Source organism: Benincasa hispida, chromosome 1 (assembly GCF_027475165.1).
Source record: "Benincasa hispida cultivar pf3 chromosome 1, pf3_genome.v1.1, whole genome shotgun sequence".
Classification (NCBI taxonomy): domain Eukaryota; kingdom Viridiplantae; phylum Streptophyta; class Magnoliopsida; order Cucurbitales; family Cucurbitaceae; genus Benincasa; species Benincasa hispida.
The window spans coordinates 17874360-17946448 of NC_143478.1; the positions used below are offsets into that span (position 1 = coordinate 17874360).

A 72089-nucleotide genomic window follows, 5' to 3' on the forward strand; every position below is an offset into this window, starting at 1 on the left:
ACATTCGAACTCAAAAAGAAAAAAAAAGGTTAACAAATGACAAAAAAGCTACATAATTGCTCTATGATGTCCAGAATATGTTATTGTATTTCTAAATGAGAATTTAATTCAATATCAACATTTTTATAATTTTACAATTATCATTATTGGTCAACTTATACCATCAATCCATAAATCAATAATTTGGAGATGTGAGCGTAATTCAATGGCTATGAAGTTACGCTCTTTAAAGTCAAGTGTTCACATTTCTATCATCGCTTCTTTCTTATTAAGAAAACATCAATAATTTTTGTATTTAAAAGTAGGAAGTGACAAACCATAGTTACTCAATTAAGTGAAAGTGTTCGTCGTAACTTCAAATGCCATGTTCATGATACTTGTTTAAGATAATTTGAAATTTTATTAGTCATCAATTAGAATATGTCATTAATAAATAAGGATGTAATTATAAAATATACAACCAGTGATCTATAAGTATATGATTAGGATTGTTATGTTAAGTAAAAGTATTAGAATCTCCATCGTTAAAAAAGTTTACATCTTAACTGATATCGAAGTGTGAGTAGCCACAAGATTTGTGGTAAGAATCTCCTGACCAAAAGGTCATGGATCTCTGATAAGTTTTTAAGAAGAGACCACGTTACTCTTTTTTTTTTTTTTCAAAATATATGGAATTACAACAAAGAGAAGGGACTCACACCTGAATTGATAATGTATTTGCGATGATTTTTTAAAAAAAAAATTATAAAAATACATGTTAACGTATATATTAAAAAGAAAATAAATGTAATAAACAAAATTGAGAATAAATTTCAAATTTCCGCAATGCGACATAATTAGATTAACTCCAAAAGAGATGTTTCGAGTGAATAATTGGGCTAAGCTCGGCCCGGCCCACAATGGATTAACTCTTCCACTCCACGGTCCACCCAATTTCACAGCCCAAAGCTCCACAATTTTGTTTTTTGTTTTTTCTAGAAAATTTTGGTTTACTCTTTCTTTTTTTAAGCATATCAAAATCAAAATTGTCATTTCTATTTCAATTTATCCTATGAAATCTTCCATGAATTTCAAATGAATTCCTTTATTTATTAATGAAGATATTTTCTAACTAAAATGTTAGATTTTGCAGGATTTAATATCATTTAGAGGTAAATTACTCCTTTATCATTTTTCATATTCTAGTTTTCAATTAACAAGTAATAATTAAAAGTCTATATCAATAAACTTCTTTAACTTTCTTTTCTTTGTTAAGTTACTATCAAAACCCAGGATTTTGTACACATTAATTCATGCCAGCTACGGGATTAAATTTCTGACTTTTCATTATCAAAATAGTAATAATAATCAGCAATTTCAGATTGTGGTCCTCAAAAGAAAAGTAAAAAAAAAAAAAAAAAAAGGGAACTTTTTGGACTTTGACTTAACATGACCATCCCTAATAAACACATGCTTGCCACTAATATAATTTGTTATTATTATTATTACTATAGTTATAATATATTATGGGATGACTGCATGCACCTAGCTCTATGTTTAAAAAATTCGTCATATCCAAATATCTTAAATGAGAAAGGGAATATCTTGTAGGTCGCGACCATCAAGTTGAAAAAAAAAAAAAAAAATTACTATTACAATTAGTTAATAATACACATAAACTTACGTAGGTATGTTACATTACTTTTTAATGAATTGACAAATTTTTTGAGAAATAGCATCTTCCAAGAGATGAGAGTTTTAATTCTCCCCCGGATTAAAAAAAATAATAATAAAATAAAATTTTTGAATTCTATGTCAAATTTATTGATTATTATATAATGTAATCTTATCATCAACTACTTTAAAAATGTATCAAAGATGAGAAATTAAACCAAAAAGATTATTTTTAAGTTAGAAAAAAATGTTAAAATACACGAGGTTAAATTGAAAATTGATATAATATATAAAAACTTGAGTCAGGTTGAATTAAAAAAAATAAATAATAAAAAATTTGACCCATCTTCTTATTAATTGCCCTGTGGTACGGTCAAGGATATAGGATACCGGTACGGAAGGTAACCGGTTGAAAGTTAAAGATGAAGGAGGTCCGTACAATTATTTTGATGCGTTGCATTTGGAGCTCCCATTTATTTCTAAAAATGGTCCTTCAAATTTCAGAGCCTTACAATGTCGGCATCTTTCTTTTTAAAGTTCAATCCTTCGATTTTTTGTGTTTGATATGTACGTAATATGTCATTAAAAGAGTTGTTTGGTTTAAGATTTTATAAATATCTAAAAATAAAGGATACTTCAAAATATGATATTCGAGAATAGGATATCTGAAAATTTAAAATAACTGTGTGTTTAGTTGTGCATGAAAAATTCTATCAAAATTTTATGAATAAAGATTTTGTTTGTATTTAATTTATGAAATTAAGTATGAAAATATTATACAATTTTAATTGATTAATTAATTAAGCAATAAATATCAGTCAATATATTGATAAAAATTAATCAATTAAGAATTAATAATAATTTTAATTATAAATATTTAAAATTTGAGTAATTTATAATTTAAATTAATCAATTAATATATTTAATGAATGCCATATTACTTATAATCTAATACTTAATCATTTTTATAATTAATTAAATTTAACATTAATAATTTCAAATTTAATTAGATAATATAAGAAAATATATTTTATTTAATAAACAATATATTGTATGAAAAATTTTGTATTTAGTAGGATATTGAACTCTCCATCTTGCACCAACTAATTCATGAATATTTAAAAATGTTGAATAGGTCTAGCAATTATAAGACAAAATTTTTTAAAATTCGAAGACTTTTGAAAAGTGTAGAAATTTATTAGTCACTTTTTAAAGTCTAGGAGGGTGTTTGGGGCAATGAGTTAATTATTATAGTTGGGTTGTGATAGTTTGCATTGCGTTTGAGTGTATATTATTTTAGTTTAGGTTATAATAGTATGTGTTTGAAGTGTAAACTATTTTAGTTTGAGAAGGAAATAGTAAATACTGTAGCCAATAATAAAAAATGATGAATGTAAAATAATAAAAACTGTGATAAATATTAAATACGGTAGCAAATGAGAGTTTTAAAATAGTGTTGACGGTGGCTAATTGGAGGTTTGCTTAAAGAATTATTTGACACAAATATTTATAGTTTTTTTTAGGTTTGCTGTTTATTTTATTTTAAATTTTATTTGTCGTGATTTAATAAAATTAATAAAGCCTAAGTTTTTCAATTTAATATCTATATTTGTTTTTTAAGATAACCCTCAATTTATTAGTTTCTGTTGGGCTAGTTCATACACTTAAAAAGATATCTCAATGGGAGCTTCAATCTTGTGTTTAATTGATACTAATAGTACTTAGGTTAGCTCTCTTGTCCAATGTCACCAACACAATAAATTTATTTGAAATAAATAGAACTAATGATTCCTAAACTTTTTTTTTTGGTAATTATTTTGTTTTTGATTTTTGTATTGAAAAATTAAGCTTATTTTCTCTTCGTTTCCTACAAAAATCCACATCTTTTTGAAGTACTAGAGTTGAATTTTTAACTAATTTTAAAAATAATAACGAGCTTTTAAAAACTAAACTCGTTTTTATTTTTGAAAACATTGGTAAAGAATAAAAAACAAAGAAAGAAAGTTGGAGGTGGAATGAACGTTATAGATTTTATTTTAAAAAAATAAAAACTAAAAACTAAAAACTAAATGATTACTAAACGGGATTAAATAATACAATCTTCACATATCATAAGGGCTAAATTGACGAAATTATTAATTATACCATTTTTAAATATTAGGAGGAAATATACACGATTTTAAAAGTTTAACCCATGATCAAATAGAAAATTGATATGATTTATTTATTTATTATTATTTTTGTAGTTGTCCCCAAATATTGGGCCAAACAGATCAATTTATACTAACTTCGTATAAAAAAACTTAATTATCGCACTAAGTTTCAAGACACTTCAAAATAATATTTTTGAAATAGAAACTCATCTGTTTTATTGTCTTTGGTATAAAAAAAAGTGGTGGGTTTTGAATTTTGATGTCGAATTTTCCCAACAGATTTACGTTATTGTTAAACTAATACAAGAAAAATTAACGATAAATATTGTGACATTTCTTTTTAGTACAAAGTTTATAGAACTAAGATATAATATTTAAAATTTGATTGATCAAAATCGAATATTTTAAAATTTATAAATGAAAACATAATACTGATAAAAATAGGGGAGTCCATTAACAAAATATTATTTAAGTTCAAAACAAAAAGTACATCTTATCGATAAGGATATTAAAAAGAAAATTATTAATTGGTACAATTTTCGTTATTGTTTTAAAATTTTACCATACCTTATAGATAAATCTAATCTAATTTAAAAAAACTATCATATTCTAATCTTAATCCTAAGAGGAAACGAGAAACTCTAAATTATTCCACCTATATATATATATCAATACAATTTCACGAGTGCTAAATTCATTCCAATTCCATAAGTTGTTGCTAAAATTCAAATAAGAATATTTGTGACAAGTCTCGTATCGGTGTGCAATTTTCTCTTAGTTTATTATCGAGGTATGTTGTAGTTAAACAATTTATTTTGTCAATAAATAAATAAATAATAATGGCATGAAACTAAACTGAATTACATTATTGGAATTAGGTAAAAAAGGAGGAAGCTTGGCTCATCCATCCGTTGGATACATACATACAGGTAATTCAGTTGAAAAGAATTTAATGTCCAGGCTCTGTGTTTATCTTTCTCTAATTTTAGTATAAACCTTTTTTCAATGAATTTGAAAGAGTCAGTATCGATTCCGAAGCCTATGATATAGTAAACTCCCCGCGCTTTTCTCTTCATCGTTCCCAAAATTCTGTGGTGTTACGATTCCCATTCGCTTGTTTCTTCTTTTTTAGAAAATTTGGTTTTCGATTTTTCGTTGCCTTGCGATTCTCTGTTCTTCCATGACCCTTTTCGCGTCCAGTGGGTTTGCCGCAGCGAACCCATTTGGACGAGAACAATTAGAATCGTATTTTTATTTTTATTTTTTTTAAAATTCTCTGATTTTCCATGATAGCGCCAATGGCGCTTCAGTGATTTTCGTTGTTCTTTGTATCTCTTTCTTCTACATTTGAATTCTAAAAGTATAATAATACCCCACTTGCCATCTCTTTCATGGTCGTCTTTCATATTCATTCGCTGTCTTAAGTCAACATTACGGTCTTCTTCTTTCTGGCGAGGGCTCCTTTTAGGGTCTGCGGGTCCGATTTTGCTGAGGTAATTACTGTTATTGAATTGTCTTCTTCCCTTTTTTTTGGCCCTTTTCGTGTTTTACCTTGATTTTTAGGGTTATGGGTGCCTGGTATTGGCCTTTGGGTAGTCATAATTTGGGTCGTTTTCTGGAGGTTTTTACTATTGTATTTTTTTACAAATTGGATTTTGAACTCCAACGTCAACTGGGGTTTTCAAGAATACTCTTTTTATTAGCTTTTTATATTCTCTGACTATTGTTATTTCTGATAGCGGCCTTTTATGTTCCAGGAGGTTAATTATTTATTTACTTTTATTGGGGCATTGGTCAACATTGGAGGTAGTTCCTGTTTTTAATGGGTGGTTGTGTTGGAAATTTTGGTTCTCTTTCTCTTTTTGAAAGATTTAGCTGCCTATTATTTCGAGTTGAGTTTTGTTGGTGAAGTAGATTCAAATTTGGGAGAAGGCTGAATTTGATCATTTATTGGTTTCTTTTTTCTTTTTTTCTTTTTTTTACTTCTTAACAGGTTGAAGGATTATCTATGATAATGGGAATTACAACAGACAACAACATTCTGTACACTTCTTACTTTACCGGACTGCATTCTTAACCCTGTTTGATCTCTCAGGTCTAGAATTCCTTGAACGCAAGGTGTACTATTTGAGTTATCTGTGTTGATCTTAGCGATGGATTCAAAAGGAAATGATATGGGGGGTATTACGATCCCAAAGGAGACACAGGGTCAGGATAGAACTATGAACTCAAAGGTGGCTGGTATGGGAAGCATTAGCAGCAAAGATATGATATTCAGAGCAGATATGATTGATTTGAAAACCCTAGATATGCAGCTAGAAAAGCACTTGAGCCGTGTTTGGTCAAAGAGCATTGAGAATCAAAGGCCTAAGGAGGCGTGGGAGATTGATTTGTCTAAACTTGAGATTGAAAAGGTAGTTGCGCAAGGGACATACGGAACAGTATACAAGGGTACATATGACAATCAAGATGTTGCAGGTAAACATCCTTTATGTTTCCATCTTTTCGCTTTTGATTTTAATTCTGTTTAGTTTCAGAGATGTGAAGGAACTTATTGGAAAGTGGCTGCCATTGATATTTCTTTTTGTTGATGCCAAAACATCTTTTCTATTTTCCTACACAAGAATTACTGTATGTACATTGAAAAATAATGTGAGAATCTTGGAATTCTATATGTATACTATAAAGCTTTGGTGAATTTAGGATCTTTATATGAGTTGTTTAGACTTTAGTTTGATAAACGTGATACACATTCTTCTTTATCCATGAAAAGTTGAAAAATCCCTTTGGAGCCTTAAAATCATGAAGACTCTTTTCAATGAGTTGACCAATTGTGGGGAACGATGTTGAAGTATGGAGTAAGCTTCAAGCTAGGTGTTTGTATGACCTTTTACATTGTTGCTTTATGAGGGGGGAACACTTAAATTCTGAATGCTGTTCCTTTTTATTTATGAAGACATTGGCCTAGAAACTTTTGTTGATGTCAAATGGTAGCTGAACTGTACTTTTCTATATTACAGTGAAGGTATTGGACTGGGGGGAGGAGGGTCTAGCCACATTGGCTGAAACTGCTGCTTTGCGGGCATCATTCCGGCAAGAGGTTGCTGTTTGGCACAAGCTTGATCATCCTAATGTTACAAAAGTACAAACTTCTTCTTCAAGTTCCTATAGTGAATGGTTGATGTTCATGGGGACATTGAAATACGTGACAATTTTTTTTGGCTATGTTTTTCTGTATATGATTTTTGCCTTTTTCTTTTACTATGGCCTTGAGGTGGGTACTGATCATCCTTTTTTTTTTTTAATCTTTTATAACAGTTTGTCGGAGCTTCAATGGGAGCTACAAATCTTAAAATTCCAATGGATGGTCAAAATTTGTTTCCATCTAGGGCCTGTTGTGTTGTTGTTGAGTTTGTTCCCGGTGGGACATTAAAAGAATACTTGATTAGATCCTGTAAAAAGAAACTGGAATTTAGGAAAGTGATTAAATTAGCTTTGGATCTCTCTAGAGGGTAACTCTCTCTCTCTCTCTCTCAATGCTTGACATCATCTTCTCTAAAGTAGAAGATTTGCTGAATAGGATTATAACTAATTTTACAGGCTCAGCTATCTACACTCCATGAAGATTGTACATCGTGATGTCAAAACTGAAAATATGTTGATGGATTCTGACGACAATGTCAAAATTGCTGATTTTGGAGTTGCCCGTGTTGAAGCTCAGAATCCAAGAGACATGACTGGGGAAACTGGTACTCTTGGATACATGGCCCCAGAGGTAACTTTCTCATTCTGCTCTTAATACACGTGATCATTTGGCATTAGATATGTTGTTTTATCGTGTCATATATATTAGAACCGCCTGTAGATATTCACAAATTAAAAATGTATTTGGAAAAAAGGATACTCATTTGAAATATTATGTTCTGCTTCTTTTGCTTTTGTTTTTTCTTATGAACGTGGATCCTTTTGCATGAAACTTGTCTCGCCTTGGAGGTCCAAATTCAATTTTCTCGCTATAACTGGATTTGCTTTCTTCTTGCTGGCTTGTTCTTTAGACCTACCTTGAACGATTTTCAAAATAATTTTAGTGGTTGTTTTTGCTCAAACATGTTGTTCAATGTGAATAATTATGGATGGTAATCATATCTCGTGCCTAGCTGTATAGTAGGCGTTAACATGCCAATATTCTACCATACTTGCAGGTTCTTGAAGGGAAGCCGTACAATAGAAGATGTGATGTCTATAGTTTTGGCATCTGCTTATGGGAAATTTACTGCTGTGATATGCCATACGCGGATCTTAGTTTCGCTGACGTGTCCTCCGCAGTTGTTCGACATGTATGGTACTTTGGACCTTAGATATAAAACATGTCTCTTTTTAGTCTCTTGTTCATTGCCATTATTTCTTATGTTTGTTGACACCAGTAGGAGTAGAGCTTGAAAATAATATCTATACAGTACACTCTTCCCATTTATTTAGTAGTGTTATGAATTCTTTGTTTATGCATATAGTCCATTAAGAAGATTTGAAGCATAAGCAATTTTGTTTTTGCCAGAATCTGCGGCCGGGTATCCCGAGATGCTGTCCAAGTTCTCTGGCAAATGTGATGAAGAAATGCTGGGATGCCAATCCAGCCAAACGCCCTGAAATGCACGAGGTTGTCAAAATGTTAGAAGCCATTGATACAAGCAGAGGAGGGGGGATGATTTCTCCTGATAGCTCTAGATGTTTCTGTTTTGGGCCTTTCCGCAAGATCCGTGGTCCATAATTCATTTATACTCTCATCCCTTGATGATGTAGAAATAAAGAGTCAAAACTATGCTGGTTTCCTTGCTTTGTGCGCCCTGTTATTTGATATTATGATATTTGCTTGTAACTGCTGAAATTTTGCTCTCATATTGTCACTACTACAGTTACCAATCTGTCTTTACTTCAGAAACTCTCAATGAAGCGTTTCACTTTTGTGCCTTTTAAGAATTTGGTGGTTGTTTGAATTTTATTATGGTAAAGATTGTATATGAATGTATACACATTCCATTTGGGTTTACACTGTTTGACATCTTCCCTATTTAAATTTCCTCTGTTATTATTATTAATTTGTGATTGATTATAATATGTATGTTTTCCTTTATTTACTAATGGATGGCTTTTCTAGGTTAAATTATCAAATATATGTATAAACTATGGATTGGTTTCCTTTATATTATTAATCTTGAAAACTTTCATTTTAACCCTTAAAACTCATAGTTTGTTTCAAAATAAAATTCAAGACTTTTTTTGCCATCAAATTTATGGACAAAAAAGTATGTCCACTTATGTGTTGCTAAGGTTCACATATGCTATTGTGTTTGTATTATCATATAACATAAACAAACTTTTATATCTATGAATCTAACCCAAAAAAACTATAAGAGTTATTTTGATACAAACTCATTGAAGTAAAACTTTTCAAAGTATGTTAGAGTATTTAGTATTCAAATGTAATAGCTTAACATTATATATTATATCGATATTATTTAGTTAGTTTATTGTATATGTAAAAGTTCATTGGACCTTACGTTCTCTTGTATTTAAACTAGCTTTTATTTCACTTGTAATTGTTGAGAAATCCAAATCAAATTGGAATTGGACCATATGGTAAATTTTAGGGTTTGGTTTTGAAAAATGACAAAATGACAAATAATAAGATTTATGGAAACTCATGTTACATACAAATTCAAATCCTTGTTTTACTTCATAACTTTTGTTATTGAAGAAACTACAAATACATAGTAAGTGTAGAATCATAAATAATGATGGGTTTCGTATACAAATAATTGCCGACTCCTTAATTCTCCACTTTCTCTCGATTCATTTGAAAAAAATAAAAAAAACCTGGAAAATAACTAACCCTTACTCATTTTCCTTGTTAACATTTCAATACAAATTTTATTATTAGTTTAGATTCAATTTAACTATACTTCAAATTAATCTCACTTAAATTAAATATCTAGATTTCTCTAATAAATTTATATTGTAAATATCCATATATCAAATTTCATTTTATCAAATCACTTTTTTTCAAATGTTTGAATTGTTTTTCATTATTTTATACATATTCTTAATAAACTAACATAATATTTTTCATATTTTTTAAGGTTTAAATTATTTTATATATGTTATTAGATTCAACTATACATATTATATATTTAGTCACTATTTTTATTTCATTGTATCACATTATATTATTATATTACCATTGTTAATGTTTTGAAATACATTTTTGGTTATTTTGCATTTCATTATCTAAAAATCATGTATTTGTTATTGACGCATGATTAAGATTGAATTTACAATTTTGTTTTTTTCTTCTTAATTTCAAATTTTTTTCATCCATGTCTTTTGATTTTACCAAACGATTCTATCCATTGATCCATCGATTTTCCTATTTTCCTCTTCATCGGTTCTTGTATGATGATTCAATCTTCTTTTACTTCATTATTATAATCAGCTTTCTTCATTTTTTGGTAAAAGAAGATGTAATATTATTCATCGAAGAAAATCGGAGTTAGACACTACAATAAGTTGGAACTCCTATATCTGTATTGGACGCTAGAAAATCGGAGTTATGATTTTTGTGTGGTGGTTGACTACTCTCTAGTGTGTCCGTGAATCTTTCAAATACACTATATTTAAATAATATTTCAGTAGAAACATATCCTTCTCTTTGAACATTATTATCAAATTTCATTTATCTAACTCTTTAAATTGGTTTAACTTTTTGTTATCAAATTTAGTTTTATCTAAATCTTTTTTATTTGTTTAAACATGTTGTCATCAAATTCAAAATATAATATGAAGTTAAATGTACTCCTAGTTTCAGAGGGCTCCGGAAATTAACTATTATACATTTTTACGTAAGTGTAATTGTAACATGAAATTATGAGATTAATTAACCTACATCTACACATACACAGTATAATTGTAATATGAAGTTATGTGATTTTAATATCACTTTTCGTGTTTTCTGATTTAATTTAGAGAATCCCTAATTTTTCTCCAACAATTTCCATTTGAACCTATCTTTTGTTATTAGATTCTATTTTATCTTTTTTTTTTAAAAAAAAAAAAATTGTTTATACGGTTTGTTAGCATATTCATATATATATTTTTATATTATTACTATTTATATAGTTTATACTTTTAAAAATATAATATAGTGATATAACAATATATAATTGGTATATAAAACATATTTATATACGTATTTGTTATTTTAATAAGATTTGTTCTCCATTGTTTCGTTAAAAAAAAAAAAACTTAACCCTCATTTTCAAGTTCTAATGTATTTATAATTTTTGTGATTTAAAAAAAAAAAAATCTAAGCACTCTCCTCCTTACATATTTATAAATACATTTTTTGAAAAACACTAATTTTACTTTACTCCCTCTCATCCCACCATTTTTTTTCTCTCTTTCTTATTTCCCATTCGCAACAAGCCTGTCATAACATCTCCACAACCTCTCTCGCATCTTGATTCACTTTCTTTAGAACCTTCCATTCTTTCTTCTTTCACCATCACCCTCTCTGGTTCTCTAAGCAGTCACATGCCACCATCTGTGGCTATCGTACTGTAGGCACACTATTGTGGTCGTCCATTGAAGAAACAACCTCCAATTGGTTATCGGTGAGGACCATATTGGCTGGTTTTGAATTTTGGAACCTTTTTTAGGATTTTGGCCATGTCATTTATTTTTTTAGCTAGCTTTTGATTGAAATTGTATTTTTTTTTTCTTCTAGAATATTTAGACTTGTGTATTTGCGGTTTTCAAGTTTTGTTGAAGCTTGAAGCATAGTCTATTTGTATTCATTTTGTTAGTCTTTGGGATAGTTTGGTCCTTTACTAATTAATATTTCCTATTATTTAAATTCATTTTACTATTTTTATAAATTTGAAACATTTTTCTAAATGAAACTTTAAAATTTGTTATTTTTCTCGTTAACCAAATCTAATTCTTCAATGTCTCTCCATCTCTTTCTAAAATCTTCACATGAAACCAAGCGGATAGTTTTAAGAGTATTTTTGATAATTTAATTGTTAAGTTTGCTAATTCAATATTAAAAACCTTCTTCAGTCTATCTTATTCAATTTGAAAATCCACAAAAATAAAATGTTATCTTGGAATGGGAAACCTATCTTAATAAGTGGACGATTAGGGCACGGATTTGACATCTTAATTAGAATTTACTAAGCCTAAAATTTAAATCGAGAGTTTGAAAAATCATTAAAGAAAGTTGTCTTTTGAATTTAAGTTTAATATTTTAATAAGTTGAATTATATTGAATGGAATTGAAGATCATGACAATACTAGATAAATTTGAGATAAAATCGAAACAAAAAAGGGCAAAATGAAGCTTGCTGTTGCTGCCGAGTTAAAATTGCTCCGAGTTGTAATCGTTCATTCAAAGCAAAGTGGATAGCCGCACAGTGCAACAAACAACTCCATTAATGGCGGCAAATCTTTATCCAACCATCTCCATCACGCCGAATTTCATCATACCCACCACTCGGAATGACTCAAAGCATACCCCTCCCCACCAGTTGTTCAAAAATTGCAAAACCATGGATGAACTTGAACAATTACACTGTTACGCGTTGAAGCTGGGTCTCATTCGCAAACAATCGATTGTAAGTAAGCTTATTTCCACTTGCGTGGAAATGGGCACTTCAGAAAGCTTGGATTATGCTCGAAAGGCGTTCGAGCTCTTCCAGGAAGACGGGGAAGCAAATGCCACTGTTTTCATGTACAATTCGTTAATCAGAGGATACTCTGCTGCAGGGCTTTGTGATGAAGCTATTTCGCTGTATGTTCAGATGATCGAGGTTGGGTTTATGCCAGACAACTTCACGTTTCCATTTGTATTAAGTGTATGTGCTAAGACTGGTGCGTTTGTGGAAGGGGTTCAGCTCCATGGAGCTCTAATGAAGATTGGTTTAGAGAGAGATATGTTTGTTGCTAATTCTCTGATACATCTATATGCGGAAGGGGGAGACTTTTTGTTTGCTCGAAAGGTGTTTGATGAAATGCTTGAGAGAAATGTTGTTTCATGGACCAGCTTGATTTGTGGTTATGCTAGGACAGATTCTTCTAGAGAGGCTGTGGCTTTGTTTTTCCAAATGATCGAGGCAGGTGTTAGACCCAATTCTGTCACAATGGTGTGTGTGATATCAGCTTGTGCCAAGTTGAAAGATCTTGAACTAGCCAAGAGAATTCATGCTTACATTGAAGAGTCAGGAATGGAGCTTAATACTCATATGGTGAATGCACTTGTGGATATGTACATGAAATGTGGAGAAACTGGTGGTGCAAAGCGACTATATGACGGATGTGTTGATAAGAATTTGGTTTTATGTAACACAATCATGTCGAATTATTCACATCATGGTATGCCGAACGAGGTACTTACTGTCTTGGTAGATATGTTCCGAGTTGATCTTCAGCCGGATAGAATTTCGTTGTTATCGGCTATCTCGGCATGTGGGCAGATGGGTGACTATCTACTTGGAAAGTGCTGCCACAATTATTCTCTAAGAAATGGGTACGAAGGTTGGGATAACATTCGCAATGCAATAATTGACATGTATATGAAGTGTGGAAAACAAGAAATTGCCTACAGAGTTTTTGACAGTATGTCAAATAAGTCCATTGTATCGTGGAACTCGTTACTCGTTGGTTACATTAGAAACAAAGATTTAGAGTCAGCTAGGAAGATATTCAATGAGATGCCTGAGAAGGATATAGTGTCTTGGAACACAATGATTAATGCTTTGGTTCAAGAGAGTATGTTTGATGAAGCAATTGAATTGTTCCGAGAGATGCAACTAAAGGAAATGAAAGCAGACAGGGTGACAATGGTAGAAGTTGCATCGGCATGTGGATATCTTGGAGATCTCGAACTCGCGAAGTGGATATATGCGTATATTGTAAAGAACAGTATCTACTGTGATATGTTGCTTGAGACAGCAGTAGTTGATATGTTTGCTAGGTGTGGTGACACTTATAGCGCGATGAAAGTGTTCAACAATATGGATAAAAAAGACATCTCAGCGTGGACAACAGCCATTGGAGCAATGGCTGTGGATGGGAATGGCAAACGAGCTATAGAACTTTATAGTGAGATGCTAAAGCAAGGGGTGAAACCAGATCAAGTAGTTTTTGTAAACATATTAACAGCTTGTAGCCATGGTGGTTTTGTGGAACAAGGGCAGCGCATATTTGAGTCAATGAAGCAACATGGAATCTCTCCACAAATTGTACATTATGGTTGCATGGTTGATCTATTAGGTCGAGCAGGTAAGTTAGAAGAAGCTCTAGATATTATAAAGAGCATGCCAATGAAACCCAATGGGATTATATGGGGATCTCTATTGGCTGCATGCCGTACTCACAAAAATATTGATATGGCGACATTCGCAGCTGAAAGGTTAGCAAAAGTGGCTCCAGAAAGGACTGGGACTCATGTGCTTCTATCAAACATATATGCTTCAGCTAAAAAGTGGGCTGATGTTGCCAATGTGAGGCTACAATTGAAGGAGAAAGGAGTTCAAAAAATGCCTGGTTCAAGCTCGATACAAGTTGATGGAGTTATTCATGAGTTTACTTCAGGTGACAGATCACACCCAGAAAACTATGGGATTGACATGATGTTAAAAGAAATTAACATCAAGCTTGGGGTTGCCGGCTATGTTCCTGATACAACTAATGTTCTTCTTGACGTAAATGAGCAGGAAAAACAATATCTACTCAATCGGCATAGCGAGAAGCTGGCCATGGCTTACGGGCTTATAAGTACAGAAAAGTATGTACCAATTCGAGTTATAAAGAATCTCCGAATGTGCTCTGACTGTCACGCATTTGCCAAATACATTTCAGAAGTGTATGAAAGGGAAATAACAGTACGAGACAATAATAGGTTTCACTTCTTTCGGCAAGGGTCTTGTTCATGTGGTGATTATTGGTAATATATTTCACAGATAGGAAAGAACTGTAAGATAAAATATGCATCTTCAATATTGATTTACATTCATTCTTTGCTAAAAAGGTAAATCTAGTCAACTAGTGAACAGACAGATGGCAACAATGGACTAAGCAATGCTGGAGCTTCTTCCCTGTCAGTTGATAAGAAACCTACACATTGAAGTGCAATGTAACAAAAGACCTATGCTGTTTCTATTACAATTCACATTATCACCGACATGTTAGCCTTTTAGAGATATGTTATAGTATCAACAAATAGCAGAACATAACTGAAAGCAGCCTTCATAGTTGGGGAAAAATGGAGTCGACATACGCTTCGTGCATTGGGTCTGATAACCAGAGTTTAGCAACATGATGATGTGATGAGGTGCGCCTATGAATCTCTTCAACCAGCCATACAGTTGCTTCAGCTTTACTCGGATGAATTACGGTATCCAATGGCTTATATTCATCCACACTTCCAAACCTTAATTGATCCCACTGTTTGAGTAGAATGTTAGTTAAGTAGTGCAAAGGCTGACCATAAAGCTGCTTTATAGATTTGCCTAAACCCATCCAAGTTGTAAAAGGTATTACAGAACCACGTTGTGCTGGGATCTGAATCTGTTTCATGTATTCTTGATACATTTCCGCCCTTTTAATCAACATACCTGCATTATTAGAAGACATTTCAAAGATCATCTTTTTCAAAGCTTATGAATTTGAAAATTATATAAACAGCAGCATTGATTATTAGAGACTTTGAATTGATCTCGTGCAAGGCAAAAATACCTTCAGATGTCATTTCTTTGGCAGGAATTTTGAAATCATCCAGGGAAGGCTTGAACTCAAATCCATCATTTTGTACTCCTGTTTCTGAATCAGAGGAAGAAGATTCACCTGATGATATAACATCTACTTGTTCATTCCAGGGCATTGGCCTCTTCATTTTGTAAATTATTTAATTCTGGACAAAAAGAGATCATAGGTTTGTAACCAAGCCAATCAACACAAAACATCTTACAAAATACCAACACCAACACGTTTAAAAATCCATGTGATCATACAAAGAGTTAGAAATATGAGATGCCAACCAAACTAAACAGATCCACCAGATACAAAACATTACTACTTTCTTTTATCAACTATTTGGGAAGGGGGATTTGACATTTTAACCTCGAGATCGATAGTGTATGTCTTATGACAGTTGAGCTATGCTTAGATTTAACAAAAGATTACTATTGAAAGGGAAAAAAGAGCAAAAGAGCTTTTAGTTACAACAAAACAAAATGTACTTCAAATATTCAATCTCATGTTCATAGCATACCTTAATCACAGACTTTGAAAATAATCAACCAATTCAAGTCTGGTTTCTGGGTCCTCCACAGAAACAATTTCAGCCTATCAGGCCATCACAATCTTACTGTGTCTAATTGTCTATTACATATCTCCATTTGCAAAGACCACCTCACACATGCAACTAATGAAGCAATGTACTCAGTTTCTGCTAGGGAACACGCTCAGATTATTTACAATGCACTCAATAACAATCGCAATCTAGTGCAGTTTCTAAGAACTTGCAGCAAACGATGGATGTTCATACCTCTAAGCAACACTCTAGCAAGCCCATCAACAGGATGATAGACAATTACAATAGACATCTCAAACAAACAAATAAACAAGAAATTTTCAAACAAATGTACCGACCAACTCATCGAATCCCGTAAGAAGCTCTTGCAAACCCACCAACGAGATACGATAAGAAGAAATAAAGAACATGGGTTTTGATTATCGGACAAGAAGAAACAGTAAACCAAGTGAATTTTCTACATATGAACCTGAGGATAATGGATCGATGGGAGAGAGATTGACGGTGAGTACCTTAGAATTTCGAAAAGAAAGAGAGAGCGTCGAATCGTAAAGCTGAAGCTGTTCTTCGATGTGGGTTTCGGGACGGATAGCCAGTAGAGCTCAGTAATTCAACAAGCTCGAATTTTGAGAGACCAGTTTTTGAGTTTTGCGGCGTTTCGCTTTTGCGCGATGGGAGATCAGAGATGTTTAGGATTGGTTCAAAAGGCCGGTTCAATAATTTCAATGGTTATTTCCAGAGGCCAGAACCGCCGGTTCACAAAATCTTTCATTTCCAATTCTTCATTGATGATGTTTGCTAAAATACATCCATGAAATTAGTTGGTGAACTACATAAATTTGAGAATATCTACTTTATTAAAGAAGTAATTTCGTTCATTTCTTATCCTTGTCAGTTTCATTCACATTCATTCATATTCTTTAATCAGACTTCACTATCTATTCAGTAATTATTTTACATCTTTGTCATATCTCTTGTCTACAAATGAGACTCGCAACTTAAATATTAAGGGAGAAAATCAATCTAGACTCCTTGATAACTTATAGAAATACAAGTTATTGTTCTCTCAAAGTTAGAATAGTTAGAATCTTTAGTGAAATAAACACATTCATTATAAAGAAAAAACGCAAGAAATTCCATACATGTAGTAAACCCATACAAAAGTATCATTTTAAGTAAAAAAAACTATTTCACTAATGCATTTCAATGCAGAAGTCAAAGAAATTTACTAAGTGTTGCAGCCAAGGCCAACGCAAGAGGTATGCATCTAAGAATGTTCGACGCATGAAGGATACATTGACTCGTGCATTTCATGTCAAATCACCACTTACAGGTATGGGCATCTGACTGGCGGTGTCTGAACATTTCAGAAGTGGCAGGCGACTATTCCAGGGTATGAAATTTAATGCAATCTAATCACCAAGTTGTTGAGATTTTTCTTTAAAAGAATTAGTCAACTTTAGAATCAGAAGTTAGACACCTTATAGCTCAAGCAGTTAGAAATTTTCTTTAGTGGAAAAACTATGTCGTTTGCAAGCAAGAAGTAGGAGGGAAGACAATTTCACCGTTGATCAAGAGGTGCCGTTGGAGAGATGCTTGAGAGAGATACCTTCTTTAACTCATCTACCACGTTAGTTGTAGCAAGCATTAAAAACAAGCCAAAGAGGACAAGAAATTGAACCCTGTGGCTTGACTTCTTCTTTTTACATTTCACTTCCATCCGTCATTTCATTTCATTAAGTTGAGATTGTTTATATAAACACTTGTTATCTTTAATTCAATCTTATCTTTGGCTATTTATCACTTCTCCATCTGTTTACCTTCAAAATTATGTGTGTTCATGAATTTTCTGATTTAATGAGAGCATGAAATCTATAGCTTAAATCTCCCTGATCAGTTGATTAAAGTGATTAAGTAGTTATGTCACTTGAGAGAGCAATTTAACTATGAACGCATTAAGTCAGGGCGTGAAGTAAGTCTAGAGATAGAGTTGCTCGCGTCTTTTGCCTGTTCTTTATGACCAACACATGCACCATAGGGATAGGATTACATGTGATTTCGCATCGAGAGATACTGAACTTAGCATAAACTAAAGAATAGAATTTTCAACGCATAGCACATACATTTAGATTGTAAACAAGCATACGTATCATCTTTATCTCATCTTCATTATGCTCACATAGACTTGCTAAACTTGCTAGAAAATCAATACATACTACTTACACTTAAAACCATTTATCCATAAATCCATTTATCCCTCTGAACTTCTATTTCTTCTTGCATGCGTGTCATTAACTAGGTGTAAATAATCAACATTTCTCAAGTTAATTAGGAAACATCTGCATTAGATCCAAAAACAAGGTCTGCGTTAGAACATTCTGCAGTTCCTGCGTTCGACCCTAGACTTACCAGGAAACTTAAGTTAGATTTATACTTGGGTTTGACTTGAGAGAACTTGTACGCGTTCACAAGGTGTGCTCGCATCCATTGCCAATGCATTGCCTGATTTTCTTATCAAGAGAGAAATCACTCCATCATCTATCTCCATTCATCACCATTCTCCCTCATTATTTTATGTACTTTTAGAATTAAAACGTGGGGCGAACACTACTAATCTTATCAAGTTAAACAACTTTTCACCGTAAACTTTTAATTTCATAAATAACACTTCAAGGAATGCGTATTGCAATCTTGGCCTTCAATTTATAAAAGTGTAGCGCTTGCCATCTATCAAGTTTTTCTTCAAACATTGTTGAAAAAGAGATTTTCTAATGTGTTTAATAAAATATAAAACACCATGCACAATATGATGTTGATAAGATTTTAAAGAAAACGACATTAAAACTTTTATTTTTTTAATATATGAATTATGAAAAGTTTATTCAATTTATAACAAGTGATTCGGTTAACCTTATTTTTGTGCAAAAATGTATTTTATTGAAACTAATGGATTTTTGAAAAAATTTACACATTTTTTAAAATTAAAATTAGCATGTGCATTAGCATAAATTAAACTTAAGATTAAAATTACAATATTCATTCAAATTTAGGATCCAATTTCATGATTCGAAAGATTATGGTTCAAATTGATACCACTTACAAATTTTAGGAGTTACGATAATATCAAGGTTGTAAATAGAAATGTCAAGGTCAATAAATTTATCAATAAAATGGCAAAGTCAAAAAATACATTTAGAAAAATTATATAAAAAAAAAGATTCCAAAAAAGACATTTAAATTAATTGATGGAAATATCCGACACAATTAAAAAATCTAACACCTTACATAGTACTTGTACAAAAAAAAATAAAAAAGGAAAATTTACCATACTTTGTTCGTAATCACAATAACATTTTGTTGTCATAAATATTTTCTTAAAAAAAAAAACTTTATTCTTTTTAATGTTGTGAACCCCGCAGTATTTTGGGAATTTTGAATAGATTGGTCAAATTTTGAAGCCCACTCAAAATTTGGCCAATCTTTCATAAATACTCGAATTTTGACCATCTAATGACGTTAGCCGCGTGTGAAATGTCCGTTTAGTCCACGAAATGCTCGAAGTCGTGCATGCATCGCATATTCTCGCTCGTTCATCTCGTTTCGGACTCATTCCTCTCGTTCATTCCTCTATTTGGAATGCCCATTCAAGCCCTCGACTCGGATTCTTGCACGTTCCTCTCGTTTTTTACTTCTTCTTCTCGTTCCTTCCTCTCGGTCATCTTCGGACAAAAATCGAACGTTTTAAATCTCAATTTTCAGTCTGATTCCCTCATTCCTCTCGCTTCATCTTCTTTCCTCTCGTTTCTACATCTTGTTCTTTATCAATTTTTCAACAATTTTCATGTAATTAATAGTCGTACGAATTTCCAAATACTTTGAAAAACCCACAACTCTTTCAAATTAATTTAATGAAAAGTGTTGTGCACGCTAAGTCCTACTAAGATAACAAAACGTTTTGGTAAATCGAGTATCATCCGTTCTCATAACACGTTCTCTCTAAAAAAACCCATAACATTTAGCTGCAAAGTTTTCCAAAAATACAAATTTGTAACGTTCTAATTGTTGTTGAATCAACACATATAAGCAATTTCATACTCCAAGTAAGTATAAACATGCACTGTGTTGTTTCTCATTTACTTAAATCCTACGAGTCGTGTTTGAGACATTTTGTTTGTGAGTTGTTATTATGCTGCTACAGATAGTCGAGAGAAGAAACGAGAGTGAGGCTAGTCCAACGTGAGAAAGAAAATACCGTGTCAGATATATAAACGAGAAAAATGAATGAGAGCGATAGTTAACGAGAGGAAGAAATGATAGGAAGAAACGAGAGTTTAACATAATCTAAAATTTTAATTTTACTTGTTATCTATTGAAGGATTAACGAGAAGCAGTTGTTTGTTCGATATGGAGGGTTATGGGATGAAAAGGAACAATACTATAATGGAGGATGTTTGAAGGGTATCCTAGTGCCAATGACATTGAAGTATAGTGAATTGAGAGATTGGTTGTTTGACTTTATGGAAATTGATTCTTCAGAGTTCAACTTGATAATGAGGGTGAAATATAAATTGGATTGTGAATGTCCTCCTGTATTTTTTATGAACGACCACGATGTTAAATTTCTGCTTTTGGAGTTGGATTGTGACAGACTGCCAATATTCATAGTGTTGAGAAAATTCATCAAGTGGCAGAATTCGATGACATAGAGGCAGAATGTGAACAATGCATGTAGGTGATATTAATAATGAACCAGATACTTTTCCATCGGTGGTGTCGATGGGAGATGACAACATGAATTCATGAGATTTGTATACTCATGGCCAGAAGAGGGTCATAATGAGAATGTTGTGAATGAGAACATTGTGAATGAGAATGTTATGAATGAGAATGTTGTAAATGAGACTCCGACTATTGAAAGGGGTGGTTCTATCCTTACTCCGACCCTGGTTCTCCATAATGACTTTGGTCATCTTATTGGTAATGTGCATTGGAGGACTAAGGCAGTAGAAGAGAGTTGTCCTCCTGAAGTTCGACCATCTGTGAGTACTATAAGAACTGGAGACCTGATCATGCAACCATAGTCTTCATCTGGATTGGATATTGAGGAAGGCCAAATTTTATTTTGCAAGAACGATGTCAAAATGAGGTAATGTTGGCCATAAAGATAATTTCGAGTTGCGGGTTAGGAAATAAAAAAAAAACGATATAGTATACGATGCATCCACGAGACATGTAAGTGGGGAGTACATGCAGTTAGAATGGATGGTTGTGACATTTTCAATACCAACAAATATACAGCTGCCCACACATGCTCGACTCAAGTCCTTAATCACGACCATAAGCAAGCTAGTGCATTTGTAATTGGCCAGTTAATCAAAGAGAAGTTCGGTGTTGGTCATGTTGAATTCCCGTGCCATATCATTGAGGATATGAAGTTGGAATATGGTGTGAACATAAGTTACGACAAGGCATGTGTGCAAAAGAAACTATTTTCGCTCTTGCAAGGGATACCTCCGAGGAATCTCACGCCCTGTTACATGCTTATGGTGAAGCTTTAAAGATTGAAAATCTGGGGACCGTTTTTTAGATTGAACTTGAAGAATCTGAATACTTCAAATATATGTTCATGACACTAGGTTCGTGCTTAAGAGGGTTTAAGAGTTGTCATCCAGTAATCTTTGTTGATGGCACTCATTTGAAGGGTAAGTACAAAGACACAATATTGGTTGGTGTGGCAATGGATGGTAATAACCAGGTGTACCCTCTGGCATATGCTATCGTTGACAATGAGACTGATCGATCATGGAAGTGGTTTATGATGATACTGAAAGCTACAATTGGAGAATACCCTAATCTTGTACTTATTTCAGATCGACACCAGACTATCACCAATGCAGTTGATGCTATATTCCCAACAACATTTTATAGACTTTGTACATTCCACTTAAATAGAAATATCAATAAAAACTTCAAGCATGAGGCTGTGGGCAAATTGTTCGATTGTGCAGCAAGAGCGTATCGGGAGTTCGCTTTTAAAAGATATTGGGACCAAATATTCGAGTTCAAGAATGGTAGCCTTGGAAGGTATTTGGAGGATGTGGGTGTCAAGCGCTGGGCACGATGTTATTAATATGTGAATCGATATGATAACATGACGAACAATAGTGCCGAATGTTTCAATTCAGTGACGAAAGAAGTAAGGAAATTGCCAATAACAACACTACTGGAATACATAAGGTGTTTGATACAGCAATGGTTCTATGAGCGTCGAAATATTTGGTTAGTTAGCATATCGACACATTCAAAATATATGGAGGAAATTATATCATTAGAGTGTGAGAAAGCCAGACGATACCTAGTCAACCCAATCGATTGTTATACGTTCCATGTGAAAGATGGTAGGTTAGACGGTATTGTTAGCCTTAACACATTTGAGTGTAGTTGTAGATAGTTTCAATGTTTGGAGATTCCGTGTTCACACGCTACTGCTGCAGTTAGAGAGTGGAACATCAACCCATTCACCATATGTTGCAGGTTTTATTCTGTGGAGTCGTTTGTCCTTGCATATACAGTATCGATATTTCCACTTGGTCATGTGATTGAATGGAAGAAATCGTCGGAGTACTTTGACGTTAAGATCCTTCCACCAAAAAAGGTCATTCGAGTAGGACGAAGGCGGGTATAGAGGATCCCCTCTGCTGGAGAACATCGACCCTCGAGAAAATGCAAACGATGTGGTGGTGTCGGCCACAATAGACAAACCTGTAATGAGCCACTTGTCAATATAGACAACCATGATAGACAGATAGACTTGTAGTAAAATTTGTTAAGGCTGGTAGGAAAAAAAACTTGTACTGTAATCATACTGTCATATAACATTCACAAGTTATACTAACTTTTACATTCACAAGCTGTACTGTTTTTTTACATTCACAAGTTGTACTATTTTTTACATTCACAAGTTGTACTGTTTTTTAGATTCACATGTATTTTTTTTTTTACATCACAATTTGCACAAACAAGCTCATAACTTGAAAAATACAATCCAATAAATGAATGTATTAGCCCATAGCTCACAATCATACTATAATCTAAAGTCCGACATCTTCTCTTGAACCAACAATCCTTTCATCAAAAAATTTTAAACAGAAGATACCACAATCTAATGTATTGCGACCTTATATGTCTCCTATTTTTGCACGATAAACTTACCATGGGTCATGATGTAAGTTTAGTTTCTTCTGATAGAGCTTACAGAAGTAAGCCAATGACAGCAATATATGTGTCAAAGGCGTCAACTTTAGTGCAATATCATTCATCGAGATGTACGATGGCATGGAGTCTTATAACAATATTCGTCCTCTGTTCACGTCAATCACGACCAAGATCCAATGTTCACGTACGTTGATTGCACTATAAACGTAGTCTACATCAGCCCATCATGGTTAGTGATTCGGCTCCAAACCAAACACAAGGTCAGTTACACTATTTTCTTTCTCTCATACAACCGTGGCTTTTTCCTCGAATCTATCATATATGGCTCTGAATAAGCTTTCGGGTATGAAAAAGTTCAAATGGCGTTGTTGGCAATGAATGAATTAATTATTAATGAACTAAGTATACAAAATGAATTAATTGAAGAGGCATATACATACCAATATTCCCAGTGGGAACGTCGTGAACTTATGGACGCATATCGCGGGTTGAGCAAACAACTTTCTCCTTAAAAACATGAATATGCTCTCAAGCACCTACAAATGAAAGTCGAACACATTACTAACCAAAATATAGTACAGGTAACGATGTAAAGCTTGTATAAAAAAATTAGTCCGTACATCATACTCGATCCATTCATTTCCTTCATTAACTCACAAACAGTTCTTTTGTGCTTCTGTCTATCCTAAACAAAGCCCTCGTGTCGAGTACGTAAGGCTCCACATCATCACTCATGAGCCATTATAAGATGGTGTTGAACATTTCCTCTAGGACTGGATGGGCTAGATCATATCTAACCATATCAACCATACCAGAAGAACAAACACCTAGACCGTAGTACTTCTTCTTCAACTTTGGTCGTTTCACTTCAATCGGAAGGGTATAAGGCTTAATCTCTTTCCTCTTCCTACCCGTACGTCTTGGAACCTCATTGACCTTTTTCGGGTTATTTCTCCAACTTAATCTTCAAATTCTTTTTTGGAGGCCAGATCAGGCGTAGCTGGATATCATCATCGGTAGAGGATGAATCTGACATCGGTGGCTCAATGGCAGTGGTGGTGGTGAATGTGGCGTCAGTGGTAATCGACTCAACGAGGGTGAGCATGCGGTGGTTATAGGCACAATGGAAGTGGTGAGGAGGGAAGGGGGTGGCATGAGTGATATGGTCGATGGGAGTGGTGGTGGTCAGTGTGAGAGATGTGGTGGTTATAGACACAATGCCAGTGGTGGTGATCAACTTAGAGGTATGCTCGAGGATAGTGTCGATAGGAGTGTTGTTGGAGAAGGTAGGATCAGTGATAGGGTCGATAGGAGTGGTGCTCAAGAGGGTGGGATCGGAGATAGGATCGATAGGAGTGGTGTCGAGAGAATGGGATCAGTAATAGGGTCGATAAGATTCCTCTCGACATGTTGTTCGTCTACACCATCATGGTCACGTGACTTTTCCTTACCATCATGGTCACGTGATTCGTCTTTTCCATTGTTTTACACAATTGTACCATATCATTAGTACATAATGCACGAAACACACCAACTCATCCGCAAATCAAGAAATATACATACCCGACATAATGTTTGCAATATCTCAGTGATTACCTGCAGTTGTACCTTCACCTCCCCCAAATTAGACTTCACCTCCACCAAATCAGATTTCACCTCCCCCAATGTAGTCTCCACTCTCAAGACTCGTTCGTCTAAGATTTGCAAGTAGTTTCTACTTTGCATACTCATCCTGTTTGAGTTGACATTAGGCTCTGGTACACGATGATCTGACTAACGGATCTCAAATTCCTCTTCGTGACAAGACTTATGCTCGAATTGGAAAGGCATATGATCCCCCTCATGAGGTTCATATCTACTAGATACCTCCTCTTGGTCAATGTCTGATAGTTCTTCTTCTGAGCATCTTGACATTAACAACATCAGATCCTCCTCCTGAAGCACCAAATAAATTGGGCATTCGTCAACTCGAGTGTCCCTAAATTGCCTTTCGGCATCAGAAATCGTTAACGGCCTGATCACCAACTACATGAAAACATATTGTAGACAATGATAAATAATGTTAAATACTAAAATAATGTGAGGTAGTGCTTGTTACTCACCGAAGAGGAGTTGAAGACGTCTTTCTACAATAGCTTGTTGGATAATGAATGAGAGCATGACCACCTTAGAAATCAAGACACAACATTATTGTTAAGTTGAACTGCAGCTTTCCCTGCAATACTGGATATAATCTCATATGCCTAAACGTATAAGACCATTTTAGTTTATAAGAAAGTAATGACAATTCATTACACATTTTATGATAAAGAAAATGTAAGAATTGATGCCTGGAACGCGTGAAGAAATCCAGGTAGATTGTAATCCAGCATGTAACTTTTATTTGTTTTCACCTTCTCTTTGTACAAGGTGACCTTGTTCTTTAACGCTTACTTTAGACCATTGAAGGTTTTCTCCCATAAAACATGTCCTCAATTTAAGTTGTTAAGGTATTTGAGGTCTTCCACATCATCCAACAACAATTTACCAATGCTACTTTTTGTCTTGTCTTTTCCTATCAATCATCCAAGTCAATTAAATTCTTGTCATAATAATATACAAGAGTAACTTTCACGCATCCAAGTCATTTTTGAACTCTAGCGCTTTATAACATTCTTCAAACTTGGTGGGATACATTTCCATTTCAATTAAATTCTTGAAATACTTCAATCGTAGTGATCCCATCACTTCAACACTACGAACCAGTTTAGTAGGTGACCACCACAATCCCGTCACCAATAGGAAAACCTCCTTCGAAAGTTCAACAATTGTCTCATCAAAGTCAAGGGTCATGGAATCAGACCTGCTACTTTCCACCTCCCTTAATAATTTATGGTAAACTAGTGGGCTATTAAAGACTATGTCCATATCCACATCACGAATTTTCCAAACACAGTCCTCCTAAACGTTTGAAGCTACCTCTCTGTAAGTTTCCCTTTGATGATCTTATTTGCGATCCCAATGTGAGAGGAAAGGTTTGTAGCCTGTCCAGGAAAACGAACCTTTATAGCAATCTTCAGATTAGCCATTACAATTGCAGGTAAAAGAAAAAAAGAGAATTAGAGAAAAAAAGGAACAAAAATCACATTATCGAGCATTCTGAAAAAGTATCGTTTCAAGATCTCGCTCGTTGCTCTTGTTCTTTTTCTGGTGCTTTCCTCTCGTTCTTTTTCTCATTCTTTCTCTCGTCACAGAAATTTGTATAGAAATCGAATCGTATGCAAGGAATGAAAAACGTAAACCACAATTTGTATCAATGTTAACTTAACTTTTGGAGGCGTAGAAAGGAGCAAACGAGACAATTCACCAGTGGAAGAAGACAGTCGATAATTTCTTGGCATTTTACGGTACAGAAATGGAATCGCATGCAAGTTGTGGCATTCGATTTCGATGATACTAAAAGAGATAAAAATATTGTACTGAGGTCGAGGAAAGAAGTTTTAGCGAGAAGAATGAGAAAGTCTAAAATTTAAAATTTAAAACGTTCAATTTCAGTCCGATGAAGAACGAGATGAACGAGTGAGAATATGCGATGCGTGCGCAACTTCGAATGTTTTGGAGACTAAATGAACATTTCACACGTGACTGACGTTATCAAAAGGCCAAAATTCGAATATTTATGAAAGATGAGCCAAATTTCGAGTGAGCCTCAAAATTTGATCCACCCGTACGGAATTCCCCAATATTTTTGGCAAGGCCGGCAACACTAAAAAGATGGGGAAAATGCTTTGTCTCGGATCGAACCAACCGGTAGGGTTTGAGTTTTAAAAATTGTGGGAATGTCTCGTCTCCGTTCTGCTGAGAGCCTGAGATGGGCGGCGCTCCTCCAAATTTCCGTGACTAAACCCTCTCGCCTCCACTGAACTCATGTATGATATATATATATTTATACACATGTACTCTATTCTTGATTAAGCCAGAGTTGTTCAAAAATGGCATTCAAATCACAAATTCGCATCATTTTTGCCTTGCGGAGCTCGACTCGTGCCTGTTACTCAGCCAAACCTCTCTGCACCATAACCGGATCGACCCAGGTCTCTGAATCCCCCGACCTTCCGAACTGGGTAAAGTTCTTCGATACTAAAAGCTCTTCACATTCAGACTCTGAAGACGATGTCTTTGTTATTCCTCCATTGGCGCATTGGCTCGAAGACAACAGTAGAGTTGTCAAGCAGAAACTCCGCGAGACGAGCGATGACGAAGTGGACAAAGTAAGTATGATGCTTAAGAATCAACACCCATCACCGGAAAACGTTGCAGAAGCTTTGAAAGGAAAGACTTACAGGGTTTCGAACACTTTCGTTGCACAGCTACTGAAGAGATTTGGGAATGATTGGATCCCAGCTTATGGGATTTTCAAGTGGGCGAAAGACCAAACGCCTTATTGTCATTCACCCGAATCATATAACTCCATGGTTGATATCTTGGGGAGGGCTAAAAAGTTTAAACTGATGTGGGAGTTGGTGGATGAGATGAATCTTTTAACTGGGTATGTGAGTTTGGAGACGATGAGTAAGGTTATGAGGAGGCTTGCGAGGGCTGGTAGGTATCAGGAGGCAATTGAGGCATTCCGGAGGATAGAGAAATATGGAGTCAGTACAGACACAACAGCCATGAACGTGTTGATGGATGCATTAGTCAAGGCAGGCAGTGTTGAAGATGCACACAATGTGTTTGAAGAGTTGAAGGGTTCAATAGCTTTCAATTTGACCTCTTTCAATGTTCTAATACATGGGTACTGCAAAGCTAAGAAGCTAGATGAGGCATGGAAGATTATGGAGGAAGTTGAGAAAAATGGACTTGAACCTGATGTCATTTCCTACACTGCTTTCATCGAAGCTCATTGCCGAGACAAGGACTTCCGGAATGTGGATAAGATTCTGATGCAAATGGAACAAAAGGGCTGCAGGCCTAATGCAGTAACTTTCACCATTATAATGCATGCTCTAGGGAGGGCAAAACAGATAAATGAAGCTCTAAAAATATACGACAAGATGAAGAAAGAGGGTTGTGTGCCTGATAGTTCATTCTACAGCTCCCTGATATTCATTCTTGGTAAAGCTGGTAGGCTCACAGATGTTAATGAGATAGTAGAGGACATGACAAAGCAGGGGGTTAATCCAGATGTGTTGACATATAACACTATGATATCTTGTGCTTGTGCGAATTTGCAGGAAGAGACAGCTCTAAGATTGCTACGGAAAATGGGGGAGGTTTCGTGCAAGCCAGATCTCAAGACTTACCACCCTTTATTGAAGATCTTCTGTAAAAAGAAGAGAATGAAGGTGCTTAAGTTTTTGTTAGATCATATGTTCAAGAATGATGTAAGTATTGAAGCTGGGACTTACTCGATTTTGGTGCGTGGGATGTGCGAGAACGGGAAACTCCATCTTTCTTGTTCGTTCTTCGGGGAAATGGTGTCCAAGGGGATGGTTCCTAAAGACTCCACATTCAAGATGTTGAAGGAAGAACTTGAGAAGAAAAGTATGTTAGAAGAAATGAAAATCATTGAGAAGTTGATGTCGTATGCAACAAATCAAGATAGTTAAAGAATGATATTCATACTAGAGCAACCAGCTGTCTAAAGTTTGTGTTTATTCGAGCAATATCTTCAAAATAGGGGCTCTTACCTTGGAAAATCGTACAGTTGAGATGTTTTATCTATTTACAGTGTTTTTAGAGAAGGGACTAATGCATACAAGCGATGATTAACAATGACTTGCAAAAACACAAATTTAAATACAAACATATATACTCACCATTTATACTCGAATGGTGTAACAGGTTGAAATCAACATTATATAGACCATTTTAGGATATCATGAATATAATATACAATCATGTAGTATAAAAATGAATTCATAATTATACAAGATCGTTTATAACTTTAAAATGATCATCTCGCCAGTCACTATGAATGGGCGTGACAATCAATGTTCACGAACTGAAGATAATGAAATACTGTTAGGAAGGAGTATACAAAAATGTTCCTTTTTATTTATCTGCAATGGAGCTTAACTAATGGTAAAAAGTTTCCCTCATGTAACCAGATTTACCGGAAAGATTTATAGAGTAACTAAATAAGATAACCTATGTCTAATTGGAAGGGTCAAAATGTAGAAAGGAGCAGCCTTTTTGCTTGAAGAAGCTCTTTTCAATGTAAATACATTTAGTGGGATAAAGAAACCGTTCGAACTTCTCAGCTTTTCAAGCTACTATTATGTAATTAGTGTCTCAGAGATGTCGTTTAACACTAGAGGACAGCAAGGATCTTGAGCGGATATTCGACTTCAATTGCCTTGTTCTTGGTCTTTGCCATCCGCTTCCCAGAAACTCCTCAATTAACCTGCATACCAATATGCAGCAATTAGAAATCCCACAATGTTGAGACAAGATAAAACTAAATGTTACTGGAGGACTACAGGTGTCATACATGCTGCAGACTGACTTCTGTGAAACTGCCAATTCGCGGTCCGGGAACGATTCCTCCAGTCGGAAACTCAACCAAACATAGAGTTCCAACACCTTCAAATTTAATTGCAAAAGATATAGACTTCTAGCTTGAATATAATGAAATAGAAAACCAGTAAAACTAAAAGCAAAAAAACAAGTTAATGAACTTCGGCCACTCTTTGGCAAACAAGAATGCCTGACGATCAAGCATGGAAAAGCTGGAAAGAAAGCAAGAAATACCATCATTATTATTATATAGTTTATGAAAATTCCTGCCACTGTTTTATTTATGTACTTATTTACTTTTTTGGGGTGCCTAAACATTTATAACATCATAGTTTCGCAATTTTTGAACCATTCAATAAGTTCAATTTCCAAATTCCATCAATATTCCAGAATCTTGAGAGAGAGAGAGAGCTTAGAATTATATGTTCACCTTGTGAATGGATTCGAGCTCCTTCAGTGCAGCTTGTGTTTGTGGCACTTGAAGCATTCCTGCTGTGAATATTTCTCGTAGCCGAACAATGCCTTTATTCGCATAATTTTGAGCAAACTGTTCCATCATGCATGATGCATGCAATCATATAAGCTTCCAATTAATGAAAATAAAATATAACAATAACCACGGATTAATTAGACCTGTGTAAGACCTTGGGATGTAATGTCATCGGCCATGTCCACAGGGCTGCAAAAAAATGGGGCACCAACCAACTGATATCAAGTACAAACCGGTACAGAAAAGGAACTCAACCAACCAAAAAAAAATTCTGTTAATAAATTAAAACTAGTATACTTTGCCAAACTAAAACTTTCATCTGTGAAAAGCTCTCAAATCTACAATGACTGAAAACAAGATGCGCTTCTCCTTTTACCTGATACAGAAAAGGTACTTATCATGCAAACTGAGAGGCATCTCATCAAGGACGGCAGCAACTTTCTGATTCCAAGACATTACATTGTAAAATATTAAAGAGGCATCGAAGAGGGGAAATTTAGCAAAATTGAATATAATTCCAGCTTTTCAACAAGACATCATCCAGTAGACGAACATACCAATATTTCTTCACAGTCAGCAATGAAATAATTTTCAGATAATTTAGCATTCTCAACAAAGTGCTCCTGCATAAAATATTAAAATTACGAAACAATGTCGGTCATAAATCTATACTATACATATAAAATGGGATACGAGGAGAGGAACTTTCTCTATCCATTGTAACCCTCCTGGACTAGTACTGTGAAACGGAGAAAACCCATAATCTTTCAACATGTTCTGCTCTTGTAACAAATGCATATCATGTGCAGAATAAAACCAGGCTACCAGGTTGAAGGAGCAGAAAGTCGATAATTTTCGGACTTCCCTGTGTTGAGGTGCAAGGAAGTAGACCAAATCAAATACTTGCAACTTTGGTTATTTACTTAAATGTTCCGATACAAATAACTAACCAAACTATGTTAAAAACCGCTGGGAAGTTGATCAAATCATGTCCTGTCAGAACCTATATGAAGCTTCTTATCTCATGGGTGCATGAGATACATAGGCATCGATGGTCAAATATTAGGTAACCGTGATTAATTACAAGACAGAACGATTCGTATATATATATTAACAATTAATAGAAGAACATCAAGCAGCAAACTACCAGTATCTGCTGCAGGCCATTTTCAGGGTGCAGACGGGAATATAAATACATGAGTTCAAAAGTTGGAAATAGCCCAGCTCTCTGCAATATTGAGTTTTCAAAACACGATAAAAATATTATATAAATATTAACCAAATATTTTAGATGATTTAAAAGAATTACATCAAGCCAAGAAGCAAAATTTGGATACATTTCTATATAAAAGATCACCTCTATAGTGGGAGAAGCGGACTTGAGCGATAAATGAAGTAAGGGTAAATCAGCTCCATTTATACAAGTTACTTCACCAATGGGAAATTTGGATCCGTACCTGCCAGCTCTACCTATTTACAACACAAGAAATAAAACCCCAATTTTTTTAACAATACAGCAGGTATATGACATTATGGAACAGTTGAAAGCAAATTGTTGATGTATTGTTGATGTTTGGAAAATTTGATGGAAGTATTACGATAAATAGTGCAAGAAAATGATATAAGCATCCTACTAACAAAAGATGGGCCTATCTTTAGGACCCCAAAATTGTTCAGACTTTGATCTAATATAATAGCCTACATCTTCCATTCGCAAACATGGAGACTATAAAGTGTATGCCAATTCATCTAGAGCAGATCATTGAGATCAGCTGTGTTAAACATGAAGAGATGTTAAGACCTACTCAAGGACGGAAAGAGTATGGCTAACTACTTGAAAAGAAAACCAATATGGTTATTGGTATATTAGAACTTTGAATAAGGTTAGAAGTCAGAACTTGGTCAAGAAAATCCGAAAGAAATACATTATTAACCAGCAAGGACTATGAGATATTATCAATTGACGTCATCATATTAAATAGACTTTTGTAAGTAAAGCTGAGGAATCGAATTGTCTTAGTAGGTATTAGTGTGCTTTTAGAAACAGTTCAATAGACCAGCAACAGTCTCTTAAGACTCTTGACAAAATTCCAAGTTTTCAGGTACTGAATTGGCCACCGCTTTGACAAAATTCCAAGTAGTTGGTATTAGTGTGTTACAATTATTCAAACTCATTTACACGCCCTTAGCACACATAGCTTCCAGTTACCTGACTCATGAAATCATCATAAGATTCGTAGAATGATTCATATTCCATGATGCAGGGATCGGAAGAGTCACAGAGTAGCTAAGAATGGAAATAGCCATGGATCTGACAACCCACTGATTACTACTGCATTTGATGACAGACTGATAGTACCCATCGGCACTTCAAGGTTTCTTATTAAAAGAGTAAATAAAAAAGAAGTGTTCGATCAAATTCTAAAGAATATTTTCTCATAAATCATAAATTAATGCCAGTTTAATTTACCTGCAATCTGTTTGATCTCTGGTACAGTAAGCTCCCGCATCTCAAAACCATCAAATTTCTCCATAGTCGAAAATATGATCCTCGAGATGTTCAAATTAAGACCCATCCCAATGGCATCACTAGCCACCAGCACATCAAACTCACTGGTTGTATCATTGAACATCATTGCCTGCAGTTCTAAAAGGCATCTCAACTCAGCAAATTCAGGGTTGCCAATTTTTTTTTTTTTTTTTTTTTTTTTTAGAGAAGAGAAACGAATTTCATTGATGAATGAAATGAAAAAACCCAAAACATCTATAGGTAGATTACATAAAGCATTTCCAATTGGAAATCCAAAAAGAAAGGCTAAAATCCGAAGGGAGATAATGTGGAAAGCACACTTATAAGTAATAACCAATGCAAATCAAAGTTTTATCAGAATCAGGCAGATTCTAATACCTGCCTCGTTCGAGTTTCTGGTGGTAGTGAACCATAAACTATAGAGCAAAGATGTCTACCCTTGCTTTCAATTTCTTTCTAGCAAAGAAAGAGAACAAAAACAATTAGACTTTAAAAATTACACCAAAGTTGTTGAAGGCAGCGAGCTAAGAAGTTATAACAAGTTGTTGAAGCCTATAAGCAGTAACAGTAAAAGGGGGGAGGGATGGAGATAATTGAAGCGTCAAAACTATGTCAATCAGAGTTTTGGATACGTAATTATCAAATGAAATATTCAAGGCTGTACAAAGAATAAGCATTAGATAAGATAATAAAGAGACTGACCTTATAACCATATATTCTGCGACGTGAAAAGGTGACAATGCAATCACCCTTCCTAATATTAGAATAGGGTCCAAGTGGAACATTCATTGGAATCAGAGGTGAAAGTCTCTCATAGTATTGCACCTAAAGACAAGAAAGTGCTGGAACGCTTTACAAAACAAAAATATGAATATGATGAAAAAAATCATCAACAACTTGAAGCCTTGAACTATTAAAATGGATGAAAAGACTACCAGATATCAATATTAGCATATATCTTTCAAACTCTTACAATAGTTTAGTAGATATAACCATCAACTTTGTGGCATAATGGTAAACACAACAGAATAACATCTATAATTTTACCCATGACAAGTGTTACACGAATAAGCATTACCTCAATGTCATCACCGGTTACTTTAAGAATTTCCTGAATAAGAGGTACAACAGCCGGATCTCCACAAAGATGAACCTCATCAGCACAAAGTCCAAGTAGTGCACGTGTAAATGAATAACCTCTTGTCTTACAGCCCAACATCTGAAGTAAGAAAACAAATAACAAATAAACTAAGTTTAAAACTTCAACATTTTATTTCAACAAAGCGCTTACAAGTTAGAGCCCAAATTGTCCTCAACCACTGTCCAAAAGAAATCAAATTACTGATCTTGTTACCATAAAACACTTTTAATGATCGAATACATGAATTTAGCTTCTTTCAGGTTCAAACAAAGAAAAACACTATTTTGGGCTTGAGTCATGGTGAAGCTCCAAAATGAAAATATAAAGCCTAATGTTATCAGAGCATAGTAATTTTTTTTTTTTTCCTTTAGTTTTACTGATGAAAATTTGATTTCCAACAGCCCCAGCTATATATACTTCAATTACTGAATATAAATAGTTACGGCAGTAACAATTACTACTGGACAGAACTTTCTTAATTGAGGTATGACCCAAAACCCTTAGAGGAAACTCTACTAACATGCCTGAATTTCGTCGATAACAGCACAACTGTAATCGGAGGTTACATCAGCCATCTCAACAGTAACGGCCTTATGTTTTGCACCATCAACTTCTTCTCTTTCTTGACCCGTGATCAGATCACAGGGAATTTTAGCCTTATTCAATTGCTTGGCGACTTCCCAGGCCAATAATCTCAGGGGACCACAATATAAGCCTGCATAAGAAGACAGAAGTAGGGATTCTAAAGATACCTATGAACATATTTTAGTCTCTCCATGATAATATTGAATCAAGAGAACGATAAACTACAAGAGTAAATTCACGATATTGACTGCATGTACCAGAATCACTTGATTCAAGTCTCTTCAAAGCATTGTGAGTTTTGCCACTATTTGTTGGACCCACGTGCAGAAAAATTTTGCGATGTTTCCTTCGTGCATTTGGATACCATGAATGAGGACGTCTACAAGTAAAAATATCTCAGTTAAGAATTAATAAACAGAGGAACGAATGTAGCTCTTGCCAATGGTTTATAAGAAGTATAGAAGGGCGGTAGTAAAATCATTGGTCACATAGAGATAAGAGCATTGAGAACTCCGGCACAAGCAAACCATTGGAAAAATTAGACACTTCTCGATCCTCACTCTTAAATCGGTATTTAAAGAATAAGGTAAATTTCGGACTGAACAGTTATTAGGAGTTTTCACCACGTTGTAGCAATGTAGTTAATCTCCCATGACTGTTTGATTCGCAGTCTCAAAAAGCATCCCTCTGTTTCAATTGAACGGTGATTATTAATTGGTTAAAGGGATTGATTGATAATGGAGGTAGCAACCATATTGACAGTCACACTAAATAGTTTGTCTTCTGGTAGGGGTATCGAACTTTCAAAATCTTCTGAATTGACTCATTCCAACATAATAACCACACGGTACATTATTAAGATACTTTAACAGTTGAGAATCGTGAGCAAAGCAAAACTATAATGTATACAGAAGTCAAATGCTTGAATTAGAAATTTCAAACAGTTGTAAGCCTAATAAGTAATATTATTACGTCAAGTCTGTGAAGTCAAATTTACTGCTGTAGGTGCCATACAGCCGACAACTAGAAGGTCCAAACCTCAATAGTACCCCTACGAAACCTGCAAAAGTAGAAAATAGAAATGTTTATGCAACACAAAAAGGGCATCGTATTTACCATGTTATAGTACTGGAATGTTTTATTTTACAAGCTTAATGAGTTTACTTTTAGTTCCTTACAAAAACAAATCCCTGGCTCAACAAAATAGATTAGTTTGTTTGATGCAAAACGAGCAAAGTGGATAAAGCAAGCCATAGAAGCACCAAACAATCGTAATATAATTGTCATAAACATGATAACTTGGTAGCCAACAAAGCCATCCAACAACCTACTAAACACCAATACTATTTTGGAAACATTTGTTTCCCAAATATCTTCTAATATTTACCCAAAAAAGGTCCACATTGCAATTTCCAACTTGGTAGCCAACAAAGCCATCCACTTCTAACCACAGTATCCAGAAAAGAAAATTGTTCACCACTGTAGCATTTCAACACATTCTCCCAAGAACCTCTACAAATAAAATGAAGAAAACACCAGTCGCTTTTTTTTTTCTTTTTTAGGATAGAAGAGCCAAGAAGAAAACATTCCTTAAAACAATTACACCACCCAAATGTAAAAGCACAAAACTCTTCAAACATCAAGAAATTAAACACAAAACGCCATAGAAAAAATTGCTTTTCATAGCCATTCTCTCAGAATGACATCCAGAAATCAATCCCATCGTCAATTGGGCTGAACTATCAAGCCTACAAATATCTAAAAACTAAACAAACTTAACAGACAGGACAAGATACATAACCTATTGACAACACAGCAAAGGAAACAGCCAGATAAAGGAACACAAGAAACAAGGTGGTGAGAATCAAACCGGGAAGAGTAGAAAAAACCCCCGGAGAGAAAAGCATGCGGCAGATATGCATCGACGCCATTGTGAGTTAGGATGAGAAGCAAGTTGGGAGTTGCAAAGATATGGTCGCTGGAGGAAGAAGTCGGGTGGGTATGAAAACGAAGGAAAACATGTGGTCAGATGAAATTCGGTGAGGTTTCTTCTACGGCCAATCCAATTTCGAAACTCATTCACATAATTCTCGGAGCTCCGGAGGCCTTTCTTCCTCTTACACGCAGACTTCCGGTCCTGAAACCGTAACGACGTAAATATGACCTAAATTACGAATTTAGTAATAAAATCTATAAAACATTATTTTCACTTTTAAATTCCTTCTTATCTTATCTGTTTTTTTATCAATAGTTTAAAAACTTAGTCAACTTTTTAAAACTAAAAAAAAAAAAATAGTTAAGAATTCAGCCAATGTAATTAAGTAATATACAAAAATTAAAAACCAAAAATTAAAAACAAAATTACTATCAAATATAGCCTAAATTTTTATTTCATGTCTAATATTAAGTTTGTAGTTGAGAAAGTTTCTAGTTCTGAAAGTTTCTTCGATATTAAACAGACACAATCTTCCAAATTTGAAGTTCAATCCTTTTCTTTTCCTTTTCATATTATGGTTTTTAAGATAAATAAATGCTAGAGGTATGAATAATATTAGTGTATTATCGATTGAAATTACCATATAATAATAATGTGCCAAATTTTCATTTTTCACATTTTCTCAAATATTTTATATTTAAATGAGTAATTTTATCTCAAAAAAGTATTTGATAAAAGGTCAACGATTAATATAGCAATCTGACCCAATGTATAAACAAATATAGCAAAATGTAAAATAATTTGTAGATATATCAAAATTTAGATCTACCTTTTGGAGTCTATTAGTAATAAGTTGTATCATTAATAAGGGTATATCAACGATAACGTCTACCATCGATAGATTTTGTTATATTTACAATTCTTTGAAAATGATGTTGTAAACTTAATTATCAACTCTAAGAGTATTACTCATTGTAATTACCCTTTAATTTTAAAATAGACACCTTAAATTAACCAACAAGTTGGGGTGGTTTCAAGATTAAAACAACGGTAGAGTTTAAGTATATTTGAAAAAATTTATTACTAGCTGTGAAAGTTTAATTACATTGTACTAAATATTTGTTTATTATTTCACCTTCCTCACTAGTCACGTTGAGGATTTTTGATATATGTGACTTAGTTACTTTCTTTGCGATTTGCTATATTTTGCAAATGAATTATTTTATGAACTTCAAGTTCACATTGATCTGTACGTGGATCTAAATGAGACAATAATGATGCATTCAATGTAATTTTTTTTTCCAACTTTTTAATTCATCTCCCTAATGTTGGAAAAGTTGTCTCATTAAAATGACAATCAGCAAATCGTGCAGTAAATACATCACCCGTCAGGGGCTCAAAATATTTAATAATTGATGAGGAATCATATCCAACATATATTCCTAACCTCCTTTGAGGACCCATCTTAGTGTGTTGTGGTGGAGCAATTGGAACATATACTACACATCCAAAAATTATCAGATGGGAAATATTTGGCTCATGACCATAAACTAATTGTAATGGCAAGTACTTATGATAAGCTACTAGCCAAATACGTACAAATGATGTTGCATGCAAAATAGCATCTCCTCGTACAGATGAATGAAGCTTAGCTCTCATAAATAATAGTCTTGCAATTAATTGCAAACATTTTATAAATGATTTTGCTATACTATTTACACAAGCTACAAGATAACTATTTACACGAGTTATAGGATGTTCAACACTTATCCCAATTGGCATACAATAATTATCAAAAGCTTGGGATGTAAATTCACCAGCATTATCAAGACGAATGGTCTTAATTGTATAATTAGGAAATTGTGTTTTTAACTTAATTATTTGAGAAAGTAATCTTGCAAATGCAATATTTCGACTTGATAATAAGCATATGTGTGACCATTTGTTGGATACATCTATTAATACCATAAAATATCTAAATGGTCTACTTGGTGGGTTAATGGATCCACATATATCATCATGAATTCGTTCTAAAAGATGGTCGCATAGAGCCGGCGCATCATGGTGGGCGCATTTGGGTGAAAAGCGTAATAAATCATGATGGGATTGAAAGCTGATGATTCAGTCTCCACTTTATATGGTGATGGTCTAATTATCAATTTTCCTTGAGAGCAAGCATCACATGATAATTCGTTAGATTAAAGAATTTTCCGGTTCTTCAATGGGTGTCCATTTGAATTTTCAATAATTCTCCTTATCATTATAGAATCTGGATGACCCAATCGGTCATGTCAAATTGCAAATATGTCTGGATTCATGAACTTTAGGTTCATTGTTGCATATGTTTCAATTACTCGTATATGAGTATAATACAATCTAGAAGATAAAGCAGGCAACTCTTCTAATATACGTTTTTCATTTGAGACAGTGGATATGATAACCATTGCAACATATATTTTTAAAACTTAGAAGATTTCTCTTTGATTGACTAGAGAACAATGCATTGTCAATTGTAAATTTTGTTCCTCCAGGAAAAATAATATTTGTTTTTCCAAAACCTTCGACCAAGTTTGCAGAACCTGATATTGTATTTACTTTTGCTTTCAGCATTGTCAATTTGGAAAAGTATTTTTTATTTGTAAGTATTGTATGTTAAGTTGTACTGTTTGCAAGACATAAATCTTCTTTGCTCATTTTTTAAACACACAACATATGAAAATGATATGTTTCTTCATTAAAAGAAAATAATTACAATAAGAAAAACGAACACTTAAAATATACAAAAGCTACAAAAAAACATGAAGATAGATAAAAGAAAACAAAAACATTAAGTCTAAATATTTTCAAAGTCAAAAGAAACACTTGATGTACCACCAACTGTGATAAACTTCTTTGAATCTCTTAAAAAAGATTGTCACAGTTGGTGGTACATCAAGTGTTTCTTTTGAGATTCACAATTGTGACAATCTTTTTTAAGAGATTCAAAGAAGTTTGTCACATCCAAATTTGTCATATGGGATATGTCAAATATGTCATTATCCTGGCATGCAAAATTTGCTTCCACATTTTTCTTTTTTTCCTTCAAGGAGACTTGATAGAGGTCAACTAAGTGTTTTGACGTACGACAGGTACGTGACCAATGTCCAGTCATTCCGCATCGGAAGCATTTATTTTCAACACTCTTTAAACTTTTATCTTGTGGAGCTTTTCCTTTTGATATTATTTCTTCCGCATCTGCAAGTACGTGACCAATGTCCAGTCATTCCACAAACTTTTATCACAAAAATAATATTATTTCTTCCTCTGCCACGATTACTATTAAAATTCACAGCATTCATAGCATTCACTTTAGGGAATGGTGTTGTTCCGGTTGGTCGAGATTCATGATTCTTCATCAATAACTCGTTATTTTGTTCGACCACGAGAAGAAATGAAATTAATTCAGAATACTGTTTAAAACCTTTCTTTCGATATTGCTACTGCAGGAGCATATTCGAGACATGAAATGTAGAAATTTTCTCTATGTATAACAACAATTTTGAACTGATTTTAAATAATACGAAGTTGTAATCACTTACTGATTTGAAATCTTGTAGCATCAAATGCATTCACTCATAACGAGCTTTAGGAAGAATAACTGTTTTCTTTTATGATCATACCTCTCTTTTAAATTTTTCCACAAGATACGGGGATCTTTTATTATAAGATACTCCGTTTTCAATCCCTCATGGAGATGATGACGAACATAACTTTTATTTTGTCCTGACTGGATGTCGTATTTCCTTATTTAATAGTCTTCCCAAGACTCATAGCATCCAGGTCGATTTCGGCATCAAGTAACCATGACAAATAATTATTGTCGTTAATATCAAGGGCGACAAATTCTAATTTTGTGAGATTTGTCATGGCAGTACCATCATAAAATGTTATACTTATGTTATAAATTTAATAGATATTGACTATGCAAAATAACATTAAATTTATTAATTATAACGAAGAAGGAAAAACCGACATACCTTTAGAACCTACCTTTAGCAAAGAAAACGACAGGAGCTCATGTTGATAACGTGTTATGAAAATTGAGGAGCACAATGGGAATACGGATATGAAAAATATAATATAATAACATTTTTATATAATAATAATAAATAAATAAAAACTAAAATTATAAAATAAAATAAATAAAACATAAAATAACCAAAAGCATGAAATTGGATAATATGGAAATTAATGGAAGTGGAATTCTCACCAATGTTGATGTGTTCTTAAAATCCACCAAATGCCACTATTTATAGGCAAAGTGACAAGTAGGATGTGGACTTACATGGACACCAAGCATGAATAACTACATGGCACATGAACAACATGAATGGTGACACATAACCTTTGGGGTACTAAGCAATGGGCATCTATTTTCTATTATAATATTCATAATACTTTAAATATAAAAAATGTTGGCTCGTTGGTAAGGTGGTGGACATTTTTTAGTTTGGTGGTTTAGGGTTTGAAGTTGCATGGATGTAGTTTTGTTTTCTTTTAAATTAATCAATTTCCCTTTTCAAAAAAAAAAAAATACTTTAAGAAAAGTATTGTAATTAAGGTTTGGTTATAACAAGTGAGGTACAAAAATTGAGATCTCCACATTCAAGAAAATGATTACGTGTCAGTTACTACTGAGCTATGTACACTTTAGCTGGTGTTATTATGTTAATGTATCATTATAAGATATATGTCATGCTTCTAATTTATTTTAAATTTTAAATGTCAATTTTACTAGTTTATTTTGTCACTCGATTTAACTAAAGTCTATCTACCAAATGTATCATACTATCATTTAGTTGATCATGTTTTAAGATAAAACTGAATTCTTTAAAAAATAATTGATCTAAATCTTTGAGAGTTGTATCATTTAAAACTCCAAACTAATAACTATCCCAAATAAACTTTAAGTTTTGTGAGTGAATTGTTTAGACCCTAAATTGGAATTGTATCTTAAAAATTGTTATGGTTCACTCAACATCGACCAATTATAGATTATAGAGGGTTGGACCTGTTGAGATGGGTTCATTTGAGTTGAGCCATGGGTCTTTCTTTTCCTCGTTGCTATTGCAAACTAAGTCCACATGTGACATCCTTGACATATGAGTGGCAAGGAAAAGCTCGACTTTATACAATTACAAACTAAGTCCTAACTTCAGCATTGAAGTAAACTTCTCTCTCCTCATCACAAATCAACCTTTTGACTACCTATCTGGATAATAATGATTGGAATCTTACACCACCATGATAGCATAAATATTTAAATCTATATTAAATAGATTTAACCCTAGGATCATTCATGCTAAATTTTCGGGAATAAATAACATACCGGATTCCAATGTGATTGATGATAGCTTCGAGATGATGATGATTTTAAGATGACTTTAGTCTTCCTCAACCAAAATTCCGAATGCCCTTAGTGGGATCTCTCTCTAGATGGGATTCAAGAAAGACTGAGTGCTTATTGTTTTGGTATATTGGGGACGATAGCCCTAAGGTCTCTTTATATATTAGTTCAATTAAGGTTCCCATTATTCCCTAATTAACTAGGAACGAGCTTCTATCCATTAAGTCCATACTCAATTAGGAATCTATGGGCTTAATTAATTAGATCACATAATAAGACTCAATCTAATAAAATAACCCAATGTGATAAATTATTAATCCACATACATAGCCCATAATTTAATTAAACATATTATTATTTAAATATGTCTAATAATCTCCCACTTTGGCTATGTTTGTGTACCTGATATAATTAAATCACATAATCCTTAAGCGCACATAAACAGATTATTTCAATAATAGAAATTCCCTTTAGTTCAATATGATCCATCTCTTGTATTAGTACAGAATCAGGGCGGCTTTCGCCACTACCCTCGTAACCAAATATTCCTTGATCACCAATTCCAATACTTTCAATGACATAGATTAAATATGGATAGATAGCATGGAAACTACATGCATAGTGATCTAGATCATGCCTATTTTCAACTGGTCCAAATTCCTTAGTGAGATCAATTCTTAAAACTTTATGCTAAACCGCATTTGCAAAACCGCATGCATGATAAACAAGTTCAAATAATAAAACTTAAACCATCAACTTTATTCTATATAGAAAATAAATAAAATAAGGTCAAAGAACATCCTCAATAACAAACTCCCACTAAATTATGGAATCAGAAAAGTGACTAACACCCATGTGAATAACATGCTCAACAAAAACTTTTAGGTGGTAAGCCTTTAGTCAATGGATCTAGTTAATGGATATGTCATCATGGACTTTGTTCCTACGCGTTCTATCAAAATTTGACCATTCTGAGATCTTTCTTTAACAACCAAAAACTTCACGTCTATATACTTTAACTTCATATTGTTTCTGTTTTGTTGGAATACATCACCGCTGACTTATTGTCACAAAATAATTTTATTGGTCTTTCTATGCCAACCACTATTCACAGCCCAATGACAAAATTTTGCAACCATATTCCATGATTGGACGCCTTATAAAATGCTATAGACTCTGCAGCCATGGTAGAAGAAGCTATAAGTGTTTGTTTAACACTTTTCCAGGATATAGCTTCTCCAGCCAACATGAAGATATAGCCTAAAGTGGATCGCAAAGTATCTTGGCATCTAGCATAATCAGATTCATAATACCCAATGATATCCAAAACTTTTGATCTTCGATAAGTGAGCATATAATCTTTTGTTCTCTGTAAATATCTCATAACTCATTTGGCTGCTTTCCAATGGTCCATCCCTGGGTTGTTCAAATATTTGCCTAACACTCCAACTATGAATGCAATATCTAGACGCGTACATATTTGAGCGTACATTAGACTTCCAACAGCCGATGCATAGGGAACCTTCTGCATCTCCTTAGTCTCGAATGTGGTCTTGGGGCATTGACCTAAATGAAATTTATCACCTTTAGTGATCGGGGTATCTCCTAGTGCACAGTCTTTCATGCCAAATCTACTCAAAATATTTTCAATGTAGTTCTTTTGTGACAATCTCAAAATACCTTGAGAACGATGTCACAGTATTTCAATTCTTAATACAAAAGAAGCATCACCAAGATCCTTCATCTCAAAATTCTTTTTAAGAAATCTCTTAGTGTCATGCAATAAATCTACATCATTAGTTGCTATGGATATGTCTTCGACATATAATACCAAAAATATTGATTTACTCCCACTGAATTTGTGATATACACAATCTTTTACTATATTCACCTCAAAACCAAAGGTGGTTATCACTTCATGGAAATTGTGATACCATTGACGAGAGGTTTGCTTGAGACCGTAGATGGATTTCTTCAATTTACACACTATAAACTTTGAATTACCAGACACAAAGTTTTCTGGTTGTACCATATAAACCGTTTCATCAATGTTCTCTTTGAGAAACATAGTTTTTACATGCATTTGGTGTAGCTCTAAATCAAAGTGAGCTACCAATGCCATGATTACCCTAAAAGAGTCTCGATGAAACTGGAAAGAAAGTCTCTTTGTAATCAATGGCCTTCCTTTTGAGTAAAACCCTTTGCAACAAGACGAGCCTTATATCTTTTGATATTGCCATGTGAATCTCTTTTGGTTTTAAATATTCATTTAAAACCTATAGGTTTCACTCCCGATGGTAATTCGACAAGTTACCAAACGTCATTGTCTTGCATGGATTTTATTTCTTCCATAGCACTTATCCACTTTTGAGAATTAGAACTTTGTAGAGCTTATTGAAAGTTGATTGGATTATCTTCCATTACGCCCACATCATCATGATGTTTTTGAAGAAACATAATATAATCATCTGGAATTGCATTTATTCTCTCCAGTAGATCTCCGTAGTGACACTTCTTGAGGTTATTGAGTTTGAACTTCAGGTTCAACAATGAGGACTTCAATGTTGTCTTGTTTTATAATTGGTTCAATAGTGAAGTCAGGAATTGGAGCCTGAACATCATTTATAACCACAAAAGGAAAAAAAACTAATTCCTCTTCAAAGACAACTTTCCTTATATTATCTTCTCTACCAAACTCAACATCCTCAAGGAATCTAGAATTTTCTATCTCAAACAATGATATAGAAGTGGGATCATAAAACTTGAAATCCCGAGAGCGCTCAGAATACCCAACAAAATAGCAGTTAATAGTTCTTAAGTCCAATTTTCTTGCATTACGCCTGTAAAGCCTAGCCTCAATTAGACAACCCCAAATGTGAAGATGTCTAATACTAGGCTTCTTTCATGTTCACAGCTCATAAGGAGTTTTAGCTACTGCTTTACTAGGTACCCTATTAAGGATATATGTTGCAGTCTTTAGTGCCTCACCTTAGAGAGATCCTGGTAAAGAAGAATGACTAATCATACTTCTTACCATATCCTTAAGTTTTCTATTTCACCTTTCTGCTACACCATTCATGCTGGGTTTGTCCGACATAGTGTATTGCGGGACGATTCCATATTCCTCTAGGTATTTGGCAAAGGACCCTAGACGTTGTTCACCTAATCCATCATATCTACCATAATACTCACCACCACGGTCAAATTTGACAACCTTAATTTTCTTTCTAAGTTGAATTTCAACTTCAACTTTGAAAGACTTGAAAATGTCCCAAGATTGGGACTTCTCATGAATTTAATATAAGTACCCATATCTTGAATAGTCGTCTATGGACGTAATAAAAATATTGTTGTCCATTCTAAGATGCCACAGGAAATGGACCATAAATGTTTGTATGTATTAGTTCTAAGACGTCCGAGCATCTGTTGACACCTAATTTTCTTATGTTTTATGTTTTCCCTAATACATTCCACACAAACATTAAATTTATTTAAATCAAGGGAATAAAAAATTTCATCTGACACGAGTCTCTGAATTCTTTGTTTAGAGATGTGACCTAAACGCTTGTGCCATAACATAGCGGAATTCTCATTTAATTTACGCTTTGTACCACATGAATTAGATAACAGGATTTTGTTAAATGAAGCAAAAAATCAAGCATATATGGACTATCAATTAAAGAACTGGTACCAATAAGCTTAGAATTCTTGAAAAATACCAACTTTATTATTTCCAAAAGAACAAGAAAAACCAAATTTGTCTAAACTGGAAATAGAAACTAAATTCCATCTAAATGATGGTACAACAAAAGTCTCATTCAGATCCAAATAACAGCCAGTTTTTAAAAGTAACCTAAAATTCCCAATAGCTTTAACTGGAACTGCTTTGCCATCACCCACATAGATGAATCTTTCAACATCACTTGGCCGCCGGCTCCACAGGAAACCCTGCATTGATATACTTATGTGAGTAGTAGTACCAAAATCTACTCACCACGTATCTGTAGGTACAGAAGCTAAATTAACTTCAGAACAAACCAAAGTAAGAAGTTTACCCTACTTTACATGCCACTTGGCGTAATTGGGACAATCTTTCTTGAAGTGACCTTTCATTTTGCAGAAAAAACAAGAATTTTTAGTAGCTTGTTTCTTTTTTTTATTCCACTAAGATTCTCCTCTGTAGCATCCACAAATTTCCTTTTCTTCTTATCACGAGAGCCTGTTGCCAAATGAGCACTTTCAGTCATTTCTTTCTTAATCCTTCTTCTTCTTGCGCACATTGTGAGATAAGCTTATTAATACTCCATTTATCCTTCTGAGTATTATAGCTTATCGAGTGAATTGTACAGGTAGAGAGATAAGTACCATATGCACAAGTAAATTTGCATTTATTTCAATATCAAGTGCCTTTAATTTAACTGAGAGATTGGAAATTTCCATAATGTACTCCCTTACGTTTCCATTGCCCTCATATCTCATAGAAGTTAAAGAAGTCAAAAGACTACTTGCTTCCCCTTTTTTTATTTTTAGCAAAATATTTCTCAATTTGAACAAGGAACTTATTGACATTTTCACTTTCCATGATAGAGCCCCGAAAAGACTCTGGAATTGAGTGCCTAATGATCATCGGACACATTAATTTGACTGTTCCCACTTCTTTATATTAGTCGCATTTGGCTGTTCTTGAGTAGAAATAAGTTTATCGATCCTTAATGTAAGGTCCAAGTCCATACACCCAAGAAGTATCTATAGGCTTTCCTTCCAAATCTTGAAGTTCGATCCATTCAACTTAGGGATTAAACTCAGATTTCTGAGTAAGATCAACTGAAACAATAAACAACAAAACATATGCTCACAATTAAAATATAACAAAATAATTTCACATATGTGATGGGCCCTTTAACAAGATACCTAACACTAACACAACATTGATGTCCAACCTTTGGGCAAAAACACCAACTGTAAATGGTACTCTCAACGTACTAATCAAAGTACTGACAATTAAATCTGTCAAAAATTGGCCCTTCTTTGGACCGACTATTTTTCACATGAGCAATCCTTATAATTGCCACATACTCATTACCATATGCATACCCACAATTTAGCTAAATAATTATCTTCCTCTGGGCCGATAATTATCCCATAAATTCATTAATATGCACATCTTATATTTTAGAATTAAATTAATCTAGATAACATAGGCTACTTTGGTAACATATTATTTTGACCAATCCAATCTAAAATATAAGACACAATAATATAACAATATTATTGTACAAAAATAAAGGAGGAAGAACACCAAATAGTCTTTACCAATATTCCCATACACATAATACAATTAAAGCAACAAAAACATGTGAATATCGTCAAATATCATCAATCAAAATTAAATTTAAATTCACCACATTATCAATCAAATCTAAATTTAAATTCGTCAAAAAATCAGTCAAATTTAAATTTAAATTCACCAAAAATCAATTAAATTTAAATTTAAATTGACTACATTATCAATCAAATTTAAATTTAAATTCATAAAAAAAATCAATTAAATTTAAATTTAAATTTACTACATTATCAATCAATCTTGAATCCACAACATGATTAATCAAATTTAAACTTAAAACCACAATGTGATTAATCAAATTTAAACTTAAATCCACAACATGATCAATTAATCTTGAATCCACAATATGATTAAACAATTTTAACTTAAATCCACAAATGATTAATCAAAATTAAACCGGATTCACAATATAATTAGTTTAATTTAAACTTGAATCATCAATCAAGCTTTTGATTCAAATTCACAAACTTAATTTAAAACTAGATTTAAATTTACTCAATTATCAACTATCAAGATCATGAACCATCGACAAGATCAAATAAGCAATATCAGCAAAATTTCAATTGGCAATTGACCAATTTGATTCTCCAATTGATGTCCAGTTTCTTAGCTTGCCGACCATCAGCGTTGAAGCCTTGCTTTCACCACCCATGAAAGAAATTTGCTGCCATGGAAAAATTTTTGGCAATTGCCGATGATACAACAATATGCACAATCAACAATATGCACAATCTGTGCATATTATTTTTTTTTTAGTTCTTATAATCACAATCTGTGTTCATGCTTACTATTAATCAGAAAAACAAATTTGTGTTCATGTTGACTATTAATCACAACAGATTGCTAAAAGAACAAAAAAAAAATAATAATAAAAATGAACAAAATCTAAACAATTGGTAACACGATTCAATTTGTGAGCTTTGCTTTTAGGCGATGTTCATGTCACAACAAAAATAATCTTTAAATTCTTTAATCAAAACCAAAATTGAATCACAATACCAATGAAAAACGAATATAAACCAACAATCCAATATGAAATTCATGCTCCAATACCACTTGATAGCATAAATATTTAAATCTATATTAAATAGATTTAACCCTAGGATAATTCATGCTAAATTGTCAAGAATAAATAACATATCAGATTCCATTGTGATTGATGATAGTTTCGAGATGACGATGAATTTAAGATGACTATAATCTTCCTCAACCAAAACTCTGAATGTCCTTAGTGGAATCTCTCTCTAGATGAGACTCAATAAAGACCGAGTGCTTATTGTTTTGGTATATTGGGAACCATAGCCCTAAGGTCTCTTTATATACTAATTCAATTAGGATTCTCATTAATCCCTAATTAACTCGGAATGGGCTTCTATCCATAACGTCCATACTCAATTAGAAATCTAGGGTCTTAATTAATTAAATCATATAATAGGTCCAATCTAATAAAATAACTCAATGTGATAATTATTAATCCACATACATAACTCATACTTTAATTAAACATATTATTATTTAAATATGTCTAATACACCAACCTTTGTGTTTATTTTAACAAATGTGGTTTTAATATAAACATCTTATGTGTTCCATTACATTTTTAGATTATTACAAATTTATTTACTTACCATCTAAAAATTATTATGATAGTCAAATTGTTTTTAAATAATTTAAAAACGATTTCCCATTAACTATTTTTAATTATATATTTCAACTTTCAAATGTTTTTGTTTTGAACTATTAGGGGGTGTTTGGCTCACCATAAAAGCAGAGAGTTTAGTTGGTAATTATTATTTGGAAAGTTAAATTATCTGTATTTGTTTTACAGAGTTGAGTTGAGTTTGAAAGTTTCTATTTGGGTGCTGAATTGTTCAGCTTAGGTATTTAATGCAGTTTTTATAAATAAGATTGGTTCTTTTTTTTTTTTTTTCTTTTTACTTTTTTTGGCTTTGCTATTGTTGATTAATTTTCAACTATACACCTATTTTCTCAATACTTTTATGACATAAACTGGAAAAACTCTATTTTTTTTAGTTTGTAAAACATAACCTATTCTTTTCAACTTATTCTTTTAAAAAATTGTAAAAACTCTAATTTTCTTCAATTTGTAAAATATACCACCAAAATGTTGAGGTTGTTGCCCTAAATCTTGTAGGGTTCTGTAATTTGTAATTATATTATACAAATATTTTATTTATTTAATAAATTATGAGATATTTTATTCGACATTTAGTAGTATTAAACCCACAAACTAATAAACTAACATCCAAGGTTATCATTTGTAGCTTAAACATGTATGTAGAGACATACAAGTGGATCATGTTAGTTTGTATTAGATGGATAAGGTTGAATACCTTATCCTGGTGACACTACGAATACGACCCACTTTGTAGATGTTATAATTGTTATAAAGTGTTACAATCTTGATGATTCATGTGAAAACATGTGAGTAGCGGTATTATATACAAAGAAGTTTGTATAAGACCGAAGCACAAAATGACTAGTCTTATTATATAATGTTATTCATAACTGAGAATTACATTTCATCAGGATGACCATGAAGTGATAAAAACCCTAAGATACAATGGAAGCCAAAACACAGAACCTTTTCACTTTTTTTTTTTAATTGGCATTTAAAATCAAAACAATTTTGCATTAGAATAAAAGGTAATAACGATTTAATCCCAAAAAGACTAATTATATCGGGAAGAAACCCTACCTTACAAACTTTTTGATAATTCGAATTGGGATTGGACACCATCACTTGGAAACATCCCTATTCTTGTACAAAATCGAGGCTATGGAGAATTAAGGGATTCTCTCTTTTGGGATTCGGGAATATCACATATGATTTTTTTATTTTTTTTCTCAAGAAGAAGAAAACACACATAGATAGCTTGAAAGTCATCTACTCCCTCTACAAAACAAAACCCTTTTGTTAGAGAAAGGGATGGTGAGAGAGAGAGAAAACGTGTGATCCCACATTTTCTTGTAACTTTCCTAAAATGGGGATTTAATTGATTTAATTTAATTTAAACTAAATTATATGTAATTAAATGATCATTTAAATCACATTTAAATGATTTTCTCTCACATAATCTATAATTTTAATGTGCATCTAATGTAAATTAAATTTAACCTATAGTTTTGATTTAATCAATAAAATTAATTAATTAATTATTCAATTAATTAATCATCCAATTAAATATCACATATTTAATTTAATTTCCCATTTGAATCATATTAAAAAACATTTCTCTCATTTAATCTATAGTTTTAATGTACATCTAATACACATTATTTTTAACTTATAGTTTTCAATATGAATCTTATTCATATTAAATTAATATTTGAACTTCTTTCAAATATTTTGTTATCTCGTTTACTAATTTTGAATCATATCCAAATTTAATAATAAAGTCTAAAATTAAATTTTATATTAAAATGTATCAACATTCATTAAAAAAATTTCAATTCTAAATTTGAACATTTCAAATTCAATTTAATGACAAATTACCTCAATACCCTTTACAAGCTAGGAAGGGGACTTAATGGACATGCACATAAAAAGCTCCAACGATGTGAGATTAATTTGCTAAACTCATTAACCAAATTAATCGATATTAGTAACTGTGTACACTTTATTAAAGACCCACGGTTGCACTCTTCTCACTACAGATATGTTTTGTGTCCATGAATATAGACTAATAACAGCAAGTTAGTCATCCAAAAGTATTTGTAATACCAACTGGGTCAAATTATCGTTTTACCCCCGGGTTATCTCTACATCTTTAAGTACCGGTGCTCCTCTAATGAACAACTTGTTTATGGTCCAACCATTAAACATAAATCCCTCTCGGGCCAGTGAGAGGGTAGGAACCTTTGTTTAGGTCCCGGAGACACCATTTAAGGGAGCACTCGTCTACTTACTCTGAAGTCGAGAAGGAGTGAAATCCATCTTGTATGATTATGTTCCCAGCTACTCACTCGGTCTTATCCCCAAAATGGTAGGCATATTGAGTCGAAAAACTGGCCACTCTCACCCATACTAATTAAAGGAGAATCTCTCATGAACAGGAGTTCATAATATACTCAAGCGTAAGACTAAGTTGCTAGGTCATCCTATTGAAATAGAAACCTAACTAGTCAACAAAGTTACATCTAGTGGTTACTATTTCGCGGTCCAGTCTTGTGCAAACTCATTACACAGGATACCCTCACTCATGTGTCTCCTAAATGAACGCATTGGATCAATGAGTTTGTATCAAATACAAAGTGGGTTGTATCCATAGTGTTACCAAGATAAGGTACCCAACCTTATCCCTATAATATAGACCCTTTAGGTTGTATCTTTAGGCTGTAGTGCGAATAGTGCAATTGTGGTCTTTAGTGGATTGCCTAACAATTAATTAATGTTGAATAATTTAATTAAAGGAGTTTAATTAATTATTCAAGTACCATTAGAGTTTTAAGCTACAAGTCCATGAGGTCCCCTCTATAGTTCAATAGGGATTTAATGAGAATCAATTTTGGATTAATTTGAATTGTTCAAATTAAATTAGAGAACTAATGTGATATAATTAATTTTACTTAATTACATATGATATAACTGCTATAACGTATTTGATATATTATGATATAGAGTTTATTTGAGAGTATATAAATATTTGAATATGATTCAAATATTAATTGTATGAATTAGATTCATATAATTGAATTTAATATAAATGGGATTTATATTAAATACCATTGATGAGAGAATTAAAATTATAGGTTATATTATATATGATACAATATTAAACCATTATGTTATATATGGTATAACACATATATATAAATAAATAAATAAATTATTATTAATATTGAAATTTTGAGAGGGAAATAACTTCCTTCCCCTAATCTCTCTCAACTCACTACGGAGTGTGGTGGTTATGAAATTTCTTATTCTTCACAAATTTTTGGAAGAAAAAATAGGATGCTCTCTCAGAAAGAAAGATCATAGAAAAACTCCCAAACCATTCACTTCTCTTAATTTCTTTCAATCTCCATCTCTCCTAAAATCCCAAAAGCCACACAACTCCTTGGATTCTCATCCTAGAGAATACAAAGAAAACTTTCGTGGTGGTGGCCATTTGAAGATTAATCGTGTTTTATTCGTGACTGTCTTGGAGAAAATGATCACATGAAAAAAAATTCGTTCTTCAAAGATAAGAGTTTCTAAACTCTATTCTTCCTCTAACTTAATTTTATCTTGCATGTTGTAATTTTTGTGTGTGTTTTTTACCTAATCATGTTTCTATAATTTTGTGTTCTATGAAAACAAAAAATTGGGACGATTCACGTTTCTGCTCAGGGCCTTCACAGGTTCCTTCACAAATTACATGTCATATTACAACTCAATTATTTATGAATTGGTATATTGTATGTATGTATATTGAATCTTGCTAACTTAACATTATATATAAAAAAAATTAACATGTTATACACATAAACATTGAATAACTAGATAACTTAACAGTTTATGTTTATATAATATGGATCGTACATGTCACATTGAAATTGTACATAGAATAATTACCTTTCATTTCATATTGATGGTGAGAATGTGATACTGTAGTACAGTTACATTTTTCTGAACATTACAAAAACTATAACAAATGACTGAACATGTGGTCATTCCAAAAAAAAAATTACAAAATATATGTTTTTCGGTTGAAATAGCAGGTGGTTAGTCTAGTGGGTTCGAGCAAGTAGGCATGCAGTACCGTAGCTGTTTCTCTTCCGGTACAACAAGGAAAAGCAAAAGACGAACTTCTTCCGATACAGCAAGGAAGAGGCCCGTCTTTTGTATGTCCGTGCCAATTATATCAACTAGGTTGTATCTATCATCCTCAGTCAGTCCTTCAATACCAAATATGGCCTAAACTACCTCATTCCGATGTCCAAATTCCGGCTCATATTTCTCAGTTTGTCACACAACGAGTATGTCCATGTGCGTTAACTGCATATTAGCTGTGGATCATATGAGGTCGATCATTTCATTCTGGAATGTCAGTCGTTTCCTCTTACTCCCTCTGGATGGTTCCGCTGATACACTTGCTCTGCCTATGGAGATATCTGGTACATTTGCTTTCCCTCGTGGACATATCTACTTGATCTTCTTCCATTGCATTCTCAAGCAGTTGGGTTTGTTCATTATCTGGGGTAGGGTATTCCTGTGATCCTAGCTGAATTATTTCATCTTCTATTTCTCAGAACAAATTTGACGCCATCACCACTAGGGGCTCGCAAGACTACTCAGTTGCCCTATCCTTCCCAAATACATTTGATAGTTCACCGTAATAGGGGAATGACTTATTCCACAATTCCTTCACGTTAGGATGACTCTGCATTGATATATAGAAGCAATATTAGAAATTATACAAAAACAAGTGCGATGTACGTTGTTCATTTTTTAAGAAAAACTTTACCCAAACTTAGATGTCAAAGATCTCCTTGTCCACCTCAACGAACTTGAACTCCTCGTTTCATCTGAACCCTAATTGATTTAACATCTTTGTTACTGTCGGATATTGTTTCTTCAAACTTCTAATATTACATTCGATGGTATTCTGGTTTAGGTCACATTCGAGCAACTTCTAATCTTGCATTTGATGTTTCATACGACTTGTGTAATGCCCCCTTGTACTCACTGACTTAACTATGATATTCGTGCGGGATAAGTAGATCCTTGGATTACTACCAATGAATACCACATAGAATTTGTGTTTCTCCATCTGCCTATATTTTCAAAATAGGGGTAGTCAACACCAGCAATAAGCGTTGAGGTGAATGATTTTTTAGGAAGTTAGGATTCAGGAGTTCTAATCGTTATGGTTTGAGGGTTCTCATGCAACCTTTTACTACTTACATGTGTCCTAAATTGTGCAATTAGATTTTCTAGTTGACAAATTATAAGTATATTTACATAAGAAACAAGTCTAGATAAGTATTATAATAGTTGAGATTATTGGATTTTTCTAAAATATATTACAATAGTTGAGAACATATTAGCCTACAATTTAAGTATACTCTAAAGTTTCAATAAATGCTTAAATTGTGTAACTAATAAAATAAATATCATCTAAAAATGTCATACATGAAGAGTTTGAAAAAAATTATATTAAAAAAGACATAAAGAGTTTATGTAATTAACAAAATAAATATCATCTAAAGATGTCATACATAATTAATATCATCTAAAAATGTCATACATAAATAGTTTGAAAAAAATTATATTAAAAAAGACAATACTTTCATATTATAAAATAAATTAGTCAATGTGGTTTTAGTCCAAATCAAAAGGTTATAAAGTGAATATATGTGTGTGTGAAAATTTAGATCTAACAAAAATAAATTCTAAAAACATGATCCTTTTTATCTCATACTTTTGTTCCTATGCTTATGATATTGAAAAAGTACCAACTTTCGTTTCTATGCTTATTCTTATGCTTATATTAGTACTTTTTTTGTCATGGAATTTATGTCATATCAAAAAATATTACATGGAACTTTCGTTTAGAATTGGTCTTGATTACAATATTTTTACGGTATTAAATATAACTTTTGTTCTTCGACATTAAGATTCATTAATAAGAAAAGTATAAAAAAAACAGAGGGAATATTCATAATCAAAAGTATAAAGATTCGTTTTTTTTAATATTTTTACAATACAACTATTTTAGAAAAGATTAATTTTATGTATTTATAGTTATTCTTTATATAAATAAAAAAAACAATTTTTTTTATTCTATTTCCATTTGCAATTTTTTTTTTACTTTTACAGAAAAGTGTAAGACAAATAAGACAAAATAAAATGAAATAAAAATTGAAACATTTTAAATTTATAGATGAAATTGAAAATTGAAAATTAAAATGAACGTCAAACTATTTACAACGAATCAAAGTCCACAAAGAAAAAAGTCTCCAACAATTTCAATATACAAGTGAAAAAATACAAAACCATAGTGCATTACAAATGTTCACCAAGTCAAGCAACAAACAGTAGACTATAACAAATATTACTCTGAACGTAAAACTTACGAACCTCAAACTAGTTACGAAATGTATGTTCGATTAGTTTGAGCCCTACACGAACGAAAAATAAGTATAGTTAAACCAAAGGGTAGGTCAATACGACAGAAGTAGAAATAAAATATACTAGAACATATCTTTTGATAATGTTCGGAGTGAATGGTAATCGAGACAGTCCACATGTAAGGGGCAGAAAGTAGATGTTTCCTAACAAAAACATAAAAACGTTAATATCAAATCTTACTTGGAATATAAGGAAGGAAGGAAACATACCTTGTGTAAGGCAATCTTTCATTTGTTAGCTATCTTATATGAATAGAATAAGGTTGAAATCAAAGGTAGAAGAAGGAAACATAACATATTGCAATAGCTAAACCATACATATGAGAATGTAAAAATGGTTTAAGAAAAACCTGAAAAAAAAAAAAAAAAAGGTAGAGCAGAGACGTACCAACACAGTGTATTAGAGGTGGCTGTGGAGAAATCTCACAAAATATGAGAAGGAATTCAGGTATAAGTAGAAGATACAATAAGGATGGTTGGTGAGGAGAATGGAAGATAGATCTGGAATGTATGTCAAGAGCCAGCCGAAGTGCATCAAGCTGTTCGCAAGGGCCAACTTGATCCTCTTCCCTAGGGATTGTAGTGGATATAGTTTAGTGGTAAAAGTGTGATTCATTCTATTGCTTTCATTACTGACAGATGCATAGGTCGACCAACTGTATTAATCAATTAGCGACAGATACTGGTTTTCTCTTTGTTAGAATTTGAGGCATTCCAAAAACTTGGAGATCCAACTTCAAAAAGAGAACCCCTTCTAATCAATTCATTTCTGCAAGCGGGGGGATCTAGAGCTAAGTCCCCCTTACCCTATTCATCTCTTTGGGCTTCTATTCATTCCACTCCAAAAGAACCGTAGATAGAAAAGCAAAACGAGGAAGAGGTGGCTTTCTAGGCTTCCCCCAAGTTGATCAAACACCACAAAATTCTATATGTATCTATGAGATCGAGTATGGAATTATGTTTACTGATTGTTCTCTTACTTGCTCTAGTGGCTAGAAAACGCCAACCGGTCAACTCAAACATAAATAAAGTAAGTAATGGTCAGTTCAATATTAATTTTAGGTGGTTGATTATAAAATAAATCTACTAAAAATTGACATAATTACAACATAATATCTCACATAAATGGACATAAGAATAAAGATTAGAGGGCCTCAGGATTTGATATAGATCTTTTATGGGAACAAATCCAACTCCAAACAAACAAAATAAATAATTGCAACAGTTGTAAAATTAAAGTTCAATTTTTTAAGTGTATGAAAACTGAATTTAGTTGAATACTGAAAACACTTTCAAAATGGATAAAAAAAGAATCCACTGATTAGATGAAAAACACCAAAAGATTTGTCTATGTATGAAGGAAGAAATTACAAAGCAGTCTGCAAACATAAGGAAAAACAGTGATGCATAATTTTTTAATCTAATTATCAAAATGAAATCAAATCATATTAGAAATTATACTAAAAAATTAGAGTGCAAATTTTATAACAAATCATCATCGACCTTAGGGAAAAAGAAGATAGAAAACGAACCTGTTGTGGGGTGGATTGGATCCCCACCAAACTCCAATAACATGGTTGGTATCCCCTACCATGAATTTACTCACTGTCCAAGTTTGATGAAAAAGAGAAAAAACAAAAAAAAAAAGGCAAGGGAAGGACACGTGCTCTATTATTGAAGCAACAAGAGGCAATCTGAAAAAAAAAGTAGGGAAGAGAAAGACAAACAGAACATATATAAGCATGGGAATAAAGAATAGAGACAAAGAAGTTAATACGATATAAATGGAAAAAAAATAGGGATTTGGTTGTAATAACATACCAAAAGTGAAAAAAAAATCATAAGAAACGAAGAACAAATTATAAGAGTAAACCCTAGTCATAAACATGCAAGCCAAAAGAATGCCCAAAATGACGGAAAGCTAAATCAGGACAAAAAGAACCATACAAAGTACAGAGCCAACAACAATAAGAAAATCAAGCATGCAAGGATGAATAAAATATGAGGGAATCCAAACGCAAACTACAAATTTTAAGCCAGAAACCAAGTATTCGAAATAATTAAAAGATGCACAAAATGACGGGAAGTTAAATCAAAACAAAAACGAATCCGACGAAGTATAGAGCCAACAACAATCGAAAAATCAAATATGTAAGGACGAATAAAATATGAGGAAATCCATATGAGAGCATACAAATCCTAAGTCATAAACTAATATTTGAAAAGATTTCAGATCTAGACAAAAAATCGTTCATATCTACTACACAATATATATATATATATATATATATATATATATATATATATATATATATAGATCTACCAAGAAATCGTTCATATCTACTACACAATATATATATATATATAGATCTACAAAAGAAAAAAAAGTTAGATCTACTAAAAACAAATAGTTATATCTACCAACAAATCGTTCATATCTACAAGATCTAAAAAAAATAGCTATACAAAGAAAATCGAAGAAGAGAAATGCATCGTTCAACAAGAAAATGCAAATATTGAATGAAGTCTGAGAAGAATACAACTCATGCGAGTCAGAGGGAGGAAGAAAAAACGAGATGAAGAAAGACAAACTGAACGGCGAAAGAAGAGAGAAGATGAGAAGAGAGGGTTGAATAATGAAAAAGCGTGAAAGGAAGAGAGAGAATGAGAAGAGTAATTAAAACGCTAGAAAAAGTGGTGTGAAACAGGGAGAGAAGTGGTAGGTTAAAAAGATGTGTTTGTCTTTTAAACGGACATCAAACAATGGGTGAACTTTTTAAGCCCACCCAACCCAACTCTAGTGGGCTATCAAACGACCCCTTAAACTTATAATAACAATACATAAGATCTAAATAAAGATCCTATGTTTCAATAATGTCCAAATTTTTCATAATTTACAAGAATGTCTAATTAACTTCCAAATTAAAAAAAGAAAAAAAAAAAGAAAAAAAAGTTCAATTACCATTTAGACTCCAAACTTAAATTAATTACACGATTTTTTAAATAGGAAATGGAAAGGCTTGCACGCTTTTTAAGGGAAATATAATATTTTTCAAATATTTTCAAAACGAATTCCAAAAAACCTTTCCATCTTCTCCAAATAATAGGAATATTTGATATAAGATTCTTAGTATCTTTCCATCTTCTCCAAACCAAAATAGGTTCTAGCGACAAAAAATCCAATCTCAGGCCATATCGAATCTGGCGACCGAATTTATAAGTTATAAATTTAAACCCTAAATTTTGTTTTTGTTCTTTTTTTCTCTTCATGGAGATTAAAGGGTTTTCTATAATTTTGTTACAATTTTTATGGGTAAATTTTGGATTTACGTGAGTTTAAACCCTAAATTGATTTTATGGGTTATATTCTTGAAGATTTGATATATAGTAGAGGTTTTTTTTTTTTTTTTTTTTTTTTCCCATCAATATGGTCAAATTTGCTGTGTAGGTTTGTGCATTCAATATTTACTGTGTAGATTTATGTAGGTTTGTGCATTTAATATTTGTTATGTAGATGTAAGTAGGTTTGAGATGTTAGTGGATCTACACTAAAGTTTTTGTATACTTTTTTTTTTTTTTTTTTGGTATTTAACAAGACTCCAGGTTTTACATAGGGTTCAAATATTCAATGATTATTTGAAATATATTGGGATATATATGATGAATTTATGTAGGTTTGAAGTATTCAAGAATATAACCCATAAAATCAATTTAAACCCTAAATTGATTTTGTGGGTTTGTTTCATTCTAGTTGTGCATTCAATTTGGAATATATTGGGATATAAACGATGGTTCTATTTGATATACTTTAGTATATATGACCAAGTTGTGATGTTAATTGAGATATAAAGGGTTTTAAACCTCAAATAGATTTTGTAAGTTATATTCTTGAAGACTTGATATATATACTACAAGTTTTATTTCTGTGCATTCAATATGGAGTATATTGGAATATAGAGGGTGATTTTATTTGATATATTTTGGTATATATGATCAAGTTGTAATATTAACCCATATTCACTACAAAGTCATATAGTTGTATTATCTATGTACTCCGAAATTACATTTAAAATATATTGGGTTATATATGATGGGTTTACTAGGATTGACATTTAGAGGATTTAAACCTTAAATTGATTTTATAGGTTTCATTCTTGCTGTGCATTCGATATGGAGTATGTTGGGGTATAGACGATGGTTCTGTTTAATATGACGATGGTTCTGTTTGATATACTTTGGTATATATGTTCAAGTTGTAATGTTAACTGATATATACTACAAAGTCATATATTTATATAGTCATTCATAATGTTATTTATACGATGTTATAGAAAATGGTTCATGTGAAAATGTCGAATGATAGATTTGATAGGAGACGTAGTGGAAGGATAAGACCTTTTGCTGATAACCAAACTTTGGGTAAAAGAAAGCATAGGATGATCGTGTCTTCCAAAATAATGAGATCGTCATTCGCATCAAAATTTGGATCAGTTGAAGAAAAGAAATGAAAAAAGACCATTAAAGTTGAGGACATCAAGAATCCAACATTTAATCTACTATCACAACTATAGTGATAGGATATTGTGATAATATAAGACTTTTTTACCATTTGAACTAAAGCTTTAGGAAACATATTTAAATTAGAATTATGGATTATCCTTGACTTTTTTTCCTGTTATGGGGGTTTCAACTAAAAATACTATTTTGTTTAGAACCATATGGTATGTTTGAGAGATTTTTTGTTGATTGATTCAAGATTTTAGAAATCAATTTCGATTTAGATCTTTGGATTTTTTAATAGCTTGAACTATGGATGTTGTAATAGTTTGATCTTTGGACTTTTTTTTTTTTTTTTTGTTGATGTTTGCTTTGTTATATATGATATATTAGACATCTTAATTATTGTCCAATATAGATATATATATACCATATGGTTCATCTTCATTATTGACAGTATATTCCATACATATATCAGACATTTTAATCATCTCCATGTGATACATCTTCATTATTGTCAATATATTCTATATAAACTTCATATTGCGACTGCGAAATGATCATAAATAATCTTCTAGTAAAATGCAAAAAAAAAAAAAAAAAAAAAAAAAAATCCTAAAATTGAACCAAGATATATATACACAATATATTATATATTAGAAAATCGAGTTCAGGAAGTTAGTCTCGTGAAGTAACTTTATGAGACGAATGAGACTAACTTCACGAGACAAAAGACAAAAATGAGATGAAGTTGAATTCATTTCTTGTGAATTTCGTCTCGTGAAGTAACTTCACAGGACAAAAAACAGAAATGACGTGAAGTTGAGTTTATTTTTCATGAAATTCGTCTAGACAAAAGACAGAAATGGTTCATAATAAATAAAGTTCCAAGAGAATACCTAGTACATGACATATATATGAAAGAATATTTCATACCTTTAGCACACATTAGGAGTGTTTTTAAGGGGGGAAAAAGCTTCAAATATCCATTAGAGTCCAAAATATAACTCAATAACAAAGATGAATTTTTAAAAATCAACAACTACATTTGAGTGAAAACAACAATGACCAGCACTATTGAGTATTGTAGGGTAGAGAATGTCTGCAAGTCTGCTTGTTATAACCTTTCCTTCCACGACTACATTTTACAGTCTTCCTAAACTCCATTTGAGAAGGGATCCTTGTCTTCTTTGATTTACCAGAGGATGCTTGACATTAGAATATTTAGAATATATCAAGATTTTTTTCCCTTCCAACATATATATCACAATTACTATAAAATAAAGTATATATGTGATATAACTGGAAATATAAACATGTACAATCTCAGTATATTTCAAATAATAATATAAAACAACACAATGTAATAATCAAACTAAAAAACACACAAACATAAACACGAAGAAAAAGTTATCCACACGCTTTAACAATAAAATAGAGTATACATGTGATATAAATGCATAACAAATAAACAATGTAATATATCACATAAAAATGAAACATATTCAAATGCCATCGACATGCTCGAAAGAAAAACTTGTCGGGAAAAAAAAAAATCATCGACACGCTCAAAACATACCCATCAAAATCCAATTTAATTAGCAATAAAAATCTGGAATGGAAATTTGAAAGAAAGGAAAAGAGCAACCTGCCGAAAAAGAAATGAAAATATTAAATGCCAGAAACGAAATTGAAAATGAATGGTGAAGAATCAGTGGACGAAGATGCCTGAAACGAACCTATCGGAAAATCTGCACACGCTGCCGAAGAAATAACTTGCCGGAAAAATAGTTCTACACGGCTGAAAAATGAACGGTGAAGAATGAAGGAAGAAGATGAAAAGAGTGAAACGATTGTTCGTTTCGTTTGTTATTGTTTGTATATATATAAAAAGCTTACTTCGCTAGAATTCAGAACAAATGTCGTGTTGAACTAAAATAAGAAACTAATATATTCACCATGTTTTTGTTTTTTGTAAAATTATACCCTTCATATTGAATTTACTTAAAAAATAAATAAATAAATAAAAGAGCAGTTACGAATATAACAATCAGATCTAAAGTATTGCCAGATATAGTACAATATAAAAGGAAAATTGTAAATATAGCAAATTTTGGATTCAGCTGTCAGTATCTATTAGTGATACAAGTCTATCATCGATAAATTTTGCCATATTTTGAAATCTTTAAAAATATTACTGTACATTTTATTATTATCTACTCGTTGCAATTACATCTAAAAGAAGGAAAAGGGGCGACGAGATGAATGTCTAATTTTAAATGGGACAGTTGCAATTATACATTAGACCCAAAGTATTAGCAGATATAATAAAAAAAATTGCAAATATGACCAAATTTAAGTAGTCTATCAGTGATAGACCATATTATTGGTAGGAGTCTATCAGAAATAGACCATATCACTACTAAGAATTAGACTCTATTGCTGATAGATTTGTCTATATTTGCAATTTTTTTTTAAATGATGTTATATACTTGGTTATTATTCCTAAAAATGCTACCAATTGTAATTACTCTAAGATATACTATAATTATTTGAAGACGCGTACGAATATGCCCTAACTAGCCATAGACATAGTTACACAATATATGTATATATTTACTAAAAAATAAAATATTAATTGAGCCGATCAAAATAACTAGATCTTCCGGTAGGAATTTTCCAGGAACAACACACCTATACTCTTAGAAACAATTAGCACACCCTCACAATTTTAATAATTTTCTCATCTTTATTTAATTACAGATATTCATTGAAGAATTTCCTTTGAAAATTCATGTAGAATGTAATGTTAACTTTGTATGCATTCAAATTTAAAATTTAAATTTAATCCCACAACTTAATACTAATAAGAAAGAGTGATGAACTTTGAATTAAGTCTATCCTTAAGTTTCCAGCTCTAATGGCTTCCGTCCTACAATTTCTGAAAGGAAAAATTAATAAAATACCACGGGCCACTAAAAAACTGTCGGCCTAATTCAAAGTTCAAACGATGCATGGCAAGAGTAAACCCAGCGCCAAAGCCCGTCAACGGAATAAGCCCAATATTCTAGCCCATAACGATTTTTTCTTTTTTAAAAAGGAAAAATTACGTAACATACTAGAAACTAAAAAAGAAAAAACTCAAATTCCAAAGCATTTTTTTTAAATGATAATTTGAGCTATTTGGTAAGTACTCATTCAAGTTGTAGATCCAAAATTTTTTAATACGAATGTAGTTTAATGTTTCACAAAAATATTAGAATAAGTTAAAAAAATTAGGTTACAACTTTATTTGAATCAGGATATATTGAAGAAGATTAGGAGATAAATTTATCCTGATTAGTTGCAAATGATTTTTTTCTAAAAGAAATAAATCTTTCAATTGTTCGAGAAAATATTACGTAAATTTTCTTCACTTCCAAATCTAATTTGACAATCGAGTCAGAGATGAAAAATTAATTACAACCTTCCCTAAAACTACAATAGTAGAAATTCAAATAGTGAAATATATTAACCTTTTTCATTTTAATTTTTTTTTTCATCAAATTTTGCCTAATTTTAATTAGAGGATTATGGTACAATGATGATGTTTGAAGCAGCATGCTTGTGTGTCCGGCCCATTTTCACATGATGAGCGTGCGGGTGGAAAGGCTTTATTTATTTAAATTAATGTTGTTATTAGTTAAATAAATATAAAAACTAATTCCAAATTACAAAAATAACAATCATAACATAAAAGGAATGTTTATAAATTTGCACGCCCAAGACAAACCTCTGTTTCACTGCAGGCTTCCAATTAGGGCATGCCTCAAACCAAAATAATTCATCTTTTAATTTCTGGGGAATATAACAAAATAACTTAATACCAAATATTTTACAAATATATTTCATAAAGTATTTTACCATTTAACAACAGCTACCCAATATTTAAGATCTTTTTTCTTAATTCATATGTATTTATGTGGGTCTTAGTACAACAGGTTTGTCTAATATATATATATATATATATATATATATATTCGTATTTTTCTACCACATTGTGTTTGTGTCATTGCATTCATCCCACTTTGATTTGTCTACATGTGATCCAACCTAGTGTCCAATTTGTATTTACAAAAGCAAATACGATTTTCACGTATATCAATTTGTTGATATACGTTTATCATTCAATTGCTATTAAGTATATGGATTTGTTCCATAAGCTTTAAGATTTACGTCTTTAATTTTTTTTTTCACTAAATACTTACTTTTTAGGTATTAGCGTTATTATTCATTAATAATTTAATAATCAAATGAATTATAATTAAATTAATTTTCTCTAATTTCCAATTCTTTATAAGAACTTCATCAAGATTAGAAAATAAGTTATCATTTTGAAGTTTAGGGATCAAATGGAAATCAAACCAAAACTACAAAGTAAGAGTAAAAGCGCGACGTTTTGAAATTTAGCTACCAAAATAAAAACAAAACCTAAAACTTAATGACTAAAAACGTATTTTTTCTCAATTTTAAGTTACTTAAGGTTAGGATGAACTTCAATTAGTTTCGTTAAACAAAAATTGGAGGTGAGTTTCCCTCCATGATATAAGTTAGAGTAAATTTATTCCATGATGTAAGACATGTTATATTTAATATATAAAAGAAAATTAAACTCAGAATTCAAGATTAATTTAAAATATAAAATTCCAAAACTTAAGAATCAATGGAAATTAAAATCAAATTTAATATTTTAAAACATGAAGATCAAATGAAAACTAGACTCAAAACTTAGAGATCAAAAGTATATATCTTCCTTGAAAAAGAATATTCTCCAAACAATATTTTCATTATTAAAGAAAAACTTGTATTTAAATGGTTAATACTAACTATTTTATAAAAATAGTTAATTTCTTGGTTTGTTATGTTAAAGATATGTATATCACTATTTCAATAATCCACCAAATCAACCAACCTAAAAAGAGGTAGGTGAAATAAATACTCAAATTCAATCACTTCACACACAATTGAACAATACCCACCAAAGAATCATTAAAAAGAAGACCAAAACCAAATCATATTTGACCCTTAAGCTTAAATCAAAGCCCTAAGCTAAGCCACCATTTTAAAACAAGATGGGAAATTCAAAGTGTTGAGGTGGAAGAATAATATAGGGAGTCGTAAATTAGGCAATATCTTTCATTTGACTGTGAAAGAGAAATATGAATGGTGGAGAAAAGAGAGAGACAAAATTGGAAGAAATTAACTACACATTTTTGTTTAGAGGGTCCAAATTTTGGGGAGAGTAAAGAAGAAGAAGGTGATGACATAAATAAATATGAATGTGAAGGCTTTTTGTTTTTGGCTCACAGTCCCACAAGTCTCATCAATGCCTTCTCCAATCTTCTCTCCTTCTCTCTTATTCATTATCACATCAAAATCCCACATTTATTGACCAATTTAATGTCAGCAACTGTAATTTAGTCATTTTTAATATATATATATATACACATTTAAATTTCAAAATGACAACATGAACGTAATTCAACTCAAGTCTATAAAATTCGAATTTTCATCATATTTATTATTAAAAAAAACAATAAAAGAATAGTTTTTATAATAGTATAGGAGAGAGGATTTAACTATTTGACCTTTTTTAAAATTTATAACCATAAAAGTAAAAATTTGAACTTCGACATTTTTTATATTTTAGTTTGAATATGCAATCTTAGACGGTACTTTTTAGCACCATTGAGATAGAAATGTAAGAGTACCCAATATTCACTATGAGCTATAAATATTTTGATTGGTATATATAGTTTTGCCAATCATTGGAATAAAAATTTGAACTTAGAGATTTTTTTTTCAATGTTTAAATTCTAAGGGACTATTTGGATTGATTTGAGAAAAAAGTGTTTTTCAAAAAATTCATTTTTATTTAAATATTTTTTTATAAAAACTTATTAAAATATACTAGAAAATTATTTTGAATAGTTGTCAAGCACTCTAATTTCTTCCAAATAATTTATTTTTTAAATTAAATATTTGAAAATTAAGAAATATGTTTTTGGTACGATAAATGTGAAAATGTATGAATAATTGATGTGCATTATGAGCTATAAATCTTTTGATGGGTAAATATAACTTTTACAATATAGTAATATTTTTTTTCTTTCTCGAGATTGAATAATGGATCTTAAGAAATGTTTTCAGTATAATGAACATGAAAATGGGGGATTAATCACAAAAGCTACAATTGTTTTTATTAATAATCATCCCTTTTATAAGGGTAAGAGGAAAGATTTAAACCTCATTTTTTATTTTATGACTTTTTAATCTTTAGCTTTTTAGTACGATAAATATGGAATGGGAGGATTCGATGTTAATTATGAGCCTCAAATTTTTAGATTGGTAAAATAAGAACACTTGATTGGAAGGTTTTTCTTTTCTTTTTTTTTTTTTCTTTCTTAACAATATGTGACGAAGGATTCAAGTCTTTTATCTCGTAATTAAGAGAGTTATGTATTGAGATATGTTGTATAGATGATTGAAAACTTTGGCCGAAAAAGGATTAGAAGAATTACATTTTCCCTTCTTAATTAGATTTTATCGACTGTGTTGAATTTGATTTGTATTTTTTTTCTAATTTCATTGTGAATTACCATCTTTTTCCAAAAAATAATAATAATAATTAAATTACTACTTAGAATGGTTAATATTGGTTAAATTACATAATTATTTGATGTTGGAGTAAAGATTTGAACATCCGACATCATTTTAATCGATGGTATATAACTTATAATCAGTTGAATTGTATATTCAAATTAAATCAGATAAAAAAAGGCTATAATTAATTATTTTTTAAAGTCCAACCTATAATATGAATGAGATAAATTTGGTTAGATTAAATTTCTTTGATTTCTCTCTAATAATAATATATGAAGGTTAAATTATAAGTTTAGTCCAAAAATTCAAAATTATGTCTAATCAATTTATGAACTTCAAAAAATACCTAATAAATTCCTAAAATGTCATGTTTGTATCTCTCAAAGATCCGTAAAATTTAATAGTTTCCGATAGCTTCTAAAACTTTTAATTTTGTCTATTGGCCTATAATCTCTAAAAAAATTATCAAATAATTTATATCCTGTTTAACAACAATTTTGTTTGTTTCTATTTAATTTCCCTATTATGATCTTCATCATTTCTTAAATAAATACTTAAATTATTATTTTAAAAAAAGTTTTGAAAATTATTTTTTTTTAATTTTTGAAACTTGCTTGATTAATTTTTTTAAATATTAGTAAAAAGTGGATTAGAAAAACATATAGATTTATGAGTGGGAGTAATGTTTACAAGCTTAATTTTCAGAAACCAATAACAACCTAAAATCAAATAGTTATTAAACAGAACATTAATAACCTATTAGAAGCAAAAAAAAAAAAAAAAAAAAAAAATTGAATATTCTAAGATCTATATTGAACAAAATTGAAAGGACATAAATCTATTATACATAACTTTTAATAGTTCAAAGACTTATGTAGATACAATTTTAGAAATTTAGAGACTAAATTTGTAAATATGGTTTGATGAGACCAGAAGTATAAATAAGAACAAAACTTATGTTAAATCATAAACTTAAAAAATGTAGTCACATTTTCCAACAATATAAGTAGTATAGAAATTATACATTTATATATCTTTACATTATGAGTGATTTTAGGGTCCCAAAACATCCTATAATAGATGAGAGAAAACCATTTCATTTTTTTACTTTTTGACTGTTTGAAAAAGATGTGTACATATATAAATTAATTGTCTCAGTTCCTTCTTTTCAGTTCATAGTGTGGTCCAAAAATCTCAAAATATATATCTTTTATTTTTTCCAAATCATGGATCAGCATGTAGTGTACTAACACATTATTAAAGAAAACACAGGTAATTATTAATTAATGATGAGTAAGAGAAGATTAAGGAGACACTTGAAATATGTTTAAAATAATTATAAATATGCTTAAGAAATTCACATAAACGAGGGTTTCCTTACTTTAAATGGCATTATGTACTTAATATTTGTATCTGTAATGCAAATTATTGACAGCCTACATTAAGAGTCATATGGTGGTTAGTTTAAAAATATATTTATGTATATTGTGGCTTGCCAATAGTTAGTTACCATTTATTTCAATTCAATGGCATCATTCACACAACTAATTTTTGCATATTAATTGTTACATCGCTCAATGATTAAAATAAAACTTTTCAGAATTGGGAGGTATAATCGAAACCTGAAACATATTTGGTATGGTTGGTGCGAATATCTTGTTGTGGGTCTTCCCACCTCTTCTATAGTTTTGAGACGTTGCTAGAATTGGAGCTGACTTGCAAAAATATTCAGCTACTCGTTTTTGTACGATGTCGAGTCAAGTACACTCCATTGTCTAAGTTATTACAAGGAGTATTGAGCTTGACTAAGTATATAAAGAATTACTTACCCCTTGAGGTTGATAGTAGGGGGTTATTTATATGGTCTATCCTCTTACTCTTGCTTAAGACATGTGTAATGACCACAATGTCAAAGTAGGTGTTAGTCTGGAAGGAATCAAATTTCTATGTGGAAGCATATGAACGTTGGTGCCATTGTTTTGCAAACAATTTTGGAATCCAAGAAAACAGAGAAACATACATATTAAACAATACAGGATAAATATACTATTGAAATTAAGCATGCTTAACATAAATACATATAAGACAAAAAATAGAGTAACTTGCCTTTGAAGATTATCTTCAACGTCTTTCCTTTTCTTTGTAGGAACTTCTTCACGAATAGAATCAACGGGACATTACCATTAATGTCTTCCTCCTTATTCACTGACAAAGAAAGGATGATAGAATCCAAGAATTATGAAAGAATAAGGGAAGGAATACCATAGAGAAAATTTTCCTGTTCCTCGAAGTTTCTTGAGAGATTTTTTAAAGAGATATTCAATGTAAAAAAAATAATAATAATAATGTATTTTTTCCTCTTCTTCCACTCGGAGAACATATTTTAACAGGAGGAGAAGTTATTACTCCCCCTCTCTCACACGTTTTTTATCACTCCTTATTAGGAGTTATCTTTTAAAATGATTTATTTTATATTTAAATATTAAATCTAATTTAATATATATTTAAATAAATAATAATTAATTGATTATCACATATCTAATTAAATTTATATTTTGAATCATATTTAAATATGTTTCTCTCTCTAACCATGCAGTTTTAATATGAATCTAATTTATATTAATTAATAGTTGAATCGTATTCAAATATATAATTCTCACATACTATATAGTTTAATATGAATCTCATTCAAAATAAACTATGTATAATGTATCTATATGTAATTAATTTCCTTTATCAATTTGAACATTTCAAATTTCTTTAAAAAAAAACAAACGTTTCTTGTGTTTACTCTTAGTGAACTAGGAAAGGAATCTAATTGACCTACAGATTAGAAGTTCCAATGATCCGAATTTAACTAATTAATCTATTTAATTATGTTAATCAACATTCATTAACGGTGGGTCACTCCACTAAAGAGCCACAGTTGCACTCTTCGCTTTGTATATATATTTTTATATCCATGGATATAACTATTACGAGTAAGTCAATCTTCATGAATTCCTCGTAATTACAGCTAGGTCAAATTATCGCTTTATTCTTGCAATTACCTCTTACTCCTTAAGTACCGCTGATATCTCTAATGAACAATCAGGTTATGGTCCAACTATAAATTAAATCCCTCTCAGACCAATGAAAGGGTAAGGTCTCATTGTTCAAGACCCGAAACTAACCCTTAAGGAAGCAATTCATCTACTTACCCTAAAACGAGAAGGAGTGAACTGCATCTCTGTATAGCTATGTTCCCAACTCCTTACTTGGACAAATCCCCAAAATGGTAGACTTATTGAGTTTGCGACTCGAACTACTCTCACTCATACAAATCAAAGAGTTTACCTCATAGATAAGAGTTCATAACTTACTAAGGATCGAGGTCGAGTTATAAATGATCATCCTATGAAATATTAATCTCTTGAGTCAAACGGTGTTATAAAGAGAGATTAAATATTTCACAGTCCGGTCTTATACAAACTGTTTGTATTAGGATACCTTCACTCACATGTCTCTGCATGAACGATTTGAATCACATCGTTGTAACACTTACAATAATTGTAACATTTACAAAATGGGTCGTGTCTGTAATGTTGCTACGATAAAGCTCCCAACCTCATCCATATATTACAAACCATTCAAGTTATTACTTAAATATGATCCACCTGTATGTCTATCACATACCGTTCAACATACAATAATCATTGACGATCTTAATTTATTGGATTGAGTTATGCACAAATAAAATAACTCTTTATTTAATTAAACAATTCGTTTATACAATTTACAAACTACAAAATTCATGAGATTTAGGACACTAGTCCAAACAGACATCGAGGTTGCAGAGTGTTAGTATTTGGCTTGACTAGATCATTTCTCGTTTAATGAAATGCGATGAACTTGGTTTGGTCAACTTGAAGTCTTAAGTGTGTGACTTTTTCTATTGGAACTTGCGATCCTCATACAGATTGTAGGGTGCTATGGGCATGAGTCTTACTCTAAACAACCCTCAACAAATATAATTAACTTTTAACATATATTTTTAACAAATGGGTTTGAACTGGAAGGTACTTTTTATGGTGCATCCAGCTTTGAATTTGGGTGGGTTGAGAGTTGAGAGGGTGAGGGACAGGGTTGATTATATTCCATAACTGGATAACATAGCCCCAAGGATTAGAAGCATAGTCATTTTCAGTGGGTACCCAACCAACATTTTTTTTCCACTTTATGAGAATATTTTCCTTTTTACATTTTCCAAAATTCCAATCACAAGGGGGAAAAATAAAGCTCAATCTGCATATGCCTCTGTTCCAAAAAATAAAAAATGTCCAAAGACCAAAGAGAGAGAAAAGTGTAAAAAAGAGGTATAAACAAACAGTAAATTACAAAGATGGGAATTGCAAATTTATAATATAGAGACAGAGATAGATTGCTTTAGAATTGGCAGTGAAGAAGCCAAAAAGAAAATGACTTGTGAGAGAAAATTAGGGTTAGTTTTGTCACATTTTCAAAAATGAAAACACACCAAACTAACCATAACAGCTCCAAGAAAGATTCTGGTACTCCCATATATATATATATATATATATATATATATATATATATGATATATATCCATTTATATTTTTAAATTTTGGATTCTATCAATTTAAACTTGAACTTTCCTAAGTGTATTAACGTTATTCCGTTCTTTAAATTTCATTCGATTAATATTGATGTCAATCTCACTTAACTAAGAGAGAGAGGATTTTGTAGTTGCCAAACATAGAATGTAAGTTGATTAAAATTCCAAATTTTCATTAACCAAATTTCAATTACCTTTGAAAATCATCTATGCATTAATTCTCAGATGAGTATAAACTTCTTCAAATGCCGATTTTACAAAGGGATGAATTAAATAAATGCATGGATGATTCTCAAAGGAAATCCTGACTAAGAGCGTAAATTGATTTATTTATTAAAGTTTAGATGTTTAATTTATACAATTATAAATTTCGCACGAGGTTTTTTCAAACTGAAGTGTAAATTAATATATTTACAAATGTTCAAGATTTAAATTCATAGAATTATTAGTTAAAAATTTAGATTGATACAACTCCTACAATATATGGCTATAAATTTATATTTTCCCTAGAAAAAATTTACTAAAAGTCAATCTAATTCAACTCATTACGGTATATGCTTTCAATCAAGAAAGTTCGAAGTTTCCAATAGTAATTAGAAAAGAATGTATAAATACTACTTTGTTCCTTGTAATTTTTTCCTTGGTTCATTTTGATTTATATACTTTTAAAATGTTGATTTTAGTTAACACATTTTTAAAACGTGACCATTGTAGTCACTTTATTTTTTTCTTTATCATTTTTAATAAACTAAAACGATCGTCTTTTAGAAATAAAGTAACAAAGGACATTTGGGCAAGGAATTAGTTATTATAGTTCTAGAGTATTATAATTGAGTTACAATAATTTGTGTTTGGAAGGTAGATTATTTTAGTTTGAGTTATAATATTATATGTTTGAGAT

At 32.0% G+C, this 72089-nt stretch overlaps 5 protein-coding genes, 2 long non-coding RNA genes and 1 pseudogene across 17 annotated transcripts; 3 read left to right on the top strand and 5 right to left on the bottom strand.

The window, feature by feature from the left end:
• The first annotated feature begins 4498 nt into the window (after window positions 1-4498).
• LOC120070170 (serine/threonine-protein kinase 54-like) lies at window positions 4499-8853 on the top strand. Of its 5 annotated transcripts, XM_090315121.1 has the most exons (9): window positions 4499-4596; window positions 4685-4735; window positions 5564-5612; window positions 5800-6284; window positions 6827-6948; window positions 7125-7318; window positions 7407-7581; window positions 8009-8143; window positions 8362-8853. In XM_090315121.1, exons 4-9 carry the CDS (start codon window positions 5960-5962, stop codon window positions 8572-8574), a joined length of 1164 nt encoding a protein of 387 aa, XP_090171247.1. In that variant the 5' UTR covers window positions 4499-4596; window positions 4685-4735; window positions 5564-5612; window positions 5800-5959; the 3' UTR covers window positions 8575-8853. The 5 variants fall into 5 exon arrangements, with proteins under 5 accessions (XP_090171247.1, XP_038877954.1, XP_038877952.1 ...); XM_039022026.2 differs by lacking the exon at window positions 5564-5612; XM_090315120.1 differs by lacking the exons at window positions 4499-4596; window positions 4685-4735 and adding an exon at window positions 5213-5299.
• A 3442-nt stretch (window positions 8854-12295) lies between these two features.
• On the top strand, window positions 12296-15493 carry LOC120070157 (LOW protein: PPR containing-like protein). Its single transcript, XM_039022007.2, has one exon. The coding sequence runs from the start codon at window positions 12296-12298 to the stop codon at window positions 14807-14809; it is 2514 nt and encodes an 837-aa protein (XP_038877935.1). The 3' UTR covers window positions 14810-15493.
• RDM1 (RNA-DIRECTED DNA METHYLATION 1) lies at window positions 14848-16996 on the bottom strand. The gene is made up of 3 exons (XM_039022013.2): window positions 16686-16996; window positions 15597-15771; window positions 14848-15475 (listed from the first exon to the last, which is right to left on the bottom strand). Exons 2-3 carry the CDS (start codon window positions 15751-15753, stop codon window positions 15108-15110), a joined length of 525 nt encoding a protein of 174 aa, XP_038877941.1. The 5' UTR covers window positions 15754-15771; window positions 16686-16996; the 3' UTR covers window positions 14848-15107.
• Window positions 16997-25565: 8569 nt separating this feature from the next.
• Window positions 25566-26565, bottom strand: LOC150038298 (uncharacterized; annotated as a pseudogene).
• Window positions 26566-27142: 577 nt separating this feature from the next.
• On the top strand, window positions 27143-29091 carry LOC120074772 (Pentatricopeptide repeat (PPR) superfamily protein). The gene has a single exon (XM_039028020.2). It carries the CDS (start codon window positions 27360-27362, stop codon window positions 28974-28976), a length of 1617 nt encoding a protein of 538 aa, XP_038883948.1. The 5' UTR covers window positions 27143-27359; the 3' UTR covers window positions 28977-29091.
• Window positions 29092-29244: 153 nt separating this feature from the next.
• Window positions 29245-36827, bottom strand: ATSUV3 (ATP-dependent RNA helicase). 6 transcript variants are annotated; one of them, XR_005481062.2, is made up of 16 exons: window positions 36503-36827; window positions 35605-35692; window positions 34890-35011; window positions 34572-34762; window positions 33985-34125; window positions 33609-33731; window positions 33285-33362; window positions 32847-33015; window positions 31734-31846; window positions 31524-31604; window positions 30934-30999; window positions 30753-30817; window positions 30531-30565; window positions 30317-30433; window positions 29861-29952; window positions 29245-29773 (listed from the first exon to the last, which is right to left on the bottom strand). XR_005481062.2 is itself a non-coding variant. In XM_039027991.2 (16 exons), exons 1-16 carry the CDS (start codon window positions 36561-36563, stop codon window positions 29662-29664), a joined length of 1665 nt encoding a protein of 554 aa, XP_038883919.1. In that variant the 5' UTR covers window positions 36564-36827; the 3' UTR covers window positions 29245-29661. The 6 variants fall into 6 exon arrangements, 4 of the variants coding, with proteins under 4 accessions (XP_038883919.1, XP_038883912.1, XP_090173632.1 ...); XR_005481060.2 differs by having other exon boundaries at window positions 30520-30591; XM_039027991.2 differs by having other exon boundaries at window positions 30520-30565.
• A 16030-nt stretch (window positions 36828-52857) lies between these two features.
• Window positions 52858-56336, bottom strand: LOC120090343 (uncharacterized). 2 transcript variants are annotated; one of them, XR_016530417.1, is made up of 4 exons: window positions 55823-56336; window positions 55385-55578; window positions 53769-54078; window positions 52858-53684 (listed from the first exon to the last, which is right to left on the bottom strand). It is a non-coding gene; the product is annotated as an uncharacterized LOC120090343 (long non-coding RNA). The 2 variants fall into 2 exon arrangements; XR_005485524.2 differs by lacking the exon at window positions 55823-56336 and having other exon boundaries at window positions 55385-55804.
• Window positions 56337-60860: 4524 nt separating this feature from the next.
• LOC120067940 (uncharacterized) lies at window positions 60861-64191 on the bottom strand. Its single transcript, XR_005479055.2, has 3 exons — window positions 61671-64191; window positions 61511-61579; window positions 60861-61139 (listed from the first exon to the last, which is right to left on the bottom strand). It is a non-coding gene; the product is annotated as an uncharacterized LOC120067940 (long non-coding RNA).
• Window positions 64192-72089: the final 7898 nt, after the last annotated feature.

Excerpts from the sequence above, each read along its gene's own strand:
- RDM1 (XM_039022013.2), bottom strand. The coding sequence starts at position 15,753 with ATGAAGAGGCCAATGCCCTGGAATGAACAAGTAGATGTTATATCATCA. Across the intron at positions 15,476-15,596 it reads CAAAGAAATGACATCTGAAG|GTATGTTGATTAAAAGGGCG; the intron begins GTATTTTTGCCT and ends CTAATAATGCAG.
- LOC120070157 (XM_039022007.2), top strand. The coding sequence starts at position 12,296 with ATGGCGGCAAATCTTTATCCAACCATCTCCATCACGCCGAATTTCATC.
- ATSUV3 (XM_039027984.2), bottom strand. The coding sequence starts at position 36,563 with ATGGCGTCGATGCATATCTGCCGCATGCTTTTCTCTCCGGGGGTTTTT. Across the intron at positions 33,363-33,608 it reads GCAGAATATATGGTTATAAG|AAAGAAATTGAAAGCAAGGG; the intron begins GTCAGTCTCTTT and ends TTTCTTTGCTAG. Across the intron at positions 31,847-32,846 it reads AGAGATCAAACAGATTGCAG|GTAGAGCTGGCAGGTACGGA; the intron begins GTAAATTAAACT and ends TGTTGTAAATAG.
- LOC120074772 (XM_039028020.2), top strand. The coding sequence starts at position 27,360 with ATGGCATTCAAATCACAAATTCGCATCATTTTTGCCTTGCGGAGCTCG.
- LOC120070170 (XM_090315121.1), top strand. The coding sequence starts at position 5,960 with ATGGATTCAAAAGGAAATGATATGGGGGGTATTACGATCCCAAAGGAG. Across the intron at positions 6,949-7,124 it reads ATCATCCTAATGTTACAAAA|TTTGTCGGAGCTTCAATGGG; the intron begins GTACAAACTTCT and ends CTTTTATAACAG. Across the intron at positions 7,319-7,406 it reads GCTTTGGATCTCTCTAGAGG|GCTCAGCTATCTACACTCCA; the intron begins GTAACTCTCTCT and ends CTAATTTTACAG.